This window comes from Xenopus laevis, chromosome 9_10L (genome assembly GCF_017654675.1).
Source record: "Xenopus laevis strain J_2021 chromosome 9_10L, Xenopus_laevis_v10.1, whole genome shotgun sequence".
NCBI classification, from domain to species: domain Eukaryota; kingdom Metazoa; phylum Chordata; class Amphibia; order Anura; family Pipidae; genus Xenopus; species Xenopus laevis.
The window spans coordinates 114,029,484-114,101,572 of record NC_054387.1 but is presented as its reverse complement, the minus strand read 5'-3'; the positions used below and the strand labels follow the sequence as shown (position 1 = coordinate 114,101,572).

General features: G+C 42.1%; 1 protein-coding gene across 1 annotated transcript; it reads right to left on the bottom strand.

Moving 5' to 3' along the window:
• Window positions 1-15,734: 15,734 nt before the first annotated feature.
• hs3st2.L (heparan sulfate-glucosamine 3-sulfotransferase 2 L homeolog) lies at window positions 15,735-46,697 on the bottom strand. Its single transcript, XM_018236459.2, has 2 exons — window positions 45,841-46,697; window positions 15,735-17,841 (listed from the first exon to the last, which is right to left on the bottom strand). The coding sequence occupies exons 1-2, from the start codon at window positions 46,677-46,679 to the stop codon at window positions 17,223-17,225; spliced, it is 1,458 nt and encodes a 485-aa protein (XP_018091948.1). The 5' UTR covers window positions 46,680-46,697; the 3' UTR covers window positions 15,735-17,222.
• Window positions 46,698-72,089: the final 25,392 nt, after the last annotated feature.

Sequence of the window (72,089 nt, the reverse complement as noted above, 5' to 3'; positions counted from 1 at the left end):
CTTCTCTCTTGCGTAGACGCAGGAGTTCGTGAAAGGTCTCCTTGGCCCCCAACTCGCCAAATGTGTCCTTGAAAGTCTCTGTAAATAAAATCTTGTCCACCTCGTCGGTGGTGTACGGTTTATAGTTGGTACCTTGTTGTGTATGTCGATCCATATTGATCAAGGTTCACTGGGTGGATATCCGGCACTATAAATGGTTATTATTAATGATTCCGCAGGTGCACGCCAAAAACTGCCATGCAGTATACTTATAAGTCCATATGGGCAGCACTCCGCTCTTGATGTTTAAACTCGGGTGCAAGGTAAAGGAATCAGTTATGTAGACAAATGACCAGCAACACCGAGATATTTCGTGAATAGTTCAAGTGTATTCAAAAAAACATGCAAAGCCGACGTGACGTTTCGGTCCACTCAGGGACCTTTCTCAAGGCAACCATGTCAAACATCTAAATCAGTTTATATACCCACAATCCCATTAAACCTATCAACAGGAAGTGACAAAACATCAGGTGTAGCAAATCCCTCAGACAAAGCTAAAAAGGGGGCTGTAACATATAATATATATATGAAGGTAAACATGCAGAGAAAGAGCTTATTATGGTATTGCAAATACAAGGAAACTACATATGCACAATCAATATATATCATACCTTGAATAAAATGTCAGCAGAAAGCTCTGTGGGAAAGCTCTTTACACTCCGTACTCAATAAAACATATTAATGCATCATCATTAAGAGACCCAGTGGAATTTCTCATTGTCAGAAAGTAATTGCCTGACCCGGTCATCTCCACCTGCTATTGAACTTCTGTTCTTCATACTCTTCCTATTCTTCCTTTCTACTTAGCAGTCATCTCAAACTACAACTCCCATCATACTTGGCTGGTCATATTCTCCAACCACAAATTCCAAAATCCTTGTCCACATTCTTCAAATTATTTTCACATTATCGTTGCCCAAATTCTCTAATGCTCATTATACTTGACCATATTCTCCAACTCCAATTCCCATTATCCTTTCTCATATCCTCCAATTCCCATTATCCTTACCCATATTATCCAACTCCAATTCCCATTATCCTTTCCCGTTGATTGAGGGTGGACGCCATTACAGCACATCACTGAGAGACTTGAAAGAACTGATAGCCGGATGATCCCTCTATCCCTGCTCTGGCCACAGACTCCAAACTTCACAAACAAACTCGATAGTAGGGATAACCTCACCGGATCAGAAATCAGGGAAACCAAACTTGGATATGGCTAAGCTAGTTCCCCTACCCGCATACACTTTTGTATTTTTAACATGGATCAATAAATTTAATCAGGTTTTATCCAAGTTTGGTTTCCCTGATTTCTGATCCGGTGAGGTTATCCCTACTATCGAGTTTGTTTGTGAAGTTTGGAGTCTGTGGCCAGAGCAGGGGCATGAATAGATTCCTTTATTATTGCTGTACTAGGGTGGGGAATAGACAGGTTGTGCACAAAGCTGGGTGGGTCCACATCCTCCCTGTGAATATTTTTATTTATACTGTTTCTTTTATTCACCCCCTCAGAGGGCAGAATGGTGAGCAGGTATGTACAAGCCCATCTTTAGCTTAATTGCCACACAAAACAGAGTTGTCCCTAGTGGTGGTTGGGCCTGGGGCAAATTCCTTAGCCATCACTAGTTCAGTAGCAGGTGGAGGCTGCACAGTTACAGCAGTGGGGTCCTGGGTTTGGAATCGTATGCTTGGGTGGGTTCCCTTTGGGTACTGTGGATTCCTCCGACACTCCAATAGCATTCATCAGCTCCTGATACAACTGACTATAGGGTGTGCATTTGTAATAGACTGTAAGCTCCACTGGGGCAGGGACTGATGTGAACAATAAAGCTCTGCCCTGCTATATAAATAGTGCATGATAATGTTAGAGCCCCCAGTATCATTTCCAGAGGTGATTAATCTGGTGGGTGCAATGGAGTTTCTTTGCTTTCCCTCTACATATAAATGCTGCCTTTGTAGCCCTGGGGTTGGTTACCCTTGTTTGAAATTACAGGGGCGCAACTACAGAGGAAGCAGACCCTGTGGTTGCAGGGGGGCCCAAGAGTGTAGAGGGCCCAATAAGGTCCTAATTAAGGAACAATTTCAATATATCTTGGTAAAATAGGGGCCCTAAATTGAATTTGCAGTGGGGCCCCAGTAACATCTAGTGATGCCACTGCTTGAAAAACTGAGTGTAAGTCAGTAAGACCTGTGGGATTCTGGGAAAATAAACTAAAATAGACTAAAAAAGCATGGCTACATATGTGCATTGTTTGCCCTTCTGTTAGTAAATGAGTTGCCTTTTGCTAAAATAAAAGCTCAGAAAACATCTTAAGAGAAGTGCAGTTATGCCTGAGGACCACTAGGGGTCTACATCCCACTACAGAAATAAGCAGTTAATGCAAATGCCCAGTATGTTATGTTTTTGTAAGGCCCATGTAATGACACATAAAGGTTGCTGCGGAGGGTCCTTAAATTCATTGTGAATGAATGCAGATCTGATCGGGTGCTGATGCAGACTGAATAGGATATGGGCGATCCCATGACAAAGATCTGAAAATTAAATATTTGTCTCATTTGGTATTAATGGATGGGGAGTCTGGATTTAGAGAAGAACATTATAGGAATAGGTGTGGTGTTTGCCAGTGACAAGGGGCAGGCTAGGAGCCTGGGCATTGTAGTTCAACATTGGTTGCACTCTGAACACATTTTCCCGCATTAAGGAGGATGTAAAGGCAAAAAGATAAAATCCAATTTTTACTATCTTTAATGAAAAAGAAACCGATCTCTTATATACTTTAGTTAAAAAATGTCTACCGTTTTTATATGATACTTGACTGTATGTAGTGAAATTCACCCTTCATTTCATTTGCTCTGACTGCTGCAGATGGTCCCTAACTGCTCTGCAGGGAAACGATCATACTTAAGAACAGCAGGGGGGTTGGACTTCCCAGAACTCGAGCAGCTTTGTTTGTTTCCCTGTAAAGCAGCCGGCGACCGTGTAGAGATTTGTATCCACAGACCCAGTGCAGTCTGTATATTCGGATTATTAATCAGTCTTGCTGTATCGGCTTCTATGGCAGAAATTATTTGACATGTGCTGTTTTGAAAATTTATGACGATCCCTAAGCTTAACTTCCCAACCGAAGCCCAGACCACACTGAGCATATGCGTTGTCTTGGTCTTGCAAAGATGTTTAACATAGTTACAAGGTGGTGACCCCCTGCGCCAACTTTGAAAACATAAACCATTTGTTTAATTAGTCTTCTGGTGCAGTTCATGTTTATGTTTAGTATATAAAATACAGCATTTATAGGATCATTCTATAGCAGACTTTAGTTCCCCTTCAACAATAGGGACAAAGATATTCTACATTGCCTGGTGCCCTCTCTTTCCCAACTCTGATCCTTGGCTTTGCCAGTAATTTCAATATGCTTATCATGCATGAATAACCTATGGTTCTCCAGTTACTATAATTCCCAAAATCCCCTGACAGCCAAAGGGAACTGCAATCCCCTGCTCTCAGGGTGGGACTGGTCCACCGCAGCCAGGTTTATGTTCCCAGTGGGCCCTGGCATGGGTGGTCATTTTTCTTTTCCTGGAACACTAAGTGTTAACTATTTAGTTCCTTTCCCAGGTTCGTTGATCTGACGCGACACGACTGTCGAAAGCAGACAATGCGTGTGCGTCTGCATCCAACAGTCGTCTCGCGTGGGATCAACGCTGTGACTTCATCAGACAGTGCATGCACTTACCTTATTTCAGTTGTATCCGGTTTGACGCCTGCGTTTTTGCGCAGCACGTCGGATCACTCCAAAATCGTCTGTGTAGTCCTACCCATATTCCTAGCAGTATTTCCTAAGTTCTGGCGCATTTCACCCTGTGTTTCTTCAAAAAGAAATGTTTGCAGCAAGATGCCCGGGGAAGCTGTCATAAAAAACGACCACGTGAGAGCGATTGGAGAATGTTAGTTTAGGGCTATGTGATGGGGTCAGGGAAAAAAACATGCCGAATATTGGAAGAAGTAATCATTTTTAATGGTAAGCATAGAAATGGGCACACAATTAAGCCCATGAATATGCTGTATAGCTAATGTTTGCTCCTATATGAACTTTACATAGCAGCAATTCTGTACACGGGACTGGTTGCACATGTGATGCATCAGGTGCAGGTGCAGCATGATTGACAAACACACAAAGTAGTGCTACACAATCCTCACCGCTTTATCACAGGCTTGATAAAGGGCTGGTTTAGCCCAAAACGTTGCTTCACCTGTTGCACAAATAAATTGAATTTTCACTATATCGGAGTGCTGCTGAAATATGTTTGGAGGAGCAGCATTATTGCACACAAGAAAGCCCTATATTTTTAAAACAGAGCTGTGGTGGAAGATTTACCTACAACTATCTATTGAGCACTGTGAAAGGGAAGCAAGTCAATGCCCTTCTCCTCCCCTCTTTTGGACGCAGCACCCAAATGCATGCTATTTATTATCGCATCAGGTGCAATTTTCCTGGAATTCTAGGCAAAGAATGATACCATTCAAATTTGCAGCTTCCGTTTATTTAGTAGCTGGCTGAAGGAAAGATTTAACCATATCAACGTCATCATCATCCATGGGTATTAATAGGATTTTCCTATAAGATCATAATTAAATCTTACTCTCCTTGGTTGAGCGAGGGCCTTCTCTGGGCTGGGTGGGTGGAGGGATAGAACTTGAGTTGTAATCAGATGCAGCTCGATTTTTGATTCCCCTCATCCCATATTTAATTAAGCCTGACATATGAACATATAGACAGCAAAGAACGTAGCTTATCTTCCCTGCCAATTATTATTTGTTCCCATTCGCTGTTTGCCAGGTGTGATGAACATTTTCTGGCTGCTGCGGGAACAGGGATAAGCATCATAAGAGGAATAGATCCATTCATAAACGCAGAACTCCTCTTCCATCATTCTAAAACCAACTCATAGGGTCAATGGTGAATCCTCTGCTCTAGAGACAGTAGAAGCCATTCTATTTATCCTAAACAGATGGCGCTGTTGCTATTGCTGCATGCAATTCTGTTTCTACACAGCCCTGCAGAATTTATTAGATATTACTGCCTTACAATGGCTGCCGCTGTAGACATGCTTATAATATGATTTCTCTGTTATTGGAAATAACAAAGAGGATTTTTATAAAAAGTCTGACCCCAAGAGATTCTGCTGCACCTGAGAGCTTCACTTCTTCATGTATAGTCCTGTGCGTATTTAAAGTGCCTATGAAGAGGCAACTAATGTTCTCATATGAGGATATGATTCTGTTAGACCCTATCTATACTGTATTTGGGTCAAAGAGCCAAGCGGGTTTTGTGCATTTCTTTTGCATGTCCCTAGAGCCATGACACACATGGTGCCAGGTACCCAATGGAATGAAAACGGCAGATGATGAATATGCTAAGTAGACATGGGACATTCTGCATGGAAACTATGGTTTATAAGATTGGTCAGCAAAAGACAGGGTTAGAACCAGGGGTAGGCAGTAGAGAAATCTGCCTAGGGAAAAATCATTTTGCAAAACGAGGAGGGGTGCAAGTCTAGAAAATATACATATCAGTAGTAGTGCCCAAAATCAACCAACTATCAATGACAGTGCCACGTCGCTCATCAGCCTTCATAAATAAGTAGGTATGAGCTTGCCATTTACCCTTAGAGGGCGAACAAATAATCATTAGTACCAGAGCTGCTTGGGCCAGCTTTGGTAAAAGATCTCATCAATGGTTATTTTGTACAGAACCTTATATACAAAGTGCAGTTACTCAAAACCCCTGCTGGCCATGGTAAAGTATGTGGTATTGGTAGAGACTTAGGGCCCCACTCCCAGAGAAACATATATACATACTCTTGAGTAACTCAAATAGGAATGACTGCCCTGGGATCCCAATGTACCATGAAACCCACAGAACAGCAGATGGAGACAGTAATGGGTTGCGGGTAGAAGTTTGAGGGTGTGGGTATAGACGCGGGTCTGTGGTTCTGCGGGTTTGCGGGTTGTGGGATTCTCAATAACGATTTTTACTCCTTTTTTCTGATCATGCCTACTTCCGATGATGTCACTTCCGGTTTATAATGACAGCTCTTCCTGTTTTACTCCTTTTTTCTGATCACGCCTACTTCCGATGATGTCAATTCCAGTTTACAATGACAGCACGTCCTGATTCTTGATGGTCAGCGGGTCCAGGTTGCGGATAAGGTACTTGCAGGTCGGGTATCGGGTCCAAGTGGGTAAGAATGCGGGTTGCGGGTCCGGGTTGCGGATTGCAGGTTGTGGGTACGGGTCGGGTCCGGGTTCAAAAAATGGACCCGCGCAGGACTCTACAGTAATGCAAGATAGCAACAGTGGGCAAGATGAAGAGGGCAGGGAAGGCTGGTGATAGTTGGGCAAGATGGAAGTAGGGCACAATGGCTATAGTTTGGCAATAGCAGAGCAAGATGGCAAACAGTTGGGCAAATTGTTGTCAGTAGGGAAAGGTGGCAATCAAAGATCGAAAAAGATGATGGCCTTAGGGCAGGATGGTGACATTAATGGAATATGACAACAGTAGGGCAACATGGAGGCAGAATTGAAGATGGAGACTGTTGGGTAAGGTGGCAACAGTAGGACAAGATAGAGACAGATGGGTAAGATGGAAACAGCATGACAAATTGGATACAGAAGGGTAAATGGAGACAGTTGGTTAAGATGACAACAGTAGAGCAAGATGGAAACAGTTGCATAAGATGATAGTTCAGCAAGATGGCAACAGTAGGGCACGATGGTGAACAAAGTGCAAAGAAATTATTGCATGGCAGGATGGTAACAGTAGGGCAAGACAAAGCTGGTAGAACAAGATATTGTCAATGTCATTAGGTCATGTTACACTTCAGATCAATGGTCTTAACCAGTCCAGAAAGAAATGATCACTTCATTTCTCATTTCAGCCTAGACTCCATCTCGTTCAGTGGATTGGAGGAGCAGCCGCACAGTTACTATAGAAAGTAGCACAATACTATCAAAGTGTCTTCAAATGAAATGAAATTACACAAATGGGCTAGTTATGTGATGACAGTGTAGCTTTAAATAACCCAATCTAGCAATTTGATGTGAAGCTGCTGCTGCCTGGTTCCACGCAGCACACAGGCACAGCATCTCCCCACAAAAGCTTTCAACGAGGCGTCTGAGGACAATGCACACAAGCCGATTCAGACAAACAAAAGGAGGTTGGATGACCTGATTCAGTCTCTACCTGCTTCATATCTGTCGTAATATTCAGGAGAGACACGGTGTTATTTTATTCACTCAGCTCAAAAGAGAGAGGCAGAAAAGGAGGCTTTTAAAAAAAAAAAGACAAACAAAAAGTTTTGACAGGTATAATATTAATTTGTAAAGAGAGAATATAACCTATTAGGGGCATTGTTGGTTTTCCATTTTCAGTATTGTAGCAAAAATTGATCCTGGCACAGAACAATGCTTTTGTCATGCACTGGAACATTTGGCACACAATGAAGAGGCTAGCTCAGCCAGTAGATGCCCGTGTTCAACAAAGTCCTTATGGGCGATATGACCCAGCTCTAGCAATTAGAAGAACAAGGCAGTAGGGAGGGAAGGATAAACCCAAAGGGTTATGGAGGCCAGACTAAAGGTCAGGAATTCATAATCGGGCCAAGAGTCTACACCAGTGATTCCAAACCTGTGACATGGGAGCACCTTGTTGCTCACCAACCCCTTGGATGTTGCTCTCAAAGCAAGTGCTAATTTTTTAATTTGTGGTTTGGAGGTTTTGGTTGCATAAAAAACAGGTGTTTTGACAAAAAGAACCTCTTGTAGTCAGCCAGTCCACATAGGGGCTAGCAAATAATCAATCACAGCACTTACTTTGCATGGCCAACGAACATTTTTTTAAACTTGCATTGCTCCCCAACTATTTTTACATCTGAATGTGGCTCATGGGTGAATAAAACATTTGGGGATCATGAGCAAAATGTTGCCGACCCCTTGGATGTTGCTCCCAGTGGCCTCAAAGCAGGTGCTTAATTTAGAATTCCAGGCTTGAAGGCAACTTTTGTTGCATAAAAACTGTGTGTTCTGACAACCAGAGCCTCCTGTAGGCTGTCAGTCAACATAGGGGCTATCAATAAGATATGATATCGCTCAGCTCCAATGTATCAATTATAAATTACAAATTATGTAAAGCGCTGAAAATATTCACTTAATTTTAAGGCGGGCCGCAAAAAAAATTCTCTCTCGAGAAGTATATATCCTTTTTCAAATGTACATATACATATTATAAACGTTCACCCTGTTTTTATGATGACCTGGGTGTATATACCCCAGTTCTTGCGTAACCAAATGTTAACAATCACGGGAAATGCCGCACTCATTGAGTTAAACAAGTGGTCCTGGTGCATCGCCTCGAACCCATAGATTAGGGAATGCTTGCCGATTTTTTCTGCACCATAGGGGCTATCAATAGCCAAGTACAGCCCATATTTGGCACCCCCAGGACCCTACAGGTGACCCTACAGGTGACCCCACTGGTGGCCAATAAAGGGGCAACCATGTTTGGGAGTTTTACTTTTGAAAGCAGCAAGTAAGTTACAGGTAAAACTTAGTCCCTTTGTAAAATGTATAATGAAGCAATAGAATTCTTAATGAATCAGATGAAAGTTGAGTGTAGGACTGGCCACACCTGGGATAACTGTGACGTAGTTGGCCAGCTTAAATATATTGCAATATATGGACACACAATCCCTGTTTTGTTTCAAGGGTAAGGCATTTTTTAGTAGCTTAAAGCACAAAATGTTTCAATGTCCTTAATATATTGATAATGGGTTGAGTGCAGAGGACTCTTGTATTTGTCTATGTGAATTTTGTGGTCACAATCTTATTGCACCCCCACTTAATGTTTTTAAAAATTAGTGGTGAGCACAACTTTCCCTTGTTTGTTATAGTTATACAGGAGCAGTGACCAGCTCCATGTTGTAGCTCCCACCCTTCCCAGCTATAGTCAGGTGATCCCACTGTTGAGAATAAAAAATCCAGGCGGACGTCAGAATAGTCGCACACATAAACAATTTTGCGTGACAAAATTATACGGACACCCATTGACTTTAAAGCATTTGGCCAAAATAGGTGCGCGTATAACAATTGTTGCGGGCGGCGAAATTGACACACATCAAAATAATTTCGACGCCCATTGACTTCAATGCTAATTTTTGCGCCGTTTAGCAAATATCGCAGGAAATGCGCGAATTTTTCGGAAAAGTGAAACAGGACAAATGGACAAATCACTACTGACCATCACATCACCATATACCTGACAGAAGATGCAACTTTCCCTGTCCTTTTCCCAAAAACTGGACATGGTTTGGGTTACTTGGGAGTAACCTATGTAGGAGGCTTTTGATTGGATGTCTTTGTAAACTTCTTTTTCCTCATAAGCAGCTCATTAAAAATCAAAGTTGAATGATTCCTTATATCTGCTTTGTTTTTTTGAATGATGGAAATTGATGTCCACTGTGTTCTTTCTCCTATCTGAGCCACCATTCTTTAAGAGTTATTCTTATTGGAGTGCGGGTCATAAGAGACAACATGAAATGTAATTTGCTTTGTTAGAGCGGACACTATAAACATTCTGAATAGTTTTGTCTGCTTTTATTGGTTTATCTCCCAAAGTCCTTGGGTAAACAAATAGTCCCTTCCAGGCTTATCTCTGCTTGGCTTCCAGATGTGTTGCACAAACACGGGGATTGCTGTAAATAATCTTCAAGTGTTTCAAGTGGATTTCAGGCTTAGCATAACCATAATACTAATCCCTTGAACTGAGAAAACTCCAGCAGACATTTCCCTAAACCCCCTCCACTTACAGGAGCCTCTGGGAGAGGATGGCTACCAATACTAAATGCCCTGAAGTGAAAGGGATTTGTATTTATGGTGAGTGAGAGAACTCTGAAATGCACAGATATATAAGGATCTGGTAGGGTCAACAGTTGGATGAACAATTGGTTATTAAAAAAAACAAAACATTGTTAAGCAATTTAAATTCCTAACTAAACAGTGGGCTATTTTTGTTATTATTAGGGCATTGGAGCATAGCCAATAGGCTCATTTTAATTATGTTTTACCCTAATTGACATGAAAGGTAGGGTAGGTAAAACAAAAACTGGTCCTAATCCTCTTGTGGTAGTCCCATATCCTAATGCTATCAAATATAGCCATTTTTTATTCAGGAATTTAATTTGTGTTCCTCTAGTATGGCCCAGACCAGGGTCTCTTCAGGGAACTTCGAGGTAGTGTGCAGTGTTGGAGGTTGCAGGAGGAGAGTTAAACTGGAGGACAGGGCCATCATCAGGGGGGACAGTTGTCCTGAGCCCCAAGGGTTTTTGTGTCTTAGGGGGCCCTGGCCGTGCTGCACTTACTTCATTAGCCAAGCCCCCATGTTGTCAGAGAGCTGCAGACTTCAGAAGGGAGAGCTGAGCTCACCTGCACCATCATCTTTACTGTAGCAACTTTCTCTACTTTTCATTGGTCACTTGGATGTCGCAACGCTACCTTAAAGAGCACCTGTTGGGTAAAAATGATATACCCAACCAAAGGAGTGGGCTAATAGAGCCCACATTCCAGTTGGGGATAACAGTAGTTTTTTTTAAAAAAAATGCCACCCGCCAGCGCTAGGCTACCCACACCAGGAGGGAGCTCCTGGTGCGAGCAGCCATTTCCTGTCACTTGCATGCGCATAATGAAAAGCTGCCCCAAATTGCTCATTATGCGCATGCACGTGACCAGACATGGCTGCTCGCACCTTTAGTTGGGGATAACATTTTTACCCAACAGGTGCCCTTTAAATTAAATCTTTCTAAAATGGAAATGTTTCTCTTTCCTCCAACTAACACCAGTAACATCAGGGAAATATCTATCATAGTTAACAATTCCACTATCACCCCCTCTCCCCAGGCCCGGTGCCTTGGGGTTATCCTAGATTCTGCCCTGTCCTTCACTTCTCATTTCCAGTCACTTTTTAAATCATGTCACTTTCACCTAAAGCTGGCCATAGATGCAAAGATTTCGGACGAATGATCTCCCGACCTGGCACTAACTATTCAGATCAAACAAAGCAGTAAAGAACAGATCAGCTGATGTTCTGCCCCACAGCACTCGTAGGAAAGTTTTTGTCCGACAAAGCTGACAGTGACAGTCTCCCATTGAATATTGTCAGATCAACAATACATTCAGAGATATGATCACCAGGCGACAGAAATCTTTTAACCTGTCCGATCGTCTGAACGACCGATTGCCATGGCAAGATAAATGTCGGGAAACTCCACACATGATCCGAAAATCATACGAATCGGATCTTTGTGTCTATAGCCAACTTAAGGAACATTTCCAAAATTAGATCATGTATCACCCAAGATGCCGCCAAAGTTCTCATGAATTCTCTCGTCATATCACGTCTAGACTACTGTAACTCTCTTTTAATTGGCCTTCCCCTCCATAGACTGTCACCTCTCCAGTCCATAATGAACACTGCTGCGAGGCTCATACACCTCAGCAACCGCTCCTCCTCTGCCTCGCCATTCTGTCAATCCCTGCACTGGCTTCCGCTACCTTTCAGAATAAAATTCAAATTAATGACCCTTAAAGCACTTCATAACTCTGCTCCTCCCTACATCTCTGAATTAATCTCTATATACTCACCCAACCGCTTACTACGCTTCTCTACTGACCTGCTACTCAACACTTCTCTCATTACCTCCTCACATGCTCGCATTCAAGAACTTGCAAGGGCTGCGCCCCTCCTCTTTCCCATGGTCTGTCCGACTTTCTTCCAACCTTTCTGCTTTCAAAAGATCTCTTAAAACGCAAATATTTAGAGAAGCCTACCCTCACTCTGCCTAACTATCAAATGCAATACCACATACAGTACTACATCTCTCACTCACTTAATTCTGATCTTGCCCACTCCCATACCTTGTGTCTTACTCCTTTCCCTTTCGATTGTAAGCTCTTTTGCACAGGGCCTTCCTCACCTTTTGTATCAGTATTGGTTGTGATGTATGCAACTCCATATGTTCTACGTAAGTAATTCATGTGATTTTGTTGTATAAACACATTTACTTTACAGCGCTGCAAAATATGTTGGCGCTCTATAAATACATGTTAATAATAATAATAATAATAATTAAGTGAACACACTCAAGACATAGTGACTATTGACTACAGCGTGTGAATGGCATAGGGACTTTAGATTGTAAACTCCACTAAGGGCAGGAACTGATGTGAATGATGCAGAATCTCTGTAAAGCTCTGCAGAATATGTCAGCACTTTATAATAATACATTGTTTTCTTTCAGTGTTCCATCTCTTTCAGAGCATTAGCAGCAGAATGGTCGCCATAAGGCAGGCAACAAGGACACTTCTGACGGATTCCTTTTAAAGCAATATCCACTGAAAAAGAGATGGAAGAATCCGTTGAGATGAATCGGGGACATGATGGCATGAATCAAAGCAAATCTTTATGAAACCATGAAAATCAAGGTCCATATGAATTCAAACCAATATGTCAACTGCTAATTTTGCACATGTCTATTTCTTGTCCTATTGTCAAACATTTTACTCCTCACGGAACAGTTAGCCCTACAATTTCAATGGTCTTTATCATCGATCAATCGGATGCAATAGGACAAATTATTAGAAATGAAACTCTCCATTCTTTCTTTTTGCCTCTAGGAAGGCCTCGCCGGATGGCATTTTCTATCGATTGAGGAAACACAACTCACAAAATCACATCAATATTCTGGTATGGAATTTTATTACACAAATAGATTTGTTATTGTTCCAGTCTGCTGCCCCCACAGAGGAAATATAATCTTCTAATCTATCTAGCGGCTCCCTTTTAGGTGAAATATAGAATACAGTATATCTGTGTGAGGGATTTTATCGTCCATGTATAAATAGACTCTGAGGGCATAGTTTATTGAGTGGCTGAGTCCTTCTCCATTGTCTTCAGTAGAACGGCACCGCACTTTTAAGGCCACTACAGGTGCTGTTCTTCTGTAAACTACAGTTAGGCCCATAAATCTTTGGATAGAGAGAACTCATTTTGGTTCTGTACATACCACAATGAATTTTATATGAAACAACTCCGATGCAGTTGAACTGCAGACTTTCAGCTTTAATTCAGTGGGTTGAACAAAAAAGATTTCATAAAAATGTGAGGAACTAAAGCCTTTTTTTTAACACAATCACTTCATTTCAGAGGCTCAAAAGTAATTTGAAAATAAAATGTTCATTTCTAATACTTGGTTGAAAACTCTTTGCTGGCAATGACAACCTGAAGTCTTGAACTCATGGACATCACCAGATTCTGGCTTTCCTCCTTTTTAATGCTCTGCCAGACCTTTACTGCAGCGGCTTTCAGTTGCTGTTTGTTTGTGGTCCTTTTTGTCCGAAGTTTAGACTTCAGCAAGTGAATTGCAGCTCAATTGGGTTCAGATCAGGTGACTGACTTGGCCATTCAAGAATATTCCACTTCTTTACTTAATAAACTCATGGGTTGCTTTGGCTCTATGTTTTGGGTCATTATGAAACCCCTCACAATCAATTTGACTGTATTTAGCTCGATTTGAGCAGACAGTGGGGCTCATTTATCAACACTGGGCAAATTTGCCCATGGGCAGTTACCTATAGCAACCAATCAATGATTATCTTTATAAAGCCAGTTGCAAGTAGAACAATGAATGCAGCAACCTGATTGGTCTCCATGGGTTACTGCCCATGGGCAAATTTGCCCAGTGTTGATAAATAACCCTGAGTGTGTCTCTAAACACCTCAGAATTCATTCACATCATGGATAAACACTAGTGTCCCAGTGCCACTGGCAGCCATGCAAGCCCAAGCCATCACACTGCCTCATGTTTTATAGATGATGTGGTATGCTTTGGATCATGAGATGCTCCACACCTTCTCCATACTTTTTTTCTTGCCATCATTCTGGTAGAGGTTGATCTTGGTTTCATCTGTCCAAAGAATGTTTTTACAGAACTGTGCTGGCTTTTTTAGATGTTTTTTTTTTTAGAAAAGTCCAATCTAGCCTTTCTATTCTTGATGCTTATGAGTGGCTTGCACCTTGCAGTGCACCCTCTGTATTTATATTCATGCAGTCTTCTCTTTATGGTAGACTTGGATATCGATACGCCTACCTCCTGGAGCATGTTGTTCACTTGTTTGGCTGTTGTTAAGGGATTTCTCTTCACCATGGAAATGATTCTGTGATCATCCACCACTGTTGTCTTCCATGGACGTCCAGGTCTTTTTGGGTTGCTGAGTTCACCAGTGATTTCTTTCTTTCTCAGGATGTACCAAACTGTAGAATGTACAATCAGTGATTAGCTTTTTAAAGCCAGCTGCAAGAAGAACAATGAATGCAGCAATCTAATTGGTTGCTATAGGTAACAGCCCATGGGCAAATTTGCCCAGTGTTGATAAATGAGCCCCATTGTGTTAAAAAAGGCTTTAGTTCCTCACACTTTTATGCAATCTTTTTGTTCAACCCACTGAATTAAAGCTGAAAGTCTGAAGTTCAACTGCATCTGAGTTGTTTCATTAAAAATTCATTGGGGTAATGTACAGAACCAAAACTAGAAAAAAGTTGCCTCTGTCTAAAGGTTTATGGACCTAACTGTATGTGAGCAACATGGGAAGCATTCCCACCCATATGCATGCATGCAAACCAAGAAACAGAGAGAAGGATCTTTGTGCACAAAGTAAGCTATGCCTTGCTGCTTTACTCTCTATATAATGGAATATTGGAGAGAAGATTTTGCCTTCCAAATGCAGCTGAATGACACCTGTTCACAAGTGAGTGATGTCTTTGCCCCTGGGGTCAGATCCTCTTCGCTTTTAAGAACCCCTTCCCGGCAAAGAAATGTTTTGTTATGGATCTTCCCGTGTTGTGAAAATGCTATTCTGCTAATCCTGTGCCATTGTTCTGGAAGTAAATTGCTGTATTCTTGCTGCTTGCCTGTTGCTGCATGATGGGCATTAAGGTGCCCCCTGATGTGCTGCTTAGTGCTGGCTCTACGGCTCCGTAATACAGTGTGTGTCAGCTGTCTCCTAATGAAAGTGCAATCACGAAGTGCAGGCTGGGCTCCCATGGAGTGCTCACAGTGCCATTCCCTTCAGTTTATTCCGTCTGGGCATTTGGCCTTCAAACGCAAGGAGCTGGAAAAATACCTGTGTATATCAACTCCCATTAACCCGTCCTTACCCCAGTCACTATAATAAAAGGGATGTAAACCTCCCTAAAGTTTCCAAGGAGGCAACCCAAACTTAATTAGAGATGCAACAGGATTCTTCAGTTAGAACCATCTCATTCTTCATGAGAACCCAACATATTGATTATCAGACAAGCTTGGCAATATTGCACTGTATTTACCCTACAGAAAGGTGGATACAGTGCTGTTTAAGATGCAGATTTATCAAGGGTCAAATTTCGAGTTTAAAAACTCCCATAAACTCAAAATTCGAAAACAAAGACTAATCTAAATGTATTTAAAAAAATAAATCGAATTTTTTAAATTCGGGTCAATAGGATCGACCCGCAAACTCGAATTGTATTCGCTCAAATTAAATTTGAGTTTTTTCTCCAAAAAAAAATTCATCAATCCAAAAGTCCACCAAATGACTCCAAATTCATAGTAGGACGTCCCCCATAGGCTAAAACACCAATTCGGTAGGTTTTAGATGGTGAATAGTCGAATTCGAATTCTCAAAGGGACATTACATGAAAATTTAGAAATTAGAATTTTGATCTTTTTACATACTCAAATGAAATGGACTTACACTAAAATAAACTTGAAATTCAAATTTTCAAAAAAATAAATCTGCCCCTAAATGTTCAGTGCTAGAAAAATATTGTTTAATGTCTATGGGAATGATTGTATGAAACAAAGAAGCGAGAATCCAGTGTCATTGGTGCATTGAAGAATACTCTTGCATCAGTTGGGCTATTGACCACAGAGAACCTGGAAAACTTTTGTTGCTTTAAGAATCTACCTCTATGGCTGCTTGACTATAACTTGTTAGACTTGTTTGTTCAAGCCCTCCGTGGAGGTTGGGAATGGCTCCCTCTAAACTGATAACAAGGTTACAATATATATGGAAACATTGTTTAATCAGCCAATTAGCCATAGTACATAGAGCAGCAAATAAATGTCCACCACCAAATCCTTCTCTATTTGACCTTCATGCTAAGCTTTCATGAGTATCTAGAAGAGCCAGTAGGCATTCTCCTCAAATCTCGCCCTATCTGTCCTAATGACTGAGGCCCCCCAAGAACTGATCCAGACCATTCCACAGGGATCAATGACACACTTAATTGGGAATTGCTACTTTAAGCCTTGTTAATATGTCAGAGAATGATGGAAGCTGTTGATCAGCAACACTGGGATGGAGCAACACTGCTCTGGGTGATCTATGCCCCTTTTAAGAAGTAGCCTTTGATCTCTACCTGTTTTCCTTGTAAATAATAAATAATAAAGTATCACTGGATATAGTATTTAATATTGGGAATTAATTGAAAGGGGATTCATGAGTAATTTGTAGGGCCCGTTTACTAGCATGAGTACAAAACTGCACTGGTGTAGTAACCCATAGTAACCAATTCACATTGATTTGTTTGGCGACTAGACCAGGTATTGGCAAACTGTTCCTCTACATCTGTTGCCAAATTCCAGTTGCTATTATGCCACAACAGCCTCTGAGATGGTAGTTCAGGAACAGGTGGAGAGATACCACCAGTGTGATCATGGCTAATTGCCGAATTCTTGATATGGGTAGAATTCTAAACCCATGAGCCCCTATATATTTTTAGTGTTTCCATTCTATTGCACCATCTCCATTCAGTCTCATCAAGTGAGATTGATCATCTCCATTCAGTCCAATCCAAGTGAGATTGGATACTAATTCCCTATTCCCTTTGTCCTTTACGCTTTTCTGTTTACCGTTCCATTTATTAGCCTACCAGCATGGCTTTCCTTCTGAAAACCCATTCATCGAAGAAATGCCTTTTTGTGTCTCGCTTCTTGATTTTGCTCATCATATTACAGTTTTTCCCTATTTGACCATCAAACTCACTGCTTCCGAACCAGAATTTGTGCTATCACAAACATTCCATACCTTTTCCCTATTCCCAGTGAAAGTCCTGCCCAACAGTCTCATAGAACTTTATATTATGAGGTCTGTAAAAGTCTCTCAGTTGTTCTATATCCTCTGGGTTAATCTGTACATGAGTTCGACCTTTAGATTTGCCCAGGCAACGAGGTGCTCCACCACCTCCAGGCTTTTTGAGACAGGGAAACCCCTTGGTTTTGTTGAAGTAGAAGTGTTTGTCATTGACTAGACGTTTGAGGCCGAGGAAGTCCTGGACTCGTGCCATTTCGCCGGCAGGGTCAATGATGAGGCGCTCTCCACTGACAAAGTGCATCTGGGATATGGGGAAATGACTAAGCCAGGGCTGTAAGTGCAAAGCATAAAGCCCAATCCGAATGGCATTCCAGGCAGTGTCTACCTCTCCGCTGGTCCTGTTGCGGAAGGCCAGTTCATTGAAGCTGGGAATGTCAGGTTTTTTGGACAAGGTTTGGGTGTAGTCTGAAATGGCACGGGTAACTGGATTCCGCACAACCACAATCAACTTGACACGGGGTGACATGTATGCGATCCTTCTAGGGGCATCCCGAGTCACAAAGTAGCTGGGAGTTTTTTCCACTGTTATTTGTTGCTCCAGAGATCGAGGCATCAGGTTTCTAGATGAGAAGTTAACAAATAAGGTATTAATAAAGAATGCAGAAAAAAGTATGCCACTAGCACAATTAGGGACAGGCTTGCTTTGAGTTGTGTGGGACTAATGCTCTAAAGCCTGGCTTGAGTTAAAATGGTCTTACCTGGGCAGACACTGGTTTTAACTTGGCCTCTACTCATATCAAGGCTATTGGCCAGTAAATACTGAAATCTATGGCCACAATTAAAAGTATCTGATTAGAGCTCGCTCACATATCGACTGAACTAGGAACAAAATCCCAACAGCCAAAGGTTGCATTGGACCAGGGATGCAGTTGATGGTGTTAGTCAAACAGGTGGATGACCATTTTTAAAAAAGACTGCATATTAACGATACACAGACACAGCCAGTTGCCCCTAAATCTAAGCAGCTATTTGGTTCTCAGCAGATTCAGGCCAAGTAGGTTTGTCCCACTTCCCCCCCAGTCCATTTGTTATCGCCACCACCTGGTCCGTTATCTCACCTCTGCCAATCTCTTCTGACTCTTCTGCCTACCCCATGATCCATCCCTGGTTCTAAGGTTCGGATGATCTAATTCAGTGGTCCCCAACCAGTAGCTCGTGAGCAACATGTTGCTCCCCAACCCCTTGGATGTTGCTCCCAGTGGCCTCAGAGAAGGTGATTATTTTAGAATTCCAGGCTTGAAAGTTGTATAAAAACCAGGCTCCTGTCCACATAGTGGCTACCAATAGTCAATCACAACCCTTACTTGGCACTAGCCAGGAACATTTTTCATGCTTGTGTTGCTCCCCAACTCTTGTTCCATCTGAATGTTGCTCACGGGTGGAAAAAGGTTGGGGACCCCTGATCTAATTACTAGAGAAGAAGGAAGCTGCTTATATCATACATGTTTTCCATGTATTAATGATGCAGTTTAGTCTATGATTTGTAGCCCTTGAAATATTAAAACCATGGAAAAAAACAACAATTAGGACAATTGCATTGTTTTATTTGCTTTCCTAGCCACATATATATGTATGATTTGTCATTTGAACATGGTCATAGTTGGTTGGTTGAACATGGTTGGTTGAACTTGGCCATAGAAATGGGTCAGTGATATTATTTGGAAGCATTTGAATGGGTTTAAGAGGAGCCCAGACATAGTGTTGGACTGGCCCACCGGGATGCCAGGAAAACTCCCGGTGGGCCCAGGTGTCAGTGGGCCCTCATACTGCTAAACTTTTGGCCTATTTCATGGCCATTCCATATTTCTATGAGAACAAAGAGGCTAAACAGATGGAATAACAGATTATAGTATGTAAAGAAAACAGACTAGGAGAAATAGAAGTTGATTGTGGAGATGAAGAACAATAGTACTGAGAATGGCCCCTGGTCTAAGGTTTTATGGTGGGCCCCTGGTGTCCCAGTCCGACACTGCCCAGACACCTTGATAATAATACCTGCCTATTCTGCTAGAGGAAGTGGGTGTTGTGGGGCATATTTCCTAAGGAACATGCTAGTACTGAGAGCTTAAGAGCATTGCAGCAACAGGTTGTGACTACAACAGCAGTTGTGCCCTCTTGGTGATAACATGATCTTAATGGGATTTTCACATTCATACATATCACAGCACAGGCATGGGATATATTATGCTGAATGCTTAGGACCTGGGTTAGGGTTGTCACCTGTCCGGTTTTGACCCGGTAATTTGAATGGCTGCTCGGGTCAAAACTGATATGCTTCCTAATTTGGAAAACCGGGCAGGATTCCCTATGATTGACACGGCGATTGGCCAATCATAGGTCCACCCTCTCCATGTCCCAGCCACGCCCATCTACATCACAGCCCTGCCCCCGGCACGGTCTCCACCAGGCTAAAAGGTGGCAACCCTAACCTGGGCTTTTACAGATAAGGGATCTTTCTGCAATTTGCAATTAAAATCTACATAATTCTACTAATTGTATGCTTATTAACTATTAAGTACAAGCTACAGCTTTATTATTACAGAGAAAAAAAGGATCTCATTTTTAAACCATAGAAATATTTTTGTGTATATATATATATATATATATATATATATATATATATATATATATATATATATATATATATATATATATATATACACACACACACACACACACACACTCTGTGGGAGATGGCCTACCTGTCATTCAGAGCTTTCTGGATAATGGGTTTTTGGGCAAGGGATCCCACATCTGTATTTAGCAGGCATCCATATAAAAATAAATATTTTTGCAGCTTGTCTAAATGGTTCTTTTTTTCCATAACAATATGTCCCTGGCTGCTGTCAGTTCCCAACTCATGTTGACTTGCTGACGTGTTCCCTAGTTGCTAGGGTTGTTGACCTCAGCAGACGCCTTCCCTGGAAACAATTCAATAGTGACAGCCGCTGGTAAGTGACAGCAGCCAGAGCTATAACAACATTACATAAAACAAAAAAAAAAAAGAGAAAAAAATTAATATTAGCAATTAACTATATTTCATTGATTCGTGTCTACTAAATGCGACATTTAAGTTGTCCTTCTCCTGTGCCCATGAATGTTATTTAATCGGAAAGGCATAGCACTGCATTTCAAGCTGCAGTCAGCACAATTTCTATATGCCGATTTTTGCATGTGAATATATAACAATTTATAAAGGAGCTGCAAAGAGTAGTTTCAGCTATGCTGAGGTTGTTCTCTGCATAAACCAAGGTTGTTTAGTAAAAGCAAGTCCCAATGCTATGTGAGCACAGTAGCTAGTGCTATTTGTTGACCAAATGAACCCTATATAGGCTTTTTTTTATTGGCTGGTTGATTTTTTTAATTTTGTTTTCTGAGCTAACAGCACCCTGGATTTCATGTTGTACAGTCTACAGTCTACAGCTTGAAATCCAGGGTGCTATACGCTCAGATAACAAGAAAACTGCTGAAAATCTTGGTATGTAACATTGTTATATACCAAGAAGGTTCATCACCAAAAGATTAACCTCCAAGGGGACCGTTAACCAAAATGGTTGAATAACCAACCAAATGGTTGGTCTAGAACAGTGATCCGCAACCAGTGGCTCGTGAGCAACATCTTGCTCTCCTACCCTTTTATGTTGCTCCCAGTGACCTCAAAGCAGGTGCCTCTTTTTGAATTCCTGGTTTGGAGGCAAGTTTTGTTTGCATAAAAACCAGATTTGCAGCAAGTTACCTGAAGGCTGCCAGTCCACATAAGGGCTACGAATTGCCAATCATATCCCATATTGTGCACCCCTAGGAGCTTTTTGCATGATTATGTTGCTCTCCAACTTTTATTGCATTTAAATGTGGCTCACGGATAAAATAGGTTGGGGACCCCTGGTCTAGACCAACCAATTGGTTTGTTATCCAACCATTTTGGATAAAGGTCCCCATGGAGGACAAACCTTTGGTGATAGACCTTCTTGGTTGGACAACTAACTAAATAGTTGGTCTACAGTGTAGACCAACCATTTGGTTATTTGACCATACACTGTAGACCAACCATTTAGTTGGTTGTGCAACCAAGAAGGTCCATCATCAAAGGGTCAACCTTTAAGGGGACCATATGGTTGGACAATCAACCAAATGGTTGGTCTACTCTATACCAACCAAATGGTTTGTTTAGCAATTTTGGTTAAAGGTCCATTGGAGGTGGAACATTTTGTGATAGACCTGCTTGGGATATACCAACGTTACAGATTCATGAAGACATTGCTGCATCAGCCATAGTTCCAAGAATAATACGTGCTCACCCTAATCCCAATAATTTGACCTATATGCTAAGATTTAAGTAGTGTTTAGAAGAGCAAGTATGCTTTCTGCCCTCTACTGTCCGAACTTGTACTAGAAAATTCTGACGATTCCTCTCATTGGAGGGCACTAAAGTATCAAGAAGTATATAAATATTGGCAAAAGTTTACCATATGCTGTGCAGGTTTAATATATAGAAAAATGTAGTATAAGCCCTACTTATTAACATAGTATAATTTTCATTAAAAAGAAGATTTCATCAATTTCAGTTGGCACTCTCCTTTAAGTATTCGCCATTAAAACCTAAAGTAGCCGTTATACGTAGGTGCCTTTCACAGCGCATATATTCTGATCCTGTCTCATTTATGCAGGCATTTAAGTTCAGTTAATTTGTTTTGAAGTAATTGGTCTAAGGTGAAATTCCAAACTAGATACAGAAAGTTGCATTCATTAAAAATCTCATAATAAGCTACAGCTGCTGCAATTATTTCCTAATCAAAAGCCTGTCGGGAGAAGATTTATCTGTGTATTGTGCAGCCGCACTGAGCAGGAAACTGCCAGAAAAGTGGAGCATTTAGGCTGGTTCCCCTTAATCAAACCGAACTACAATTTCAGGGTTTAAAGGCAAACAATTTGGAATGTATTCTCAGTCTACTGGAATTTATAATTCTGTTCCTCTATCCCTATCAATGTATGTTCCCAGATACTACTGTATTCTCTGCATTATGCCTTTGTACAGTATTCCCCTTTATGGCCTTCAATTCTGTATCAGTTTTGTATCATTATATACAGTGGGTAGCTGGGATGGAGGAGGCCATTAGCAGGTTGTATTTGATTATTACAAAAAGATCACCAAAATGAAACAGGCTGGGATTATAAACTGCACTCCACTTCACTGCTTCTTATTGCTGGAACTTAATCTCAAATCAGACTTTCATCAAAAGTCAAGGTAGACGTTACAACCAGAAGCAGTACTCACTCAACATGTGTTAAACCTCACAATATTAATTGGAGCCACTTGCTGGTCTCTTTATCCTTGAGACTATACTCAACAATCCTTGAGGAATATGCCTAGGGTACACCCTTCTGCTCTCCTTGTTGGAGCTTCTGGTTCCTCTACTGGCTAGCCAAAGCAAGACACTTAATCCCTGAATAAGTTATTACCAAGGTTAAACCTCACTCACCCTTTGTCCATATTCAATGAGGTGATCTTATCACTTCTTGTTTACTAAGGCTTTGGGACAGGCACCCAACACTCCCTCCAGCAAGTGTCTAAAAAGGCTATAGTCTAGGCTCCTATCATTTAAAGAGTAGGTAACCAACCCAACACTGCTGGACCAACATGGAGCTCCTTTCTTCCCTAGGTCATACCTAACCTGCACATAGAACACTAGGTCCTATATCTCTGACTTAGACCCTTTCTGGAATTAATTTCAGTGCTGGACCCATTGTGGTAAGTAGAGTGCGCCAGCCCCCCCCCACAAAAAAAATCTTTAGAGGGGCCCAGCACACTCCAATCCCCATCTGCCCAACTCTCCCACCCACTCCCAGCCTCCTAACACTTCCCGCCCTGTGCCAACTTGCACCCCCCCTTCCCTGACGCAGGTAAGAGAGGGGCTGGGGAGGGTTTTTTTCTTGTTAGCTATAGAGCAGTGATGTCCAACCAGTGGCTCGCGAGCAACATGTTGCTCTTAGACCCTTGAATGTTTCTCGCAGTGGCCTCAAGGCACAATTTTACAGGTGTTCTGCCAAAGAGAGCCTCCTGTAAGCTGGCAGTCCGCATAGAGGCTACCAATAGTCAATCACAGTCCATATTTGGCACCCCAGGAATTTTTTTCATGCTTGTGTTGCTCTACAATTTTTTTACATTTGAATGTGGCACACAGGTAAAAAAAAAAAAGGTTGGGGATCCCTGCTATAGAGATTCCTCTATAGTTATGCCACTGGCTGGACCGACACTGCAGGACAAATATGGAGCTCCCTTCTTTCCCAGGCCATACCTAGACTGCACATGGAACACTACCACCTGCACAGTCTCTGACTAAGACCCTTTCTGAAATCTTAGTTACTAAGGTTTTGGCTCAAGCAACCATCACCCCCTTCAGCACGTAGAGTCTAAAGGGGCTATAGTTTAGGCTCCTTTATTTTAATGAGTAGGTAACCCACCTGACACTGCTGGACCAATATGGAGGTCATGCCTAACCTTCACATGGAACACTACCACTTCCTAGGTCTCCTACTTATACTAATTAATTCTAATTAAGGGAATTATTAATGGGGTTATGTAATAAAAGACACTGAGTTTGCCCAGGTGCAGTAATCCATAACAACAAATGCACAGCCAGAATTTACTGGCCACATGTTTAAAACCAAAAAGGAAAACTCTGAAACAGCACAATTCCTCGATCAATCTCACAGCCGGTGCATGTACTTAGTGACCATGTATCACAAAAACTTGATGAACAGCACCATAGAGGCCAAAAATACATTAAAAAGCCTTTATTTCATCGTTGCTCACATCTGGTGTGAGGTTGCAACAAGGCAAAATACATTTCTGTCACATGGCAAATTACATTAGATACTATGTAGTGATGGGCGAAAAATTTGTGAAAAATCGTGAAAACGGAAAGTTCCCGAAAAAATCGTGAAATTCGAACGTTTTCACACAAAAATCGTGAAATTACAAGGATTCCACTCAAAAATCGTGAAATTTGAAGGATTTCACTCAAAATTCGTGAAATTTGAAGGTTTTCACTAAAAAATTGTGAAAATTGGACGTTTCACTCAAAAATCATGAAATTTTAAGGATTTCACTCAAAAATCGTGAAATTTGAAGGTTTTCACCAAAAAATTGTGAAAATCGGAAATTGACGCCGCCGAATTTTCACCAGTGAATTTTCATTGGAGAATTTTCACGGGAGATTTGCGAATTTATTCGCTTGCAGCAAAACGCAAATTCGTGCCAGGCGAATTTATTCGCCCATCACTAATAATATGCACAGGTTCTATTAGGTCCACAATATTTTTGGTTTATAGCATCAAACTCCAACAGGAACTCATGAGCTCCCAACTTGTTCATGGTTTAATGACACTTCCTCCTCTCTTCGTTGTCCAACACTAATTTGCAAACATTTAAAGTGGAACCAGCACACAGTGTCGGACTGGCCCGGCGGGAAACCGGGAAAAAACCCGGTGGGCCCCGACCCTCGTGGGCCCCCGCTGGGCCAGAACCCTTCTCTAGATATTTCTAGATAAAAAAAAAAAATTTCCGGCGATGCGCAGCGCCGCCAGCGCATGCACGCAGAACGGCGCTCTTGCGCATACGCGCCAAGCGGCGGTGTTGCTGGGCCGACGCATTTTAGTAGGGGTGCAGGGAACCGGAGGGGGCCCCTGTACAGCAGTCCCGGTGGGCCCCGGGCCCCCCAGTCCGACCCTGCCAGCACATGAGACCAAGCAGCTGCCAATCAATCAGAACTGGAGGCCATGGCTCCGACTGCGGCACATAAGACAAACATGAATGGGCTGAAAATCTATAAAACCTAAGATCTGACAGCCCTGCTTTACCAATATAAAAGTAGCTGTAACATAAGCTGTACTTAATATATAAATAGGGTATTATTTTTCCTTGACTTTTATGCATTCTCCTTTAGTCTGCAGCTGCTGAATACCCTTTGCACCAACTCTGAATAACATTTGATCATATTACTATGCACACCCTACACCTTTTTTTTCTGCATAAATGAATGACACTCAACAAGGCTCTTTGATCCTTGGATTGCAGATCTATTTAGGCTGCCAGGCACAGCTTCGGCACAATATGAGGGCTGTCAGAATGAGCTCAGAGATTTCTGTAAGCTAACAGCTTGTTCTAGGCTGCTAGACGGACCTCTTTGCTCCCAGACACGGCACTAGAGAAAGTACAGGTGTAGCAAAGGTTACTGGCTTCTGCATGCAAAACAGCATGTCAGCTCCACTTTCCACAACAGACAGATTGTTTAAGACAGTGCACGTCTCGGGCATAACAAAAAAGGGCAGAAGACAGAGTAGCTGCTGGGGAACTCAAAGGTCATCTTCTCCAAAGCAAGAGTGTGACAGGGCACAGAATTGAATTCTATGGGTGACACTGGACCTTATATATTCATTGCATTGCTGAAAGTTGGCACAAACTATGTCAACAACTGAAGGATAAAACTATATCTATGATGTTGCTCAAGAATGAACCAGTCTGCAGCTGCAGGTTTTGGCAAGTTGAAAGTGCTGCTATCTGCCATGAGATCCAAGAGTACCTAGGTAAATACATTGTAGCTACACTATGGGAAATATTTGGAGGTCATCTCAAAGCAAGGAAGAATGTTAGCTGCTATATGTTCTACCAGATGAACTTCTATATGTTCTACCAGGAACCTACCAGGCATGCTCCTAAACATTTAGCAAGCCACTTCTATCTAGCTTGACTAGACTAGACTAGATTGGCCTACAAGGAAAATCATTCGCAGAAGAGGACATTGATGGGTTTCCTAACATATAAGACATTCTTTTTCTGTTTGACCAGAAGATCTCTCCAAAGGACATAAGGGCAACTGACCAGAAGAAAGGAGGCTTCATATTCAGCCGTGCAGATGTTTTCTTACAGGGAGAAGCTGTAAAATTCTGTTTGTGAAGCTTTCATGCTGGCAATATCAATAATTGCTAGAAAACCTTAAAATATGAGGTTGCTGTAAACAATACATATAATACTATCCAGACTTGAGAAGCTCTCATTCTGAAGGCAGAAATGTTTTTTGGCCTTTGTTTTTGCATTCCTGTGGGACTCTAAAGAGGGAGTAGTTGAGGGAAAGGAAGACCTGATGAATGCATGCCTTTTTGAACCACAGCTAATAAGATACATGATATTAATTGCATTCAAGCAATTTACTGTTTTGAGCTTGCCATAAATTATCAGTAGCTTTTAGGGTTGCCACCTGGCCAGTATTTTACTGGCCTGGCAGGTAAAAATGATGGTTGATCCCAATGTTATTAATAGGGAAAAAAGATAAATATATAGGAAGGTTGGTATTTTTTTCCAGAAAAGGTGGCAACCCTAGTAGTGTTCCATGGGTTCCTTGTCAACCCAAATCCTTGTCTCAGACTGAAAGGCTGCAATCTCCTTGCCCAAGGGACGGTATAGCCTTACTTTGCCTTTTCATTAGAATTTCTTATATCTCTTCTAGAAATAAGATCCTTTGTAGCTTTAGAGGTTACCAAGCAGAGCTTGAGGGCTCAATGTGCATGGCATAGTACTAACCTCAAAAGGGAATGATTCAACTGCAGAAAAGGTAAAGGCTTCATACCAAGCATCATACTTATCTTGGTATTATGTTTTTTCTTTAAAGGGGAACTTCACCTAAAAAATTTTTTTGTGTACTGAAAGAAAACCTAATTCTAAGCAATTTTCCACCATACATTCAACCCATTTTCAGTGGTTTTAAAGTTATTTGTAAATGTAATCAAAACCAGCTTGTTCTATGGTTCTGGCAATGTAGGGGACATCCATTCTCCTTTTCCTCCATATCTGAATATTTATGAGAGCTGGGTCAAGTATGCATGAAAATGTGATTCCATTAATAAATTGAGACTATTCATCCATAAATACATTATGCTTTTCCCACTGATGTCCCTGCAGAATACCTCTGCCACGGCAAGTGATATGGTAGCTTCTACTCCTATGGAAAACTGAAAAAAGGTTGAGAATGTTCTGTGCAAATCCTCATAGATAACCTCTCTCTACATGCCAAATAAATGCTAGCTATATGTAGGGTAGACTTTCCATTTTAAAGGGATATTGCCAGTTGAAACAGACTGTGTTTTGACAGTTACAGCATTTCACAGCCTTCACTTCATAGAAGAGGGTCTAATAATGATCTATGTAAATGAACATGGTGGGACATAGTCAACCATCTGAACCAAATGTCTAGATACAGTTGGCTCTATCTATAATTAATCTAGTACATTTTTAAAGGAATTTGAAATTTGTAATATTCAGCTTCCCTATCTTTTTATACCTTAAAGCTTCAATGATTTTGTTTATTCTGCTTAAAGAAGAAGGCAAGTCGTCTTGTACTTGGGGATGCCAAGCGTTAGGCACCCCCAAGTGATTGTATTGACTTACCTGAAACGCCGGGCCAGTGCTCCTATCAGCATAAAACTGCACCGGCCCGAGGTTATTCCAGCGAACACAAAGTATGGCTACACAAACACTCTCACCGCTTTTTGTAGCGTCGGGTGCCGTCTGTGACTCTGTCTGCCCAGGTCTGATTCATGTATTCCGGCTTCCTCTTTCTTCAAATTTCCCAGGGCAGACGCATGCGCAGTAGAAGGTAATAGCCAACTTTTTAGTTAAGGTTCAGCTTTTTGCTCTACTGTGCATGCGCAGCCACGCGAAGAAAGTGGAATACGGAAGAGAATCACACCATGGTGCTCACTGGTATAACCCTGGGCCGGTGCAATTTTCTGCTGATAGGACCAGCTCGGGGTTTCAGGTAAGTCAATACAATCACTTGGGGGTGCCTAACATTTGGCACCCCCAAGTGCAAGATGACTTTCCTTCTCCTTTAATGTAACCTTTGTTGTAAAGTATGTAATGACATAAACTCCATTAAAACAGAGATCCAAAAAAACTAAGCCGAAAGTCAAGGGAAAATGATGGATTGGTGGCACTGGAAGACATGGAACAAGGTTTATTGTGCAGTATAACCCCATCACCTGAAATTAAAAGTAACTTTTTTCCCCTGGCCTGGTTGATCCACCTCTGAAGTGATGTCAATTTTGTCTACCAGTGACATTACTTCTGGTTTGCATAGGTTCCAGGTTGGTTGAAAGTTTTGCGTAAATTCAGGTAACGGGGACAGAGACCTTGATAATGAGCCAGTGCGTCCGGATTGGGTTGCGAGTTATCTGGTCCTGGTTGGGCACGGGTCTGCCCAACTGGATCACACAGGTCTCTTAACAGGTTGGTATGTAATGACTACTGGTAGGCTACATTCCTTGCTTCAGATACCCAGACTCAATAATGACTGACAGGCCACAGACTGAGTAGCACTGATTTAATGTATTATTTGTGCCTTATTAACCTGATTTTTTATCTGTTTTTTCCTACTGCAGAGCTGGGGTCCTAGGTTCCAGCCAGGACACTATCTGCAAGGAATTTGTTCTCGTATGTCTGTTTAGGCTTCCTCCAAGTTCCTCCAGTTTCCGCCCACACTCCATACTTATACAGCAAGTTAACTGACAATAAAACTGACCCTACTGTGTGTGAATGTGACCTTAGACTGTAAACTCTACTGGGGAGGGACTGGTGTGAACCATGTATAATCTCTGTTGAGTGCAGATAATAATAATGGTTACAACCACTGATCTGTAGGGTCACAATAGGTGCGGTGCTGGGCAGCCGTCCTTATTTAGACTCCCTAAAGACACCTCTATGGAAAGCACAAAACTGCCTGATAATTTCAATGCTATTAATATCCAGTTCCCATCAAGGTACATTGCGTTGCTATCAAATAACCATGTGTTTGCTGAACAATGTGCAGCGTTAGGTGTCTGTTACACCGCTATGCACGACTTCCCACTTTCCCTATGCCGGCTGCTGCATTTATAACTTTGGATATGTGCTTTGCTTAACTGCCAGGAATTGCTCTTTCATACCTCTACAATGACTGATACATTCGAAGCTTTGGTACTTGGATCACATTGAGCCGCTATTACATTGAATTACCCCTACATGCATTGAGCATGGAGAGTGCACTTAATCCAGGGTTTGGTTTGGGATTGGCTGAATCACAGTCATTTAGTTTTCAAATAAATCTTTTGGGGCGGATGCTGAATCCAAAAGTTATGAATTCGGTCAATCCCTTAATCCCTTTTTTATTTTGAAGTGGTGATCTTTGGAGCTTCCATGGACCATCCATGTCTTAAATTGCTATGCATGGCATGTGGGCATCACATTCAAATCTTGTATCGAAATGCCTATTATTTCTTTCCAGCAGCAGTACTGCTCTCACTCATTTGGACTCATTTGGAGCTGTACCGGGGCCACATTAAGTTGCTGTGCATGGTTATCAGACGTCCATGCTCTGGCTAATGCATTTGAAGCTCTGTTAGGTCAGCCTGACAAAGCTCCCAGCTGACATGTCACAAAGAGCTTGGAGGTATTCAGCGCACCTAGCCATTACAGAGATTAAATAAATCAAAGAGCAAACGTGAGCGAGCGAGAAGCACAAGACACCTCCAGAATCTCATCACAAGTCTCCATAGATTTTCTCATTATGTCTCTGATCACAATTATTGATCTCTTAGAGGACAGTCTATTAATTACCATCCAGGTGGATCTATTTCTTAAGCTTTCATATTATGACTCTTACCCGCTTGGGTCTCTGCATTTTAAATATAGTTGTGAATAAAATGTGAAAGGAGGGGATGTCTGTGCAGCTGAATAAATTGCTATGTGCTCTTGGAGGAATGAGATTTTTCTCCCGGCAGCCCCTTTTGTCTAATTATGTGCAAGAAATCAGATTTACCTTTGATTTTGCCCTAAGTCACCTATATTGTGATGGCAAAGGAAGAGAAACCCTGAGCATAAATCATCATACCTCATCACCCACGTTATAAAAACAATGGCAATGTTATTAAATAAATGGGGCTAGATGGGACTATTGCAGTTCAGGCACACCTTGTAGGTTCAACCTTTAGTATTGGTCCACCTTAGCTCAAGGTTAACGATATAGGAAAACATTGATATATACTTTAAGTCATTCAGTAGTGCCAAGAATATCTAAAACATCAGATATGTCCTGACCCTATATCACCCATGCTAGTTGGAAGCCTAACTAAAACTGAGCTTTCAGGTATATGTAGGAGAGACAATAGACTTTTTCTCCAGACCTCACCCTTGCTGAAAAGAAATCCTTATCACAAATCATCATACCTTATCACCAATGTTCTAAAAACAAAGGCAATGTTATTAAAGAGGAACGCCACAAAAACATAAAGCTTTTTGAAAGGTAAACATAATTTCAAGCAACTTTGTAACATACATCATTTAAAAAATATGTTGACTTTTCATGATTTTTAATGGTTTCTGACAGTTCCCTAAGCCTAGCCCCCTGCTCTCCTGCTGATCTCTCTGACTACTTTGCTGAGCTGGCTGACTACTGTTACTTTGTATCAACAGCCATCTGTCCTCAGCCTGCATCCTCCAAACCCCACAATTCCCTGCACATGTGATTTCAATAAGGAAAGGAACATCCCAGTGCAATGCATTGTGGGTTATGTAGTTCCTGCATGCTGTCTGTAAGCTGTCGAGAAGTTGTTACAATTTGTAACATCAGTGTTTTAGTCCCTCCTTCCCTGCCAGGATTTCAAATGATGCAGAAAGAGAAGAACTGTTACACAGCTGGATTGCAGCATAGAAAATTGCATTTATTCATACTTTTTGAAGAAACAGGTAATTGTGATGAATGTATTAGGGGTTTCTGTGTTATGTGAGCCTCTCTATGAAATTTTGGTTTGGAAGCCAGAGTTCCTCTTTAAATAGATGGGACTATTGCAGTTCAGGCACCCCTTGTAAGTTCCACCCGTTAGTATTGCTCCACCTTAGCTCATCACAAGGTTAGAGAAAAAGGAAATCATTGATATATAAGTCATCCAGCCATAGTTCCAAGAATATCAAGAACAACCTGAATAACTCATGCTAGTTGAAAGCTTAATGGAAACTGATCTTTCAGGGAAATCTAAACTGGCCATAGACTCAAAGATCCGCTCGTTTGGCGACATCTCCAAATGAGCAGATCTTTTCCCGATATGCCATTAACGGCATGGCTACATCGGGGGTAATTCGAACGTTCGGCCGTATGGTCGAACGATCGAATTACGATGCGCCAAGGGGCTCCGACGGGTTGGTCGGTTGAACATCAAACCTTCCCGATCTATATCGTGGCCAGATATCGATCGGGAAGACCTGTCGGAAGCCCCCATACACAGGCAGATAAGCTGTCAAATTGGTCCAAACGACCGATATCGGCAGCTTTATCTGCCTGTGTATGGCCACCTTTAGAGAGCCAAAATACTTTTTCTCCAGACCTCACTCTTAAGGTGTGGTGGGGCCATCTGACGGGCTTCCACGATCAATATCTGGCCGAAAATCGGGCAGATCTCGATCGGGCAGGTTAAAAAATACTGTCAGATCACGGCAGCATCTATGCGTGTATGCGGATCCGTTATGATTCGATCGTTGGGCCCTAGGGCCCACGATCAGATCAGCCTGATATCGCCTACTTAAATGTGGCCATATTGGGGAGAGATCCACTTGTTTGGCAACATCGCTAAACGAGCGGATCTCTACATCTATGGCCACCTTAACTGGCCTTCAATCTGAGCCTCCTCTGCTGTGCTCCAGCATCACAGTTCAGAAACCACTGCCTCAGCCATATGAGTCCTGCACACTTGCTAAAATCAGGCTCACTTGACATCAACATTTCAGGCTGCATTAATTAGTCACATTTCCAATTATGTTACTCATATCTTAGAGTGATATTTACCCATTCTATGCATTTTTGAGACCTTATATCAGAGTATAGAGGAATTGGATTTTAAAAAAATGTAGGACTTGATCATTATCACCCTAATGGTGTGGGATTAGATAACATGTTTGAATTCTTTGCTGTGATCTCAAGGTCCTTCCCAGTGGATCAAGCCTACGTGTAATTTACTGTATATTCTTCCTTTACGTCAGCACCTTATTGAGGTACTTATTATGATATCTACAACATTTCCATTGCACTGGATATTTCCGAGGAGCTATACCTGAAGACATAATGTCATGTGGCAAATGACCCATGAAGAATACATCATTGGAATCGATGAAATGAATCCCTTGTGTCTTGTGGCAAACAAACAAATGCAAGTCAATAAGTGATATGGCCTTAGAAGAGTAAATTCACCTAGAAATATATCTTTGTATAAACACATAACTTTATGGTGACTTATCCTATTGACCCTAGCAAACAGAAAGAGGCCGAACAGAGAGATAAAAGGAAGGCGAGATTTTCAGAAGATCCTTCTTATCACTGTTGCAGTGAATTGTAAATGTGATTTCCTAAAGCTGGCCAAAAGAGATTGCCAAATGAGTGGATCTTTCCACAATATGCTCACCTTGAGGTGAGCAATATAAGGCTGATTAGAATGTTTGGTCCTAAAGCCAAAAGATCGTACCATAATTATAGGGGTACAGGCCATTGGGGCAATGACCACATAAACAAGCTGACGTGGTGCTTGCCCTGGTGAGATTTTTAAACCTGCCCAAGATATGGGTTGAGCATGCCCAACAGAGGGCCCCATACATAGGCAGATAAGCTACCAACTTGGTCTGAACAGGCCAAATCCTCAACTTAAATCCAGGGGTGCTGCTACCAAGAGGCGAGTTGAGAAACTATCCTCCAGTGACAACACTCAGAAACTTTAAAAGCAGACATTTCTATTTTGAATGGGAATTTCAGCTCTTCTAGTGCAGTATGGCGGCATCAGTTTGGCTAAATCGGCCCTGCTTAAATCTGCCGCGTATGGTCACCTTAATGTCAAATTTGACTGCAGGCAAAGATGTCAACAAATCAGAAGAAAGAAGTCTAGTATTTCCAATGAGGAGAACTTGTCTTCATTACTATGGAAAGCAGAAGAAATAGTTTTAATGAAACACAGATACAGTTACACTGAATACTCTGTAGGCTAAGGCTCACCCCCTAAACTACAGTATGTGAACTTCAGACTATTCCATTAAAATATAAATTTCAGGAATCCTTTCCGGGTATCCTTCCCATGATTCTTTCTTCGTTACATATAAATGAAGCGAGGGACACCTCACTTGAAATGCTTTTCATGTAGATCCATTTTCCCTGGCTCTTCCATAAGCTATTGTCGAGATTTAATATGGATGAAATATGGAAGTGGATGAGCTTCAGCCTATAGGGTATTTTGTGCAAATTTTAGAAGCAACACTGGGGTTTCTTTCCCGGGATTCAGTTAACTAAGATGTGTCTCCAAGCCAAATATTCAGGGTTGAACTAAACACTGTATTCTGTATTTTATTCCTCAAATGCTCAAACCCGGCATTTTAATTACACCAGTGCCATCCATCTTTTTTCCATGTTCCATGGACAGATAAGTGAAATCTTCAAGCAATGCATTGTATTGAAATGATAAAGTCATACATCATCATTTTTTTTAAACTTTTTTCTTAACTTTAACGTTTGAATGAAAAAATCATTCCTAAGGGATTTTTATTAGAAAAAGCTGTCATCTTTAGCAGAGATGAATTTTCAGACAACCCTGGCATATACAATGCTGCGTGGGTGTATTAACTAGAGTCAGAGAAATGTAGGGAATAGCCTTCCACTATCGTTGCCAGTCCCTATCTATCTCTACAGCTTTAGATAGTAAAGTTTGTGTAGGAAGAAGTAAGAAGAGCTGTAGCTCCAGTTAGGTGTAGGCATGCACCCAGAGTGGAATACCCAATGTTACAAGGATGTGAGATTATATCCCCCAGAGGTATGTAAGGAAAGGGTTAGCCATGAAAGATCTCTTGAACTTCCAACAAGGAGGAGGGTGCATGGTACCAGGAACATGGAGTAGGGAATCCCACAGAGAAGAGAGACAACCCTGGGGTAACTACCTTTGTAGAAACTATGAGAGATCCTATGAATAAGGACTAGTTAACAGCAGACTAGACCTCTAAGTTAATCATTCTATCTGCACAATATTGGGTTATTTATTGGAGCAGTCTGAAGCTCCACAAAAACATTAAGAAGTTAAAGAAGTTGCCTCTACGGCATGATCCACCATGGTAGACTCAAATTTGTAGACTAGGGGTAGAAGATACCCATTGCAGTGCAAGCTGTGGGATCATGTGTCAATTGGGTTGCCATAATAGTGTTATAATAGTGCTGCCACAATTTTTCGGGGTGGGTCATTAAAGTCTCTTGATAACCACATCTCACATCCAGCTGGACAGCTCTAAGATTTATTTAAAGGGGTTGTTCATCTTACAATTGACTTTTTTTTTTGTAACTTACATTTTTATTGACAGGTTTTGAAAATTATACAAAGCTGAAAACAGCAAGATAGACATCAGTAGCATGTTAATACAGCGTATCATTAAGAAAAACACCAAAAGCTAGGGCCGATATGGCCAACAACCAGATCTATGTCAATAAGCAAAATAATGCTCGCAATTCCCATAGGGAAGGCGAGACACTGTTTACAATATCATAAACAACAGGCAAAAGAAAAATTATCAAGCAGAAGGTACAACATCAAGGGTTCAAGTTAGGGCAGTATGAGTTCAAGTTCAGTCTATAGCAGCGGGGTGGGTGTGGGGAGCAACAGGAAAGAGATATGAGTGAGCTCAGGGATGGTCTCAGAGGATCTTAGTGGGGCAGGGCGGGTGCCATACCTCGAAGGTCCCATATGGACCAAATTTTGAGAAAACGGTCTGTTGTATGTTGGATGTGGGCTATGTTGGCCTCAAAAGACCTGTTGCTGTTCACCCTGTTGATAATCTCGGTCATTGTGGGAATCGTCCGGGTTTTCCATTTAGCGGCAATGGCCAATCGGGTGGCGGTCAGTACTTGATTAACAAGTGCTTGTCTACTCTTCTGAATCCGTGGCAGGGGTTTGCCCAACAAGAACACCACCGGGTCCAATGGCACTGGTCTGGAAAGCAGCAAGCAGAGAAGGTCCTGAACTTCCTTCCATAGGGGCTGAATAAGGGGACAGTCCCAAAAAATGTGTAGCTGGGAACCACCGGCACCACAGTCTCTCCAGCAGAGAGGAGAATGGTCGGGGAAAAACTTGTGAAGTTTTTCAGGGGTGTAGTACCAAAACGCTAGGATCTTGTAAATATGCTCCTTCTGTCGTACGCAGGATACCATGTGGGCTGCGTTTACAATTGACTTTTAATATGATGATGTGATATTCTGAGACAGTTTGCAATGGGTTTTCATTTTTTTATTAATATTAAGTATTTAAAGTTATTTAGCTTTTTGTTCAGCAATTCTCCAGTTTGGTATTTCAGCAGCTATCTAGTTTGCTAGGGTTTTCTGTTCCCTAACAGCTAGTCAGTGGTATGAATAAGATACTAAAATAAGTATAGGAGGGGGACGGAACAGGAAAATAAGTTAAAGTAACAATAACAATAAAATTATAGCCTCAGAAAGAAAATGTTTTTTTGCCGACTGGGTTCAGTGACCCCCATTTGAAAGCTGGAAAGAGGTAGAAGAGGAAATCAAGTAACTCAAAGATGATAAAGAATCAATAATGAAGACCAATTGCAAAATTGCTAGGAATAGGACACACTATAACATACTAAAAGTTAACTTAAAGGAACAGTTTAGTGTATAAATAAAAACTGGGTAAATAAAAAGTGTTTCTCATATAGTTAATTAGCCAAAAATGTAATGTATAAAGGCTGGAGTAACTGGATGTCTAACATAATAGCCAGAAAACTACTTCCTGCTTTGCAGCTCTCTAACTCTGAGTTAGTCACTTGAAGTGACTTGATGGGGGGCTACATGGGACATAACTGTTTAGTGAGTTTGCAATTGATCTTCCGCATTCAACTCAGATTCAAAAGCAAACAGGTATTATCCATGTGCCCTTCCCTCAAGTCACTGATTGGTTACTGCCTGGTAACCAATCAGTGGAAACCAAAAGAGCTGCAATGCAGGTAGTAGTGTTCTGGCTATTATGTTAAACATCCAGTCACTCCAGCCTTTATACATTACATTATTGGCTAATTAACTATATTAGAAACATGTTTTATTTTGCACAGCCTATCTATTTACCCAGTTTTTATTTTTATACTGAACAAATCCTTTAAAGGTGAACCACCCTTTAAGGGCAGCAGTCAAATCAAGTTTGGTAAAGTTAACAGCTGAATTTAAAGTCAGTTTAGGTACAGGTATTAATGCAGATGTAAATCTAGAACTCAGGCGCTTATATTAATGGTAAATGAAACCCCCTTATACAAAGGAGTTTATCATAAAGTCTGATGGAGCACTTGTACCCACTGGGATGTGACCCTCGTGCTAAAGTCCTGCAGTGGGTCGGTTACCCGCAAAAACCTGCGGTACCCTGCGGGTTGTGGGTAGAAGTTCCAGGTGCGGCTATAGATGCGGGTTAGCTCTTGCGGGTCAGGTCGGGTAGCGGGTACAAACGGGTAAGAATGCGGGTTGTGGGTCCGGGTTGTGGATTGCAGGTTGCGGGTTCGGGTCGGTACGGGTTCCAAAAAATGGACCCAGGCAGGACTCTACCTCGTGCTGAATAACAGAAATCTTGAGGTGGACAGTGCTGCATCAGGGGTGTAGACAAGCCCTGGTTACTGCCTGCCCTAGTGACTTCTGCTGCTCCCTAATTTGTGCATCTGTATATGCACTTCTGGCGGTGTAACAAACAGCTTGTCTGCGCCAGATGCTGGGCAATAGTGCATTCTTCACCGGATGCTGCAGGCAAGCAATGTGCTTGTAATGTAATTAATCCCCTCTGCACTTAATGTGTGCTAAGCTGGCAGAAAATGTGGCAGGCTGTCTATGGGGAAGCACCTTTAGGTCAGTGGCACTGAATTCTGTGTAGTTGGCACTGATATGAGAAAGTTCAGCTGTTTTGGCATTTTAACCCTGTGATTTTGTACATATTGTAGTCCCTATTGCAGCAAAATAAATCCATAAACCATAAAGCCAGGGTTGTGACAACAGCCCTCCATCATTTCTGAATTACGCCCCCCTCCACGGTCCCTAGGCGGTCCTTGCTGGGTTTGGATGCTTTGAGTTATAGCTGATAATAGCTGGGAGTACATAGCTGTGACATGCCAGCAATAAAGCAATGCATCTGTCTGCAGGCACTTTCGTGGTGTTTGTGGGCTCGGGGCTGCCTGTCTCCAGCCTCACTCACAGCTATTTCATTTCTCTAAATGATCTCTGCTCATCTCACATATTGATTGCTGGAAGCATCTCAGGACGGGCACTGAGCCTCCTCCCAAACATTCAAGTGGCTAATTCGATAATAATTACTAGAGTGACTCAGGCACACATATTGCATCTAGTACTTGGGGTTCTTGCAAAAGTACAACTCGGGCACAAACATGAACTCTACAATATTGGACTTATGTCTTACACAAGGATTATAAATATGCAATGTAGAATAAAAGGGATTGTTCACCTTTAATTAACTTGTAGATATTCTCAGACAATTTGCAATTGGTTTTCATTTATTATTAATTGGGTTTCTGCCTTAATTAGCTTCACATTCAGCAGCTCTCCAGCTTGCAATTTCAGCAATGTGGTTGCTAGGGTCCAAATCAATGTATCTTAATACAAATATTTTAATTAATCTTAAATGGGTAGTTTATCTTTATGTTAAAATTTTAGTATGATGTAGAGAGTGATATTCTGAGACAATTTGCAATTTTTGAAAGCAGGAAAGAGTCCAATTTAAAAGTTGCTAAGGCGAACCATCTCTTTAATATTCAACTCAGGCAGTGATATAAACTCTAGAAATTGGGACGCTTAAAGACTGAAACTCAGACATGTATATTAACCCCAGAACTTACAGGAGTACAAGGCATGGACATTAATTGAGAATTTTGGATTGTTACATCATTAGAACTTATACATTAGGCATATGAAGTAACTCTACAACTAAGGACCTTTACAAGAGTACAACTCAGGTACATATGCTAGCTCTGGCATTTAGGAACCTTACAAAGGAACAACACAGGCATGGACATTTACTCTAGAACCTAGGATTTTTTAAAGAAGATTTTTAAAAAAACCTTTTTTTAAAGACTGCACATATATTACATTACAAGAGTACAACTCATGCACATACAGTATAACTCTAGGACTTGGGACCTTTACACGAGTACAACTACATACACACTAACTCTAGAATTTAGGATCTGGAGTACATCTCAAGTACATACATACTAACTCTAGAACTTAGGATCTAGAGTACATCTCAAATACATACACACTAACTCTTGAATTTAGGATCAAGAGTACATCTCAAGTACATACACACTAATTCTAGAATTTAGGATCTAGAGTACATCTCAAGTACATAAACACTTATTCTAGAATTTAGGATCTAGAGTACATCTCAAGTACAGTACATACACACTAATTCTAAAATTTAGGATCTAGAGTACATCTCAAGTACATACCCACTAACTCCAGAATTTAGGATATAGAGTACAACTCATGCATGGGAATGTGCTATAGAACTTAGGATCCATACAAGAGAACAACTTAAACATAGCTATCTACTCTAGAATCTATGACTGGGCTGGAGGAACACCAGGAAAAAACCTGGTGGGCCCCAGCCCTTGTGATCCCTTCTGACCCAGACCCACCTGAAACCATGGGCGCTTTCCCCTGACTTCCCCTCCCAATCATGGCTGCAATGGAGAATAGGCATGAACGAGTGAGGGAGGGGTGTTGCAGGTTGGTGGAGGACCTCATGACTGAGGTGGGGACCTTGGTGGGGTGCCAGGTCCACTGAGGTTACTGCTCAGGAGCCCCCAGGGATTTGCCTGTCTGTGCAAGCAGTGATGCAACATGTAGAGTGGCTATAAATAAGAGGAGCAAGGGTGCATCAATAGCAGTGCAGTGTTCTACCATATTCTACAGGAAGAACCAATAAAGGTGCAGGGAGTTGTTTCTCTTTTCCAAAACTTTAGTTAACTCTTGACAGCTTCACCATTACTTTCCATTTAGGTTACACATTTCATTCACTTCCACCAGCACAACTGGGACTACACTCCCTTCTTGTTCTTTTCCAGCAATCTGGCACTCTCATCATCTGGGACTTCTTTCGCTTTCAAGCCTCTGGTCAGGGTTAACCCTTAGTGCCCCTTCGCCCTCCATCCGGGAATTTTTCCTTCTGTGTGGATGTTGGCCTGATGCCCACCAGACTCCTCGCTTGTCCTTCACTGTCTCTTTGTACCTGCCGGGTGTCTGCCAGGAACTATTCCCTTTACTCCTAGTTGGAACAACAAATGCCCATTCTTACTACCCTACATGTCTCATACATCTAGTGCATGCTGGAACACCCACTGCTAGTGATGGGCGAATTTATTCGCCAGGCGCGAATTCGCGGCGAATTTGAGCGATTCGCGGCAGGCAAATAAATTCGCGAAACGCCCGCGAAAATTCGCGAAAAAAATTCGCCGGCGTCAAAATTTAGACGCCGGCGCCGTTTCGGGAATTTTTCGCCGTTTCGCAAAAAATTCGCCCATCACTACCCACTGCCCAGTACTAACTACTCCTATCTATCTGTAGCGGGACCCAGACTGGGTTCCACTCACCTCTTGCAGGGAAGAGGAGCAGACCCGGATTTGTAGCGAGGCCACAAAGGCCTGGGCCTAGGGTGGCAAAATTTTAGGGGTGGCATGCAGCCAAGTTGTATCCCTAAGAAGCACTGGGGACTCAAAGCTCCCCAGTGCTCCGGTGCTGCATGTGTAGGGTACACCATGGGGCCAGCACTAAGACCGTTCTGCAGCCTGGGGGCTGGCGTGCAAGAAGAGGCCAGGGCTGGGATCATGCAGCCTTGGGGCGCTGCTTCACAAAATCCGTAGAGGAGGAGGAGAGAGGAGGGAGTTGAGAGCAGCAGAGCCTGCCCAGCACCCCCACACCATTGCACCCTAGGCAGGTGCCTCTTATGCTTAGACCTAGTTTTGGCCCTGATTGGACCTACACATTTTCCACCCTCTTATATATGGAGAAAGCTGCAGTTTATTCCCCCAAGGCCCCCCTGTGAGTGCAGGGTCTGCTTTCCTTATAGTTACCACACCATGAGGCATGATTATTAACTCTAGAACTTTACTATCCTTACTAGAGGGCAAATAAGACACGGATTCTTGCTAGAGTACAACTCAAGTACATTTATACTAGCTCTAACTTCTGCGATGCTTACAAGAGCACAACTCAGGCATGGATATTAATTGTAAATATTATGACCCTTTAAAGAGTGTAACTCAAACACGAATACCAACCCAAGAAATTAGTATCCCTACATGAGTACAAATAGAACTTAAGCCTTTTTAGATAAAATTCAACTTGCTTATATTAAAGGGGAATTAGGACAGGAGTCAGTGTCATTTACAAACAGTACTGTGCGAGGTCCAGAAGCCAAATGGGCAGGCTGGTAACTAGGGTGACACCAGACCAAAATACAGCCCGGGTCAGGCACAGATATTAAATCAAGAACATTGGAATTTTAGATAGACATAGCTACCATTTAGAATGAGGAATTTCTTAAAAGAATATGACTCAAGCACAGCTATTAGATTAGTACTGCAGGATTCTCGAAGAGTAAAGTGGCAGAAATATGAAACCCAGAAGTTCTGATTCATACAGGAGTGGAACTCAGGTGTCTGACTCTTTCTATAAAGTGCACAGCACCACTGCTTAAGGCTGATCAAAGTAGTTCCATGCCCGGATTTTTATCAAGGCTGTACTAGTGCTCTTGTTGAACTAACTGGCTGTCATAGGGAGCTGTAGTTCAACAACACATGGAATGCTCCAGGTTGCCTGCTGGAAGCTATGAAGCTTGGGTTATTCATATTTTACTGAATAGTTTGTTTTATCTTCCTTGACTTGGCAAAAACCTCCCCAACACCATTCCATCGTTGCTAATTAGCAAACACTGTGACAATATGATAATGAAACACGAGGAATGATGAAGGAATGTGTATCCATAGTCAGCATTCTCCTAACTGAAACATTTGAGATGGTGATATCATATGTCACATTTAGATGAGCTGCCCGTCCTGTTATCAGGCAGAACTGGGGCACACTTGGCAGGCACGAAGGAGACAAGAAGAAAATCCACTTATTATGGAACAGACAGAAATGTTGTAACCATAGTGTTAACTAGTTATGTTAAAGGGCAACTGCATTGTGACACTTCTGTATGGGATCTGGAATGCCTGGGACCTGGAGTATTCTATATAAAGGATCTTATCTAGATCCTATTCCTGTATTTTAAATGGAGTAACACAGAGCTGTCCAACTGGCAGGCCCCACCTACCTGCTTTGTCTACTAAACATGTGTAAAATTTAAATGGTATCACTACAGAGATTAACTGGCCCCTGCATTGTTTAAATCTCAAATTTAGACTAATCCCTGTATTGTTCACACCTGTGACCCACCTGCATTGTTTACACCTATGATAACTCTATTGGTTATATCCTAAAGGCCTGTACTGTTCACACCTGAGACCCAGACTGAAACTGCCACATTGTTCACCTGTTCACACTTTATACAAAATGCTAATAGCACTGTGTCACTGTATGTAGTACATATAAGAGTAGTCCTGATAGGTTTCCCTGTCTCTTGCTCTGTTCTGCCTTCCTTATGCTCCCTGTGTGTGTCATACTCTGCCTGTGTGTGCCATGCTGTGCCTGTATGTGCCCTGTTCTGCCTATGTGTGCCATACTCTGCCTGTTTGTGCCCTGCTTTGCCTGTGTGTGCCATGCTGTGCCTGTGTGTGCCCTGATCTGTCTGTGTCTGCCCTGTGTGCCCTGCTCTGCCTGTGTGTGCCATACTCTGCCTGTTTGTGCCCTGCTTTGCCTGTGGTACAAAAGCCTGGTATTTGTTCTGGGGGTTTGTTAGTATTTGAAAATAAATTATTGTTAGGGGTCCCAAAGGTGTTTAATCATGTGCTGGGGGTGCTGTGTTATCCAAGGGGAAGAGGAGGCATATGGATTTGAGGGTATTTCTTAATATGACAACTGTTTTCACATATGAGTGATAAGTGATGTCCCTGCAGTGAGCACCAACCATTTGGTTTTTTGGTGTGCTACCACAATTAATGTGGACATGATCTTGCAGTAACATGGGTGTAGTTTAAAGTGGATGTGGTTTAAAAACAGGGAGTGGTCAACACTGGCTTCTATTATCTGCCCACCACTATGTAGGCTGGAAAAATTTCGTACCACAGAAGTTGGACAGCACTGGAGTAACATTTAGTCCTTATTAATAATATGGCTTATTGCTATCAGCTAGTGAGTACTGTGCAAAGGTCCAAAAAATTCTTAAATACTCAAAATTAGAAACATCGACAATAACTCACCTCCTCTAACGAATCGCCCCAATGGCGTGAAATGCGTAAGGAGGGAGTGGTTGACGCTAGGTAAGCAGACGGCGGAGAGACACTTCCATGTGGTTTGATATGCATGAATACTTATATATGGATTGTGTAAATTGGATTATGCTGATTTCATTGTCTTTGGCGAATTTGAACAAATAAATGTCTGAAGTGAGTTATTGTGCGTATTTCTAATTTTAAATGGAGTAACAGGAGCATTTTTGCCAAGGTAAGAACCAAGACCGAGGTTACACCAGGGGTGCTAAATAGCTGCCCTTGGTAACTGGGATTTCATTGGAAAATTTGGCTTTTTTTTTAGTTCCTAGTGCACAATCTCCCCTGAATAGTCATTGTCCACGTTGTATTTCTAATAACATTAAATGGGGTTTGAGCGTCCATCGAACTGATTCCTCAAACCTAAGGGTTTCTTTTAGAGGCTGGAACGCTGAACCCCGGAGGCACAACTATACAAAACCTGAGACTCAATACAGACCCCATGCAGAGAGTGTGCTGAACAACAGAACCACAAGGCAGCAATGCTAGCAACTGCTCAGATTATTTCTGGGATTTAGCTGATTTTATTCCATCCAAAATTCACCCATAAATGAACTTTTATTATATGCTGCATCGCCTCATGCCTAGCAGTTTTTCAATTCTTAAATAACCTCCCTCCCTGGCTCTCAAAATAATGTTCCCGGTATCCAAAATAGCCAAATGTTATAATCAGATTCTATTGGGATTCCTATGTTTCCAACTGCAGAGCAAAGAAAAAAAAAAGCATAAAGACCAACTGCAATTTATCATGGCCTATATTATACTCAAGCCTAAGACTAAAATTAATTTCAGATAATTGAGAATCATGCCCTACCCTACCATCAAGGGGAGAGATAGCTCAATCCCTGGAACGATAAATCTGCCTCCATACAGTTGTTGGATCTCAAGAATTTGGCTGCTGGGGGATGCTGGGAGTTGTAGTTTTAACGTAGCAAATGGGCAGTTGCCTGCATTATTATAACTGCATTAGACCGATGGAAGCTAATTGTTGATTGGTTGATATTGATAAATTCAAAAGTGATAATATGCACCATTAAATGGCCTCCTGGGATCTTTACACTTGCCTGTGGCACGTTGATAATTCTGACCAATGAAAAAATAAAACAATAACTAGAACACCTGCAGACTCTTGCTGAACTCCACGAGGGATTGAATTGCCAGTAATGGGGCCACACAAAAAAATAGATTGTGTATCTTGCTCCTGACACCAGTAGACAAATGTACTAATAGAAAGCATATGTGCAAGGCTCTGTTATATATATATATATATATATATATTTATGAAGCTAGAGTTGCCATGTGGATATTCATATGGGATTGGGAGCTGTGCCTGTTTGCCAAAGAAATGCTGATGAGAGAGGTTTAGTGACGCCTTTCTTTAGTCAATGAGCCATGAATCTGCCAACACTCTATAGATAAGAGGCTCAGGATGGGTTATTTGGGTGCCTTCCTAATGCTGGGAGCACATCTGTTATAGCGCTGGCACCCATTCTGCAATCGTTGCAGTGCTTCTAGGGAACGGGGTCCCATTAGGCTCAGCAATTAGCGTTTTCAACTGGGATTTCATTCCTTGTTTTTCATTTAAAGATGTGTCAGATTAACAAAAGCCATGGGCGAATTTGTCCCCGAAAAATTTGTGAAACGCATTGAAGTCAATGGCGTCAAAATCGCTTTGACTCAATTTCCACGACCCGCGACGATTGTTATACATGCGCCTATTTTGGCCAAATGGATTTAAGTCAATGGGCGTCCGAATAATTTTGACGTACGACAATGTTTATGCGCGAGACTATTCTGATGCATGCCCAAAATTTTTCACCGCGTCTGATTTTTCGTCTGCAAATTTTTCGAGGCAGTTTCGCAAATTTATTCACCGGCACTGAAATGCGGAAATTCACTGTGAATTGGCGTCTTCCGAATTTATTCGCCCATCACTAATTAACAACTCTCCGACTCCTGCACCTGCGTCCAGCTGTTTGAAATGAAGCGGGGAGAAAAAGGTGCCAAACCAAAAGGGTTTATTGCTTGTTAATGCTTAACTTTCCCCTTTCAACTAGCACCCTAATATTATTTCACACAATTCAGGGCTTTGTGTAGAATGAGAGAGAGTGAGAGAGAGAGAAGTAGAAAGTTGGTTGCTGCTACACCTGCAAAGGTGAGGGAGGAGGCTGCACCCAGTAACCTAAATGGTTAAATATACATTATATATAAATATATATATATATAAAAGTCCACTGGCTCTAACGCACTCCATACACTGAAAAAATGCCCCAGGTGCTACCGAACGTTGCTGTATTATCCAACAAGTCCGAAAGAATCGGTGCACGCTGGGATTAATAGAAAGGTTAAAAATAAATACTTTATTAATTACATTAAAAGAACTGGTCAACATTTCTTAGGCAAAGACCGAAACGTTGACCAGTTCTTTTAATGTTATTAATAAATGCATCGATTTTTTCTGACTTGTTATAATATATATATATATATATATATCTATATATATATATATATATATATATATATATATATATATATATATATATATATATATATATCTATATATATATATATATATATCTATATATATATATATATATATATATATATATATATATATATATATATATATATATATATATATATATAGTGTGCAACCATGTGACATTATAAATGCTGAAAAAAAAAAGAAATAAGGTTTTTTCAGTTGACATTTCTGTATCTCAGGGACTGTTCCCTTGAGGGATTGTGACACTGGCTGAATAAACCTTTTCCAGTTTTAATTTTACCTTCTATAAAGTCCCATATATATATATTTATATATATTATATTATATATATATTTATTCACACACACATGCACTGGATATTAGAGCAGCAAGAACATAGAAGGTTGTGTGATGCATTTTAGTGAACCCCCATAAACTAGAGGTTCTCTAGAGGAGCTCTCTAACAACTCACATTAGAAGAAGTCAGGATTTGGGGAATAATTGGGGAATAATTGTTGCTCACAGCAGACTTGTCCTTGATAGATCACTTACCTGTACCAGTCCAGACCCCTCTCGTAGTTTCTGTCAAAAAAATGGGGTTCAGTTCCCATGGCTCGGACTTGGGGGTGCACCCTGATGAATTCCAGCACAGCCCTGGTTCCCCCTTTTTTTACCCCAACAATAATAGCCTGGGGGAGACTCTTCTGGCCGTATCTGGGGGTAGCAGTGCAGTTCCAGGGGGAAGACGTGGGCTGCTCTGTGGGGTTTGATGGGGTCCTTGTTCCTGGGGTCGGCTCCGTGCGGTCCTTGCCCTGTAGGTCGGAGGGTGGGTAGGTAAGAGGGGTGCTGCTTGGAGGGGCTGTGCTGGCAGAGTGGGGGCACGGGGGGATTTTCTGCAGCAGTTTCTTGCTCCCTACTAACGGGGGCAGAGGGCAGCTGAGGTGATGATCCCCAGGGCTGTTCCTACTGGACTGCTCCCCTGGGCTGTTCATACTGGACTGGCTGCGGAGGATGAGGTTGTAGCAGAGTAGGGTGCAGGACAGGCACAAGGTGCAGATGAAGAGGTATCTCCGTGCCCTGCGGGGGCTCAGTCTGGGTGCCATGCTGCTCTTATACATTGGGGCCACATCGTGCCCTCCTCGGGCTCCTGCATGTGCGACTGTCCCGGCTGGAGCGGCACTCACTAGCTGACAGTTGCCTGGCACACCCCCCTGTCTGAGATCAGCTGGAGAAGGAGGACTTTGTGCTTCCCTCCACCCTCTTACCTTATACACCTCCCGCTGAGGAGAACACGCAGCACTGATCAGTGATACCACCGGGGATAAACCAAGGGTCCGGGTCTGTGTTATCCCCGACCCTCCTCTGCACTGCCCGTTATCTGCACTGCCCATACACACACTGTACACACATTCCCCATATATACACACTCCCTATATTCACACACTGTACACATACTGCCCATACACACACACTGCTCATATATACACACTGCTCATATATACACACTCCCCACACACACACTGCTCATACACACACACTGCTCATATATACACACTCCCCACACACACACACTGCCCATACACACACACTGCTCATATATACACACTCCCCATATACACACTGCCCATACACACACACACTGCCCATACACACTGGCACCTTAATGCAGTAGATTCCCAGGTGCATTTCATACCCACTGTCAGGAGCCTTACACTTTTTATACCCAATGATGTGCTGCAGCCCTATGGGATCAGGGAGCTCTTGTTTGCAGCCCTCCAGCACTTGTGCAATTATAAACATCACTGTTCCATTCTGGGACTGGATATACCACAACAGCTGGATGGCTTTAGGCTTCACTTCTCTGCTCTCTGCACACATTCTGATTTAATTTCACAAGTCTACAAAGAACTGGTGTATTGAGTGTAGCAGATTGAGCCGCCTAATGCCTTTATGAGCCAGGCACCTGCAATCCTTCCTACATCAAGTCAAGAGGGTGCAGGGGCCACACAAAGTTGGAGCCCTATTCAGAGTAAAAATAAAGAACGTCATTATACCCAGTAGATTTACTATATCCCGTTCTGGTAACTATGGGATAGTGTGTATAATAAAGCAATGAGATCAATTTCATCAAGGGCCAGTGAAACAGGTTCTTCACCTTTAAAATAAGTAGAGAGTGATATTCCGAGACAATCATTTTTTTATTATATGTGATTTTTGAGTTTTTATTCAGTAGCTCTCCAGGTTGCAATGTCAGCAATCTGGTTGCTAGGGTCCAAATGATCTTAGCAACCATGCCTTGAACTGAATAAAGGTGGCCATACACGGATAGATCCGCACGTTTGGCGATGTCGCCAAACGAGCGGATCTCCCTCCGATATGCCCACCTTGAGGTGGGCAATATCGGGCTGATCCGATCGTGGGCCCTAGGGCCCAACGATCGGATCCTAGCGTTCGCCAAACGGGCGGTCGGATCGCGGGACCGCATCAACTAACAGATGCGGCCGCGATCCGACGGGATTTTTAATCCCATCCGATCGAGATCTGGCCGACTTTCGGCCAGATCTCGATCGGGGAAGCCCGTCGGGGGCCCCCATACACGGGCCAATAAGCTGCCGACACGGTCTGTCGGCAGCTTTTATCGGCCCGTGTATGGCCACCTTTAGAGACTGGAATATGAATAGGAGAGGCTTGAATAGAAAGATGAGTAATAAAAAATAGCAATAACAATACATTTGTAGTCTTGCAGAGCATTTGTTTTTTAGATGGGGTCAGTGACCCCCCCCCCCCCCAATTTGAAAGCTGGAAAGTGGCAGAAGAAAAACAAGGCAAACAATTTCAAAACTATAGAAAGGAAAAATGAAGACCAATTGAAAATTGAAAAGTTGATTAGAACTGACCAACTGAAAGGTGATATAGTTATACAGTGTATAGTGTCTAAAGAAACATTAAATAAAGACATAAAATATAAACAGTATAAACAATATAAACAATTCAAGGTATATGCCAATGAACTTTCCCTAATAATGAGAAAAGAAAGGTCATTTACCTCACCCTGGATACAAGTCTCTTTTTTTTCATATTATTAAAAGTAAAAAAAAAAAAAAAGATTGATTTAATGCATTAAATGTACATACTCTTATAGATAACATGTCAGGCTAAATTCTTCATTGAGCCCTCTTGGGGTCTGTGTAGCTCTCACATCGCAATCATTTTTGTGTGACATCCGATTAGTAGGGATGTCGTGGACTGTTCGCCCGCGAACTAATTCGCGCGAACATCGACTGTTCGCGTCCACCGAATGTTCGCGAACGTCGCGCGACGTTCGCCAATTTGGGTTCGCCTTAGCTGGCGCTTATTTTTGACCTCTCACCCCAGACCAGCAGATACATGGCAGCCAATCAGGAAGCTCTCCCTCCTGGACCACCCCCACACCCCCTGGACCACTCCCCTTCCATATATAAACTGAAGCCCTGCAGCGTTTTTTCATTCTGCCTGTGTGTGCTTGGAAGAGCTAGTGTAGGGAGAGAGCTGTTAGTGATTTGAGGGACAGTTGATAGTAACTTTGCTGGCTAGTAATCTGCTTGATACTGCTCTGTATTGTAGGGACAGAACTCTGCAGGGATTTGAGGGACATTTTAGGTTAGGTAGCTTTGCTGGCTAGTAATCTACCTTCTACTGCAGTGCTCTGTATGTAGCTGCTGTGGGCACTGCTGCTGATCTCTCATCTGCTGACTGCTGCCTGTAACCCAATAGTCCTTGTAAGGACTGCTTTTATTTTCTTTTTTCTTTTTTTACTTTGCTACTATAAGAGCCCAGTGCTATTAGTCTAGCTGTGTTGGGGAGTGGGACTGGTGTGCTGCTCCTCCTAGTAGTTCACCACTACCAGCACCAACCAGAGTCAAAATTGTTACAAAGTATCTTATTTGCACCTGTTAGCTGTTCTGAGCTCTCTGCCAAAAGCTAATTAAGTTAGAAACTGTTTTTTTTCTGGCTGTTCAGTTCAGAGAAAAGAGGGACTGGTGTGCTGCTCCTCCTAGTAGTTCATCACCACCAGCACCAACCAGAGTCAAAATTGTTACAAAGTATCTTATTTGCACCTGTTAGCTGAGCTCTCTGCCAAAAGCTAATTAAGTAAGAAACTGTTTTTTTTCTGGCTGTTCAGTGCAGAGAAAAGATGGACTTTCCAGTACAAAAGAGGGACAGGGGGTTGAGTGGTCAAAAGAGGGACAGTTGGGAGGTATGCAAGTGCCACCTAGCTGTGTGAGCTTTTTCACATTCTGTCTAAATAACAATAATAATTCCGTGTCCGTAAACATCACCTGAGTGATGTTTTTACAGCAGCAATAATATATTCCGTACCCACTACTGTATACGTTGCCCTTGCAGGCATTGTTTGCCCAGTCTTTAACCAAGTGCCACCTAGCTGTGTGAGCTTTTTCACATTCCGTGTCCAGAAACATCACCTGAGTGACGTAGTGTGATTTCTGCCCTTTACAGCACAAAACGCAGCGCTGTGTCAACAATGTATTTTTCAGATACATTTTTGCCCTTGATCCCCCTCTGGCATGCCACTGTCCAGGTCGTTGCACCCTTTAAACAACTTTAAAATCATTTTTCTGGCCAGAAATGTCTTTTCTAGCTTTTAAAATTCGCCTTCCCATTGAAGTCTATGGGGTTCGCGACGTTCGCGAACCGTTCGCATTTTTGACGCAAGTTCGCGAATATGTTCACGAACATTTTTTCCGCCGTTCGCTACATCCCTACCTAGGGAAAGTTGTTCTCATGTTCGTTGGAATATACCTTGAATTGTTTGTACTGTTTATATTTTTTTGGCTTTATTTAATGCTTCTTGATATGGACACTATACGCTGGACTTTTTTTTAATACTATCCGGAATTGGGATCTTGTGGACAATGGACACTTATTATTCATGAGGATGTTGGACACTTGCTTATTCATAAGGGGGGTGGGCTGTTTGGTTATTTAAACCCTGTACACGAAAGTGGCTTTATCACCTGACGAAGGGGAACGCCCCCGAAACGTTGTGACGCAATAAACACAAGGGGCTTGTCCCCTGTTTGAATCGCCTCGAGTGCCGGTACCTATTTTTTTCCTGTGTCTACTTTGGAAGTGCTGTCTTTCCAAGGTCTGCACACCAGGCGGATATCTGTTTTGAAGGGCCCGGGTGTGCACGTGTCTTACTTGTTACTGCCGCAGGGGTGGAACAATATGAGCAGCAGACCCAAAGGCTGTTACAGGAGACCCAGGAATATAAAGGTCCCGTGTGGAACACTGACTGATGCTCAGTCTTCATACCAGGGGTGTTGCTAAAGACTCATGGAACCCAATCCAAAGTTTAGCAAAGAGAGCCTTCTTTATGTTCCCCCAATGCCCGTGTGTCCTAATAATCATCAGTTTTTTCCCTTTCATACCTTTCTACCCCTCATCTATTCCCAGGCATGTGGTAATAACAACTGGCTCCTTTGAGTTTAGTAGGGAAGAGCTATGTCTGACCTAAACCTAAAAAAGTATAAGATGTGCTGCCACCACCAGCAAACCAAAAAACCCCCACAACAATGTGACACCGAAGGGGGATGAGAAGAGAAAATTGGACCCCATATCTCAGACAACATCCCAGCAAAGTGGCCACATGTTTGGAAATTCATGCAGCTCGTGAGCAACATGTTCTCCAACCCCTTGGATGTTGCTCCCAGTGGCCGCAAAGCAGGTGCTTATTTTTTAATTCCAGGCTTGGAGGCAAGTTTTGGTTGTATAAAAACCAAGTGTACTGCCAAACAGAGCCTCAATGTAGGTTGATCCACATAGGGACTACCAAATGGCCAATGACAGCACTTATTTGGCACCCCGAGAACATTATTCATGCTAGTGTTGCTCCCCAACTCCTTTTACTTCTAAATGTTGCTCATGGGTTCAAAAGGTTGGGGATCCCTGTTATAACCCAACTGCTTTGTGGGTATCCTATTGTCACTTATCCAAATATCTGTCCATATATTCTTAGGGCAGAGACACATGCGAAGATTCGGGGAGATTTAATCACCTGGCGACAAATCGTCTCTTCATTGGGCAACTAATCTCCCTGAACTGCCTTCCTACCGGCTACAATCTAAATCGGCAGTGAGATGGCACTTGGAGCGATTCGTTTTCCAAAGTCGCCCAAAGTTCTAGAATCGAAATCGGCGGTGGGATGGCACTTGGAGCGATTTGTTTTCCAAAGTCGCATGAAGTTTCCTCATGAGGCAACTTTGGGCGACTTTGGAAAACAAATTGCTCCAAGTGCCATTCCACCGCCGATTTTGATTGTAGCCGGCAGGGAAGCAGTTCAGGGAGATTAATCGCCCAAAGAAGAGGCGAGTTTTTTTCAGGGAGTTTGTCGCCAGGCCACTAATCGCCCCCGACTCCTCGCGTGTGTCTCTGCCCTTAAAGGGCCTTGGAGGTAACTTTTAGTATGATGTAGAGAGTGATATTCTGAGACATTTTGCAATTGAATTTCATTTTTTATTATTTGTAGTTATTTAGCTTTTTATTCAGCAGCTCCCCAGTTTGCAATTTCCGCAATCTGGTTGCTAAGGTCCAAATTACCATAGCAACCATACACTGATTTCAGTAAGAGACTGGAATATGAATAGGAGAGAGCGTGAATGGAAAGAAGAGTAATAAAAAGTAGCAATAAGAATACATTTGTAGCCTTGCAGAAAATTTGTTTTTAGACGGGGTCAGTGACCCCCATTTGAAAGCTGGAAAGAGTCAGAAGAAGAAGGCAAATAATTAAAAAAAAAAAAAAAAAAAATGAATAATGAAGATCAATCAAAAAGTTGCTTATAATTAACCATTCTATAACATAGTAAACGTTAACTTAAAGGTGACAATATACTTATACATACATTTAATTGCAAGACCTAGATATCAGGAACAGCTTATACGTGTAATTTCCCTTCTGCGCTCTAGGCAGCTCATTGTCTAATACAAGGTCCTGGGGCAGTAACCTCCTAGCAACCAATTAGGACTTTGCTTTCATTATATTACCTGTGACAAACTGATCAAAGCTATTTGTTGATTGGTTGCTCTGGGGCAAATGTGCTCAGCATTAGCAAATTAGTAGAATTATTAAAGACCCATGGTGTTTAAGATATGGATGTCGATAAAAAAAATCCATGTGCAAAAAACCTTGAAATCTGCCCTTTTTTTTTTTGGTGTGGCCGGTGGAAGCTTGCAGAGAAAAGATAGAAGGAACAGCAAGGAAAGCCCATCAATATCAGACAGAGGATCCTGTGTGTGTGTCTTTGTGCCGGGAGAAGAAACTGTGCGCGTGTATTTCTGCGCTTTTTCTTAAGTAGAGCTGTCAGTCAGTCTGATTCCCTGAAAGGCTTCTTGGCTTGGAAGCACAACAGTGATTGACATCCCTTCTTTCCTACGGGCTGGAGAGCGGTGGAATATTGCTCCAGAATAAGGAGAATGTTTCCTCCCATGACAGCTCATATTAGAACCTTCTCTGCGGCTTTAGGGGTAGCTGCCCTCTGCCTGTTTGATTTACACATATAAGAGAAACTTCACGTTTATCTCTTGCACCCTAGACTATTGGTAGAGCAGCCAGAGGCGCAGATCTGCTGTCTAGCTCTGTCTTTGCAAGGGTCATCGCATGGGCCACGCAGCTAAAGGTTAGAGGCTCAGTAACTAGTCTCAGTTGATTTTTATTGGTTCATTATGAGTGAGCTCTTGAGAATGCCAAGTTCAATAAAGGGCTGTCATCTGATGTGTAGCTCTTTATATGCTATGCTTTCGGGCTGCATAAAGTACGTCAAGTTGACTTGGACAGAGAGAATGAGCAATGAGAAAAACAAGTCATTAAAAACTCTCCATTTGTGCCCCCTTATCTCTGCAGAATGAGGTCCCAAACTTAGTAAACATGGAACCTTCCATAAACCTGTCCCATTAGCACCAATTAGTTCTCTTAAAGTAGGATCTGAAGCTTAGCAATTATCCAACTTTCCCTAAATCTCTTCCATTTACAGCCCTTGGTCTTCAGAGTATGGTTCCAAATATAACAAAGATGCAACCTTTCCTACAACTCTCTCATTTGCACCCCTTGTTCTTCAGAGTAGGGTCCCAAAGTTAATAATGATGAAACTTTCCCTAAATCACTCCCATTTAAACTATTTAGTTCTCAAGAGTAGTCTCCCAAACCTCATAATTTTCTAACCTCCCCTAAATCTATTCTATTTTCACCCCCTTCATCTTCAGAGTTATGGTTTCAAACTTAATAAAGATCCAACCTTCCCTAAATCTTTCCAGTTTGCACCTTCTTGTTCTCCAGAGTAGGGCCCCACACTTAACAATGATCAAACCTTCTCTGAATCTCTCCTATTTGCACCCCTTGTTCTTTAGAGTAGGTCCCCAAACTTAATAATGGTCCAACCTTTTATAAAACTCTTCCACTTACACCCCCTAGTTTTCTAGAGTTGGGTCCAAATTTAATAATGATCAAAACCTTTCATAAAACTTTTCCACTTACACCCACTAATTCTCTAGAGTAGGGTCCCACACTTAACAATGATCCAACCTTCTCTATATCTCTCCTATTTGCACCACCTTGTTATCCAGAGTAGGGGCCCACAGTTAACAATGATCCACCCTTCTCTAAATCTCTACTATTTGTACCACCTTGTTCTCCAGAGTAGGACCCCAAACTTAATAATGGTCCAACCTTTCATAAAACTCTTCCACTTACACCCCCTAATTCTTCAGAGTAGGGTCCCAAACTTAATGATGATCCAACCTTTCATAAAACTCTCCTAACACCTTGCACTGCCTAACTTTAATCTCTTTGTTATCTAACAGATACACTATTAAAATTTTGTTTTAATGCTTTTGGCATCACTTGAATGAAACCAACAAGAGTGTAAAGAGCAAACAGAGAGGGAGGATCTTCTTGCAACACTTGGACTGCTGCCAAGGCCAAGTAGGCCTTACTTTTCACCTCCAATGCATATTGGGCCAATAAACTACAGATTTAAAATGGACCATGCATGGCCAGTTGAAGATGAACAAGACTGAAGGAAACCTGTCATCTATCTTTGGGAAATAACCTTTGAAGCTGCCACCAAAGACATATACATGGCTTTACATGTTCATATACATGGCTGAGATATTAGCTACCATTATCAGAGGTTGCTTGATATAATAAAGAGATAAGAAAACTTAAAGGGATTCTTTCATGGGAAATAGTTTTTTTTTTTTACAAAACGCATCAGTTAATAGTGCTCATTGAGCACATTGAAATCTGCTTTTCAAAAGATCAAACAGATTTTTTTATATTTAAGTTTGAAATGACACGAGGCTAGATATGTTTTTAGTTTTCCAGATGCCCCCAGTCATGTGTGATATCACCCTCCCTTTCCCCCAGCAGCCTAACAAAAGAACAATGGGAAGGTATCCAAATAGCAGCTATCTTATACATACTTTGCTAAAAATGCTCCCATATCCCACCTAGTGGTAGATATGAAAACAATACTCAATAGTAAAAATCCAAGTCCTGCTAGCCTGAGTCACAATTCCTTCACAATGGAGTAGAAGAACCAATAGCTTATCTGAAAGCAGTTGCAATGTGAAGTGCTGGCTCTTTCTGAAAGCACATGACCAGGCACAGTGACCTCAGATGGCTGCCTACACACCAATATTGCAACAACAAAAAAAACATGTTTATTGGTTCAAGAATTAAGTATAATTAATTATTTGCAATGTACACAGTGTATTTTAGTAATAAAAAATGATACCATAAAATCCCTTTAAGAATCCTTTTAAGAAACAAGTTAAATATTAAATTTACAGAACCTTTAAAAACTTGCCCTGCAATAAAAGGGGATATAAATAAAACAGAGATATTTCAGAGTCGAAATCATAGTATCCCTTTAATCATGGGAATTACGAGGTGCATTACCAGCACTGGAAAACCAAAGATATGTACATCAATAACTGAATTATCTGTGATTCTCTTTGCATATGGATGCACCATGTTTGCTAGCCTTTGAAAATAATCATCCTGAAATCATGTTCTCTTCATCCAATTGCCTTGCTTGAAAGTCAGTAATAACTTGGATGTTTAGCTGTAATTGTTGCTAAGGCCTCCTTGTCTTCACACTGTGTGTGGTGGTAGAACCAAGCAATCCTGGTATCTGAGCATGAGGGCAATTTAAAGTGGAACTGACAGGACACATTTGAATGATTTTGCCACATTGAGCCTCAGCGATCCAATACACAGAGCAATGATCTACCCTGTTATAGTTACATCAGATAAAATTCTACCTATAAGCAGCAATTTAATACTAAAGTCTGACAACGTAAGCTTGGCAAACAGGTTGTGTTCTCTGCAGAAAGTTGGGAGACATAGCCTATGTTGTTGTTGACATAGCCTGTTGTCCCAATTCAACCCTAAATCTAGTATGGACAGCCTGTCCATACTATATTTAGGGTTGAATTGGGGCAACAAGAGATCTTTCAGATGGTTCCAGGTATCATTCGTCACAGTTAGTTACCCGCTACCATGACATCTCCTCTCAAGGAAAACTCAACATATTGTATGGTGGAAATTGATATACACTATATGGCCAAAAATATCTGGACACTCTGTCTAAAATATCCTTGGTTGAAACACTCTCTCCTCAATGTCCGGCTGTCTTTGGAAGTAACATCAGCACAAAAACTATTTGTAGGTAGTGTGGGGTTCTTATGGGTGATCAGAAGCAAACAACTTTGACATTACCAGGTGCAAAGCTAAACATCAGCTGGTAGAAAGGCCACCAGGAGTGGACAGGAATCCCCTGGAGGGATAAGTGGCATTTCACCATGTGGCAGTCTGATGGAGGAGTCTAGGTTTGGCAGATGAATACTACCTTCATTCATGCTTTGGACTAGGGTTCTTGGTTCCATTGGAAAATCTTAATAACATTCTTGATAATTCCATGTTTTTTTGTTCTTGTTACAGTACACTATCACCTCCATGCACAAAGTGAGGTCCATACAGAATGGGTTTTGCTGAGATGGGAGTGGAAGAATCTGATTGGCCTGCACAGGGCCCTGGCCTCAACCAAACTGAACACCGTTATGGGATGAATTGGGACACTGACTGTGAGCCAGGCCTGATCACCCAACCTCTCTAGCTTCCTAGAAGAGTAGAGACTGTTATTGCACTAAATAGAAGACCAACTTCATATGAATACCCTTGGTTTGAGAAGGAGATTTTGGATAGTTAGGTTCTTGGAAACTCCTTCTCTGGCATCCAATGAGATGTTTCTTATCAGTAGGTCCCAACGGCTGATTATCCGACAAATCAAACAGCATCAAATCATTATAACTTTTTAGAATCAAGACTAATCCCATTTTTTACATTTTACACAAGTGCTTGACACCAGTAAAACCCATTCATGATTATTTTTGTCCCTTTGTGCCTTTATTCATCAGTGAACGCCTGTTGTAATGCCCCTATCAAGGCCTGTCATATAATTGCACACACTTAATATAAATGAGATAACCCCAGCCAGGCCCCATATTCCTGTTTAAAGAATTGGCCTCCTGAGTCCCATACGATTCATTGAGAGACTCATACTCCCCCGCAGTGCTCCTTTATTCTTTTATTTATAGCACTTTGCGCATTGCTGTAAAAAGTGAGCACAGACGTTCAGTCATTCTGATATACAGATAGATAGAAGCACAAGCGAATAGTAAACATGGAGGAAGCATGGTTGGTGGGGCTGAATGATGCATTACACTCTCTGCACATTGGATCAGCACGGAATTTGAGGTGCCATGGGTGCCAATATACAATGCGTACTCAAGCCCATCCTTTATGGTGCTCTGCTCATATCAGTGAAGCTGTATGGTAAGAAGTTGCAGATTGGGTGTGAAGGCTGGTGCAGGTGCCGTCGCAAAATATGCTCCTGGGCATATAGGGCACTAATGACTAGATTTTATTAAGCCCTATAGTCCCCATAAAATACAAAATTTGTATAAATATATTCCTGCAAATTCGACCCTCCAAAGTAGCTCATGGACCCAACTAGTGTGTATGAACATTGGATGTTCATGCTTATCGATGTAGCATTGAGTACGGTAATGGCATCAAAGCAAATTAGGAGCCTATTAGGAGGGATAAAGCTAATGCTGCTTGTTGCATTTTTGCACTGGTGGCTTTAATGTCTAAAGGAGGTATGGGGTGGGGAACATCAGGCATTGTTGTTGATGGTGGAGAAGTGTTGTGTGGTGTTAGCTTTACAAGTGAGATAGAGCTTCCTTTGTTTACTAAACTTTCTTATCTCAATTAATCTTCTAATTAATCCCATTAAAAGCAGCAATGTAAACATGGATTTCAGAAGATCTAAATGCTCTCTTAAGCTGGCCATAGACGCAAAGATCCGACCGTATGAATCAACGTACGATCGGACTTTCCCATCTCCCGACCCTCCACTAACCATTAGATTAAAGTCTTACCATTCCGATCAAATAAAGTAGTTAAAGAACAGATCAGCCAATGTTCTGCCCCTGACAGCAATCGTACGATAGTTATGTCTGACAAAGCTAGTGACAGTCTCCCATTGAAAATCGTACGATCGGCAATACCTGTCCGATCGATCAAACGACCAATCTCCGCCGGATGAAAAATTTCGGGACTCTCCACACACGGTCCGAAAATCGTACAAATCCACGATTCGTACGATCAGATCGTTGCATCTATGGCCAGCTTTAGAAAGCCGGCTAGGATCTCTGCCATAATGGAGATATAACACAGTTATCATGAAGGCTATTGAATGATAACAGCATCTCTTTATTCCCTTATAAAAAAAGGTTACTCTGGTTTGGTCTAGAGCAGAGATCCCCAACCTTTTGAACCCATGAGCAACATTCAGAAGAAAAAGGAGTTGGGGAGCAACACGAGCATGAAAAATGTTCTTGGGGTGCCAAATAAGTGCTGTGATTGGCTATTTGGTAGCCCATATGTGGATTGTCAACCGACATTGAGACTCGGTTTGGCAGTGGATCTGGTTTTTATAGAACCAAAACTTGCCTCCAAGCCTGGAATTCAAAATTAAGCCCCTGCTTTGAGGCCACTGGGAGCAACATACAAGGGGTTAGAGAGCAACATGTTGCTCACAAGCTACTGGTTGGGGATCACTGGTCTAGAGTATTTTGTCTAATGTTTTAATGTGAAAGCCAATCTGATCATACTAAAACAGCTGTGATCAATACGCAAGGTTGCCAAACAAGTGCATGAGTGGAGGGAATAATCAGCCAAATGCGATAGTTCATCCCCAGGGCTACTGATTGGATCCTCATTGCTACCTTTGGAAGACTGCCTGGACAGGACCATTAAAGATGGATAGATTTTTGGCTGACCTTCAGACAGATATTGGCTGAGAAGGCTGTTGGGGATAGGGTTGCTTCCTTTTACCTTGACCAAGGATGGGCCCATGACAGGAGGGGGTGGGACAGTTACACATAGGATGGGTAATGACAGCTGGTTATGTGTTTATGATGTATGGGGGCAGAGATTAACATCAGAGGTGGGTATTAACAAGGTTTCTGTTTGGGTTTCAGCACTATAAACAGGCTGGATTTCTTGTTATGGTGCCCAGTGGCCACACGCCAATGCTCCCCATCGCATGCAAGTGCAACCTTCAATTTGCCGCCGGGAAGGACACATAGGAGATTTCCTGCATGCCCCATGCAAACTTAAGGTGCAGTTGGGCGTCATGTGGGCCTTAATATGTGCCGCATCTTAATATGTGCCACCCTAAGCTCGGGCCTTTGTGGCCTTGCCTGACTGTGAATCAGTGACCTTAAAAGCCCCCCAAAAATTTAGCTTTTTGGTTCAAAGCAGGACAGGTGGCAATCCTAGTTGGACACAATATCCATGGCTATAGCAATCTCAAAATCTACAGTTAGTTTTATACATGTGTATATAGTTTATATGTAAGTATATACAAGGCCTGATGGGTATGTATATGTATATGCACTAGCAATAATTTGGAAGGCTTTAACTTGATAGACCATTATTCAACCAATATTTATTATGCAACTATATTGCACCCATATACAGATTGAAAGCTGCTGCCATAATCAGCCTGTGGTTGGCCAGCTTTAGGGACATTTTTATGGCGAATGATTAAAAAAGACGCAGGATGATTTTTATCATGGAAGAAATAAGAAGCTTAATTTTGTGTGTATTGCACCGTTCAGCCCGTGAGTCACCGCTCATCGGATCTCTAGCTGAGAATTGATTTACGCCTAAAGGATAAACCATAACGCGCTCGCCTCGGCCCTTGTGGAACACCCTTTATGATTTTGTGATTAAACATTGATTCCCTTTATTTTATGGCTTATCGTTGCTTTATATTTCACTTACGTACTGTATCTTGTGCTTTGTTTTTTGAGCATTCTTTCAAGCATTCGTTAAGGATGGTGCCAGTGACTGCCTTTATGTCAGGGTGCAGGGAGTTGTCCAACAGACAGACAACAAGACACTATTAAAGAGCTGATCAGATCAGTTACAGTGATATTCAGACAGTATTCACTTTCTATTCAGATTAAAAAATGTCTTCATGCCTTTAAGCTTTAAAAAGTAGGATGCACACCTAATGCTCTGTGAGTAGGCATTGGGAACTTGCTCATAACTTGGAATAGTGAGTACATTATAGACTTATGTACCTAGAATTTCTTACTTATCACGAGTCTTAAGATAATGGGACTCTGAGCTTGGAGTCAGGTGTATAGAAATACTAATGAATTGCACATTATGTAATGTAAGCAAGTAATCATAGTTCCCAAAAACTGCTTGATGCAGGAGTGAAGCTCCAGATAGGGCCGTAGGAATTGTTAAAAAAAACAGTGCATGGAATGGAATGAGGGATATAGATATATCAATAGACTTCAGTATAAATGCTTCCAGATAGTGTACCCTGCCAGCAGAGAGAGGGATCCAGAGTGAAAGAGAAGAGAAAGAGAGAATGAGTAAGAAGCAAAGAGTGAAGCATAGACGGAATGAGTAAAAGAAACAAAGAGAAAGAGGGCAATAGGCAGAGAGAGTGACGGAATGAGTGAGAGAGGTAAGAGATTATAAATAAAAGGAAAGAGTAATACAGAGAGAGAAGGAATTAGTGGGATGAAAATAAGAAGATATGTGTATAAGTAATGAGAAAAAGACACGTGCAAGGTTCATAACTACAAAGGAAGCAGACCCTGTGGTTGCATCAGGTTGCATCTAACAGTGTAGGGGGAACAGTAAAGCTGCCCATAGATGTTGAGATTTTTAAAAGATCCGATCCTCATAGTGAGCCACGATTTTCTCGGAACAATCGTACGATCGTACGAATTGACCATCAACTAAAAAGACCAATTTGCCAGGAAAACAAAGGGGAGCTGCCTGCTTGGCCCTGCAAACATAGATAGATTGCACTGGGGCCGACAAAGATTTTTTGACCTGGCCGATCAATGGCGAAAAATCGTAGGATGTAAGATCGTTCGAATCCCACTAACCGCACGATAATTTCGAAGGATTGGTCAGACTAATCGTCGCATCTATGGGGAGCTTAAGGCTCTAATTAACAAAGGCACAGAACAGTACTTGGACACCGAGGAGGAATTCATGAGACAGAGGCAGTGAAGGAATTAGGGATGGGGATAGCGGCAGAGAAAAAGTAAGAGCAAGAGACAGGGGTAAAGAGAGACAGAGAGAAGTAATGGGTAAGAGACAAAGGCAGACAGGCATGGAATGACACAGAAAGAATGAATGAGAGACAAAGGCAAAAAGAAGTGGAGAGGAATGAAGGAGTGATTGCGAGACAGGGCAGAAAGAAGTAAGAGACAGGGACAGGGAGGTGGAGAATGAAGGAATGAGCAAGAGACAAGGCAGAGAGAAGGGTGAGTGAGAGACAGAGAGAAGGAGTGAATGAGAGAAAGGGAAAGAGAGAAGGATTGAATGAGAGACGGGGCAGAGAGGAGTGAATGAGACAGGGGCAGAGAGCAGGAGAGAGTGTGAGATGGGGCAGAGAGAATGAGTAAATGAGAGACGGGGCAAAGAGAATAAGTGTTTGTCACGTGTATTTGCATCTCACACAGCCCCCTCAACATTGATTGCAACAGAAGAACAACACTCATTAATCTCTCCCAGTAATATAAAGTTTGTTAATTACCCTTGATTAATTAAGGTTCTTTCTGTAATTGTGTCCCTGAGCTGAGTGTTGCTGCTGATAATTAGTGACCCAGAAATTGGTATTCAGGCAATTAGCAATGTGGAAAGAGCAGGACAATTCCAGGCTCCCAGACACAAAGATTGGGGCTGTAGGTTCAATGAGGACTGGGAACATAAAGCTAATTACTGTGAAATGAATCCTTGTCTGTTGCTGCACCCTTTCCTGGTCAGTTGGGAGTGTGAGGCTGTGTAATGCACCGCAGAGACTAACTGCTGCTCTATGGTCAGTGAACTAGAGGAAAGTTTAGGGGTGTCCCAAACATGGGGGGGGGGGGGGTGGATTAATAACTGCTTCTTGGGTGTTTGCTAAGGGGGCTTTATTCTATGTACCAAATCTAAAATACGAATAGCTCTGACATAGACATTTTGGACTGTTTTCCCAACACATTTTCCCTTTTGTATCAAGTTTTCAAGGGGGGTAGGGTTCCCAGAAGAAACCAAGAGGCAGCAATTGGGGCAATTTAATTTCACCTATTTTTTCTGAGCTATGTTCGAGAATCCTAAAGAATACTTCAGTTCCAATAAATGGCAATAAGTTGGTTGCACCTACAGTATAGGTATCTGGTTGCTAGGGTCCTATGTCACCTAGCGACCTGACAATGGTTTCACGCATGCGCAACCTTCAGTGATGAAACATCTTAAAGGGATTCTGTCATGATTTTTAAAATGTAGTTTTTATTTCTAAATTACATTGTTTACACTGCAAATAATTCGCTCTACAATATAACATTTAATTCCTCATTAAATGTTCCTTCAGAGTCTCCTACAATGGAGTAGCATCTTCTACCCTTCCTCGTTCTGTTGGGGTTCCTCAAGGCTCTGTCCTGGGCCCCTTATTATTCTCCCTCTATATTTCCTCCCTAATAAACTCGTATGGTTTCCACTACCACCTCTATGCTGACAATAATCAGACCTATCTCTCCTCTCCTGATCTCAACCCAGAACTCCTAACTCGGGTCTCCTCCTGCCTGTCCGCTACCTTAAATGAAACCTCTCTAAAATGGAAATGTTTCTCTTTCCTCCAACTAACACCATTAATGTCCCAGAAGTATCTATCATCACTAACAATTCTACTATTACCCCATCTCCCCAGGCCCGGTGCCTTGGGGTTATCCTAGATTCTGCCCTGTCCTTCTACCCTCCCTCATATCCAGTCACTTATTAAATCATGTCACTTCCACCTAAGGAACATATCCAAAATTAGATCATTTATCACCCAAGATGCTGCCAAAATTCTTATTCACTCTTTCATCATATCATGTCCAGACTACTGTAACTCTCTTTTAATTGGCCTCCCCCTCCAGAGACTGTCACCTCTCCATAATGAACACTGCCGCCAGACTTATACACCTCAGCAACCGCTCCTCGTCTGCCACACCATTTTGTCAATCCTTACACTGGCTTCCACTACCTTTCAGAATAAAATTCAAATAAATGACCCTGACATTCAAAGCACTTCATAACTCTGCCCCTCCCTACATCTCTGAACTCATCTCTATATACTCACCCAACCGCTTGCTACGCTCCTCTACTGACCTGCTACTCAACTCTTCTCTCATTACCTCCTCACATGCTCACATTTAAGGCTTTGCAAGGGCTGCACCCCTCCTCTGGAATTCTCTCCCACAGTCTGTCTGACTTTCTCCCAACCTTTCTGCTTTCAAAAGATCTCTTAAAATGCACTTCTTTAGAGAAGCCTACCCTCACTCGGCCTAACAAATTAACAAATGCAATACCACATACAGTACTGCATCTCTCACTCACTTAATTCTGATCTTGCCAACTCCCATACCTTGTGTCTTATTCCTTTCCCTTTAGATTGTAAGCTCTTTTGCACAGGGCCTTCCACACTTTTTTTTTTTCCACACCTTTTGTACTGTGTTGGTTGTGATGTATTTAACTCTATATGTTCCACATGTTCCATTTATGTAATTAATGTGATTTAGTTGTATAAACACATTTACTTTACAGCGCTGCAGAATATGCTGCAGCTATATGAATAAATGTTAATAATAATCAGAATAATAACCAGCAAGTGTATTTTTTTTTAATTTGTAATATTGGTGTGTAGGTGCCATCTCAGGTCACTTTGCCTGGTCATGTGCTTTCAGAAAGAGCCAGCACTTTAGGATGGAACTGCTTTCTGGCAGGCTGTTGTTTCTCCTACTCAATGTAACTGAATGTGTCGCAGAGAGACCAGGATTTTACTATTGAGTGCTGTTCTTAGATCTACCAGGCAGCTGTTATCTTGTGTATGGGCACTGCTATCTGGTTACCTTCTCATTGTTCTGTTGTTAGGCTGCTGGGGGGGGGGGAGGAAGGGAGGGGGTGATATCACTCCAACTTGCTGTACAACAGTAAAGAGTGACTGAAGTTTATCAGAGCACATCACATGACTGGGGGCAGCTGGGAAACTAACAATATGTCTAGCCCCATGTCAGATTTCAAAATTAAATATAAAAAAATCTGTTTGCTCTTTTGAGAAATGGATTTCAGTGCAGAATTCTGCTGGAGCAGCACTATTAACTGTTAAACAACTGAATTTTTTTTTTTTCCCCATGACAGTATTCCTTTAACTGCAAAATCTAGAGAGGGAATGGACCTGCTTTCTAGTTGCTGGGTATCTCTGAAAATGATAAGAGCTGGCATTATAAGATGCAAGAACTAGGTGTCACTTGAACCCTCTGTGCAAAATGAGTTGCCCAGCACTGAGCAGTGATTGACATGGCTGGCACTTAATGGGTTAAACAAGTCCTTCCTCCCCCCCCCCTTTGAATGCCTGTTGTTTTATGTTACTCTGTAAATATTCTGTGTGACAGCACCAGGTATAGTTATATTCTGATGATTTATATGCTGAGGGGGCATTGATTTCACTTGGGGCACACAGCTCCAGTTAACCCAGAGCCAGCCTTGCATTCCAGACTCCAGAGTCCTAAATAATTCCTAAAGAGATTTATATTCGCAGTCAGAGTGTTCCTTTTCTTTTATTTAAGGTTTGATGGAACTGGATTAAATTCTAAATGGGCACAGAGTCAGTAATGGCATGTGATCTGCTGGTGCAGCACTGGCACTGCTTGGAGACAGCACAGAGGTAGAGAAGTAAAAGGCAGGGAAATCTGCTGGAATTGCGTCGGGCTCCCTTGGGCATAACATGTGCACCCCCTGCTAGGCCTGCAAACTGTTCGCCCAGCTGAATAAAAGGAAGCCTGGCACATCTTTTCTCCCTTTCATCTGCCTCTCTGCTGCAGACTTGATGTAAATGAAAAGAGGCAAAATACATCTGATGAGAGCCGAAATATCTTCAGCTTTAACTCTTAGTACAAAGAAAGGAAAATCGTCCCTTGGACATAGCCCCCTACCCTCCATCTGTTGGCGCTTTGCTGTGTGAGCAGCACCTGCAACATCTGCCAAGTCAGTGGCTCTTTCCTTCGGAGAGATCTCCAGAGGATCACATGACAGCAGGTGGTGCCAGGGTACCATGAGGCTCATGCCAATCACTCGGCAAAGAAGAATAGTGTAAGTGCTTAAGCAGGCCATTGCTTCTGCTCCATCAATTATGTTCATAATATAGTAAATATTTAAATCTAAAATAATTTGGTATATATAGGCCCACCAGGGCTGCCGGAACAGGGGCCTGCACACACTTCCCCTGGGCCTCTGACCCCCCTCCACCAACTCCACTGGCCCCAGTGTCGGAATGGGATGCCAGTGGCCTACCAGAAGACCGTGGGCCCACTTTCCAACTACTATTCCTCCTCTCCTCACTCAACCTCTTTATTTTGCTCTAGTCTTTTATATCTACTTTATATATTTTTCCATTATTAAGCATTTTTTTCCCTATAAAGAAATAGGGCAGGACTTTGAAATAGGCCTAATGGTTAGAAGCAAGAGGGCCCACTGACTTTCCTGGTGGGCCAATCCGATACTGACTGGCCCATAGCACACACCTCCATCTGGCCCGACCCCCCCCCCCCTCAATATGTCTCTGTCCACCTCCCCACCCGCCAGAGTGAACCTGCGTTTCTCCTGCTTTCTTCTTGGGGGGAATCAGGGAAAGCAGGAAGTTTCAGGCAGGGGAACAGGTCTGTGCTGGTGGGGCCCCACGAGGGCCAGGGCCCAACGGGTTTCTTTCCGTTGTGCATTCTGACCCTGTTTATAGAACAAGCATGGATGATGCTGACAATGTATATATTACAGGGAAAATTACACCCCAAAATCACAGAAGTAGGAAAAATATTTGTTGCATCATACGCAAGTTGAGGCTGATACCTACATATATGCTGGAATTCTGGGAAAAATGCTACATTGGGGGGGGAACAAACATGCCAATTCTCATCAGAACCTTTCACTTTGCATGTTGCACTAGGTTTATCAATGAGTCAGTTAGTTTGGAATTGACTTAATCTTTTGTGGCAGGTTCAGTATTTGGTATTTTAGCACATCTCTACTTAAAGGAGATGTAAACATTTCAGAACAGAGGTGGTCAGCCTTGGGTTGCTGGCCTACAGTTCCCACCATGCTTCAATATGTTTTCATGGGTTAATGCCTCTAACATAGTCCAGCAGCACCAGGGGCCCAATACATTTTAAAAGATCATCCAATCAGAATTGAGCTTGTTCTTTGCAAATTAAGCTTCCTGTTCTATAGTTATGTTATCATCATCAACACTGATGTAGCACCATATCCATCATTCCTATGTTTGAATACACACTTTTATACAGACAAGACAAAATTGAACAATAATGTCCCAACGTTGGGAGGCAGACAAGGTATGGGAAGGAATCTTTCTCACTGAATATTCCTCATGTATGTCTAATCAGGTTTGGGGCTATTCCTAATAGCCGATGAGTTCTCTGCTTTATTTCTCAGCCTCTTGGTTTGACCTGGATGTTTGTAAGTGGGCACAAACTGGAGGGGTCAAGACTGACTTGTAATAACCAAAGACAATTCTGAAGTTGATCAGAGCCAAGGATGTGTTGACTCTATTCAAGGGCTCCCATATGACACCACAAAATCTAGCTGACCAATAAAGACATCTAATTGATGGTTATCCCCTTAAAACCTCCATGCATACCCAAAACTTGTGCAGGTACTGGCATTGCCCATGAAGTAACGTGTACATATTTTGGGACTGCCCATTTGCACAGGCACTGCTTGATGCCCTGGAATATGAGCTGAGAGACTGTGTGTCCAAAAACTTTCATACAGACCACAGGGGTGCTGTTTCAGGACACCCATATGGAAGGAGCAACCCTGGAAGCCTGGCGCGTTGTGAACTGTGTTAAGGATGTTCTGTGGTTTTCCAAAAAATGCCTAATTTTGGGAAGGGATGTCTATCCATGACTGTTCCCGGCTTATCAACAGCCTGCCTATGGACTACAACATCAGAGACAGTGGCGAAGAAGAAGACTAAAATGCTTCTCATGCCCCAATCCTTCCTTCTGTGTCTTTGCCTATAAATAAAGAGGAGGGATTGATATTTTTTTTGAGGGATTGACATTTTTTTTGCCTTCCTCTGGATCAGCTAGCAGTTAGGCAGGTTAAATACAGACTTAAAGGTTGAACTTACCTAACTTACTATGTTACAAATGCACGCTAAAGGAACTACTGCCTGAAATTTCGGCAATTTTATAGGCGATTTTAAAAAGAAAGCTTCAAGTCTGTGAACTTAAAAAAGAGGAGGAATTGATCAATACACTTTACCTTGTCCCCAGTTTCACAAGTTATCTAGTATCTATGCAATTGCATGGGGTTTTTTAGTTACAAAGTTGTGATCATAAAATTGGTTTACCACCATACCACATCAAGGTAAAGGTAGGGTAGTCTGTGAACTTCCCTACCCTTCCTCCACTTACCTCTATTCCTTTTTTGGCCAGTGAGTGCCGGGGATAAAGGGTCCTCTCTAGTTTCAGCGAAGGGAGCAGAAGCATCCCACCTGCAACCCCTTACACACCTTCTAAATTGGTTCCTGCCATTATTACTTCCTAAAGCTGCATTCTGCTTCTCATGCTTGATTGTTTGCCAAAGGGAAAACGGGTCTTCAGCTGTATTAAAAGGGGCTGGAGGAGGGGCTTATTCTTCTACTGTACAGAGCACTGGTAAGGCCCATCTAGAATATGCAGTACAGTTTTGGTCTCCATCACTCAAACAGGACATTATTAAATTAGAGAGGGTACAGAGAAGGGCAACTAAGCTGGTAAAAGGTATGAAAAATCTCAGATATGAGGAAAGACTGGCCAAGTTGGGGATGTTCACACTGGAGAAGAGGCGCTTAAGGGGGTATAGTTTTTCTTTAATTGATACATCATAACAAGACTGCTGTTATTTTTTTAGAAACTCCCACAAACTCGAAATTTGACCCGTGATAAATCTGCCCCATAAATGGTGTGTTCTCCATGAGAATGGTACACTATATATGTTTTCTTGTTTTTTTCCGCACCTTGATATTGAGGTGCTTTCAGTGACATCCTTTTGAACTGTGTATATTGCCTAGAATTCCAAGTGGAAGGCTTAATAACAATTGGGGTAGGGTGGGGAGAAAGAATATAAAGCTATATGTTGGCTTGGAATTGCCCCGTTCAAAGCACAGCTGTGCAGGTAAGTTTGAGGGTATAGTTTTTCTTTAATTGAAACATCATAACAAGACTGCTGTGCATCAGATAACTGTTGTTTCCGAAGAGCCCAACCTTGCCTTCCCTTCTATCCTAACACAACCCTGTCCACACTGACCTTTTAATAAAAATGAACACTGCGTTACGGACAGAATATAAGAACAGACACTCCCCATGGATTTGGAAACACAACTCACATCACAAACAGTCAATCACCCTGACCAACGTTCCATGCACACAAGCAATCTGATTGCAACTTCACGCACATGGGGACATTTTAAGGAAAACAAAACAAAACTAAAAAAAACCCTACAGTGCAATAAACACAACACCCAGGGTATGGCCAAGAAAAGCAATCAATCGAATGAAATTGTTCCATGTAAAAGAAATGAAAATGTAATCAGCTGGCGCAGCGAAAAGGGTCCATGAAGGATAATATGCTTGGATGACGTATGGATTTGGTAGAATTTCTTACACAGTGTTTTGATTAACCTTTATAATGTTCAGCAGGACCCCTTCCCTTAATTACTTCTATGGGGGTCATCGTAACCCCAATGCAGAGATTTGCAATCAGAATCAGGAATGGCAGAGAATGAAGATTTACATTGAAAGGGGAAAAAAATCAGACCAGGTTTTAAGCTATTAAAAATCCTCACTGATCAGAGTTTCTTCCCATCCAAATAACATAGTGGGGTCATATTGACAGCCAATTGTGTTACAGCCTCCTGTGCCGTGCGGGGCGTTTGTAAGTGGCGCACAAAGCACAGAACATTGCATCAAATAATAGAGAAGCTTGTAGAAACCAAAGGAAACGCTACAGAAGAAATCAAACGCTCCCCAAGTTCGCTCTCCTCTTTTCTTTTGTACTGGAATGAATAATTTATAGAACTTTCCTTACATTACAGAGAAGGCCCAGCCACGTCGCGTGTTGGAGACGCTGATTTGTACACAGAATAATCCCTTGCCGCAAGCGGTGGGTTGATACAGGCTGACAGCCTCAGGATATAGGAGGTGGGGATTTATTGATCCATCTGAACTGTGAAACACAATAATGCCGTGATTAGCTTGGGAGAACCCTTCACAGTGACCTTGTTATTGTAAGAGCCAGAGCATTCCAGGAGAGCTCATTCCGCACTGAAAGGAGATAGAATTCCCCAAATTGCAGTTAAAGCATACTCTAGGCAAGTGGCACCTGGTCTGTTGTCGGGCTACACTGTACGTAACTACTGCAGCACACTGGACAAATTGTAAAGTGCTCAAAAGGGATTTATTGGCTCAAAAGGATTTACATCTGATTGGGCTTTAATGCCAAGAATGTGTCCTCTGCTGGGTTTTGAGTTTCCAGGCCAGCCCCTTACCCTTCATCATACATAATGCAATTAGAACTATGCACTTAAGGTTGCAGCTACAGGGGCAAGGAACTGACCAGGCTTGGCTCTGGTATGACCTATTAGGGAAGACCCATGAAATCGTAGCTAGACTTAGTCCTAGTATGGTAAGTTGCACCCAGCTACTCTGGTTAAAAGCCAAGACTCTGGGTCAGTCAAAAAAAAAAAACTCAGCACACCCCCATTGATGAGTAATGCTGGGAAGCATTTTCAAGCAAACTACCATTTAACAGTATGATTTCCGTCATTGACCTGTGTGGGTGATAGAGGCATGGCAAACATGTCCCAAATCATGGAAATATTAAAAGGTTTAATCCCAATGAACCAATATCCATCTACTAAATCTTATGGCTTCAAGTACCATGGGATACCATACACACTAGGGCTAATTTTTAAACAATGGGCAAGTTTGCATCTGGGCAGTAACTAATGGCAACTATTGAGATGTTTGCTTCCATTATTCTATTTGCAGGCAGCTGAACAAATCGAATCACTGTTTGGGTTACTGCCCAGGTTTATAAACGAGCCCCAAAGTATACAGACACCTGCATATCCAACATCTTATTTCCAAACTAAGGCTATTAATATGAAGTTGATCTTGTCTTTGCTGCAAAAATACCCTTTACCCTCTACTCTTCTGAGAAGTCTTTCTTCTAGAAGAGTGATCTTCAACCAGTGGCTCATGTTGCCCACCAACCCCTTGGATGTTGCTCCCAGTGGCCTCAAAGCAGGTGCTTATTTTTGAATTCCAGGCTTGGCAGCAAGTTTTAGTTGTATAAAAACCAGGTGTACTGTCAAACAGAACCTCCTGTAGGCTGCCAGTCCACACATGGGCTACAAAATAGCCAATCACAACAATTATTTGGCAATCCCAAGAACTTTTTCATGCTTGTGTTGCTTCCCAACTCTTTTTACATTTGAATGTGGCTCATGGGTAAAAAAGGTTGGGGACACCTGTCTAGAAGATGTTCGAATATTGTTGGAGGGTTTTAGATCCACTGTTGGGTGATCAATCCTGACTCAAAATTGGCCTTCCAATTCATTCCACGGGGTTCAGTAGGGTTGAGGTGAGGGTTCTGTTCAGGCCAGTTAGGTTCTTTTGCTCCCATCTCAGCAAACCCATTCTGTACAGACCTGGCGTTGTATATAGGGGTAGTATTGTGTTGGGACAGTAAAGAGCCTTCCTCAAACTGTTACAATAAAGCAAGAAGCACGGAATTGTCAAGAATGTCATTTTATAATGTAGTGGAACCTGTATCTACAATGATGGGTGTGCCTTAAATAATAAAATCTCATAATCAGAAAGGGTTTCCTTATGATTTAGACTATATAGTGTATTTTTCTCTGGCATTTATAAATACACACTTTAGTGCTATACAGAAAGAAGACTGAATCAGCCAACAGTAAACTTCATAATGTTTGTAGTAAGGATGTACTGAATCCAATATTTTAGGATTCGGCTGAATCCTGGATCCTTTGTGAAAGATTTGGCCAAATGCCGAAACGAATCCGAAGCCTGATTTACATTTGAAAATTATGGAAACGAGGGGGAAAGAGAACTGCGTGATGCGCGTGCAGTTAATAAACATTTTTACTTCTATGTTTGTGTGATGAAAAGTCACAGGATTTTTTGGATTCTGTTCGGCCAAGCACTTGGATTAGTTCAAGATCACCCCCATCACCGCTCGTATACAGGCACGCAAACAAGCGCAACCAGCTGGACTTTGCAGACCGGACTGGGGTAGGCAGCAGTGAAAGGTACGTGCCTGGTGCCCCTTAAGTTTTGTGCCCTAGGCACGTGCCTACTCTGTCTACCCTATTTCTGGCTCTGCTGTTGGAAATGGCTGAATCTTGGCCAAATCCTGAACCAAATCCTGAGAACAATGCTTTGGTTTCACTCAAGGTGATATGGGATGACTTTTACGTAGTTGGCCAGCTTAAATATATTGCAATATATGGACAAACAATTCCTTTTTTGTTTAAAGGGTAAGGCATTTTTTAGTAGCAGTATGCACAAAATGTCTCTGTCTTAAATATATTGATAATGGGTTGAGTGCAGAGGACTCTTGTATTTGACTATATGTATTTTGTGGTCACACCCTCATTGCACCCCCGCCTAATGGTTTTAAAAAATAGTGGTGAGCACAACTTTCCCTTGTTTGTTATGGTTTCACTCAAGGTGGGACATTGATCTCAAAATCACTGCTTCAGTTGTCAAATGCAGGTCCCAGGGCCCATAGTAGCAATGGTTGACTGGTGATGCTACCATGATATGCTAAACATTAGCTTTTAGCAGCTACAGCAGAACCAGTTTTGATACTTTTATTTATGCTGGGGCCTGACATTTATCAGAACATGGACTGACAGTTTGACTTCCCAATAGGCACTGAAGAATCCATACATATTACTGTTATGACATCTGTGATGAGGATTTGAGCTTCTGCTGGGACCCAGCTTACGAATAAAACCACTGCTCCTGCGGCAATTGGCAAGTCATTTTGCCCAAGTCAACAGATCTGCCTGGCACCTCTTACTGTTTGGATT

Coding starts and splice junctions, on each gene's coding strand:
- hs3st2.L (XM_018236459.2), bottom strand. CDS start 46,679: ATGGGCAGTGCAGATAACGGGCAGTGCAGAGGAGGGTCGGGGATAACA. Junction 17,842..45,840: donor AGGGGTCTGGACTGGTACAG/GTAAGTGATCTA, acceptor CTTCTCATCTAG/AAACCTGATGCCTCGATCTC.